This window comes from Apium graveolens, chromosome 4, assembly GCF_009905375.1.
Source record: "Apium graveolens cultivar Ventura chromosome 4, ASM990537v1, whole genome shotgun sequence".
Classification (NCBI taxonomy): Eukaryota; Viridiplantae; Streptophyta; class Magnoliopsida; order Apiales; family Apiaceae; genus Apium; species Apium graveolens.
Genome location: NC_133650.1, coordinates 19881982 through 19954070, shown reverse-complemented (window position 1 = coordinate 19954070; position 72089 = coordinate 19881982). Strand labels below are relative to the sequence as shown.

The 72089-nt window shown below is 34.5% G+C and overlaps 5 protein-coding genes and 1 non-coding gene across 9 annotated transcripts; 1 reads left to right on the top strand and 5 right to left on the bottom strand.

Annotated features, from left to right (window-relative positions):
* The first annotated feature begins 20513 nt into the window (after nt 1-20513).
* On the top strand, nt 20514-25148 carry LOC141717879 (mannose-6-phosphate isomerase 1-like). The gene is made up of 5 exons (XM_074520104.1): nt 20514-21066; nt 22538-22705; nt 23361-23570; nt 23998-24264; nt 24472-25148. The coding sequence occupies exons 1-5, from the start codon at nt 20731-20733 to the stop codon at nt 24781-24783; spliced, it is 1293 nt and encodes a 430-aa protein (XP_074376205.1). The 5' UTR covers nt 20514-20730; the 3' UTR covers nt 24784-25148.
* Nucleotides 25149-25564: 416 nt separating this feature from the next.
* Nucleotides 25565-29734, bottom strand: LOC141717880 (uncharacterized). The gene is made up of 8 exons (XM_074520105.1): nt 29293-29734; nt 28418-28462; nt 28184-28313; nt 27801-27870; nt 27674-27722; nt 26896-26993; nt 26193-26331; nt 25565-25966 (listed from the first exon to the last, which is right to left on the bottom strand). The coding sequence occupies exons 1-8, from the start codon at nt 29635-29637 to the stop codon at nt 25805-25807; spliced, it is 1038 nt and encodes a 345-aa protein (XP_074376206.1). The 5' UTR covers nt 29638-29734; the 3' UTR covers nt 25565-25804.
* Nucleotides 29735-37836: 8102 nt separating this feature from the next.
* LOC141717878 (protein ABA DEFICIENT 4, chloroplastic-like) lies at nt 37837-40561 on the bottom strand. 2 transcript variants are annotated; one of them, XM_074520102.1, is made up of 6 exons: nt 40202-40561; nt 39293-39518; nt 38740-38840; nt 38478-38606; nt 38253-38341; nt 37837-38171 (listed from the first exon to the last, which is right to left on the bottom strand). In XM_074520102.1, the coding sequence occupies exons 1-6, from the start codon at nt 40247-40249 to the stop codon at nt 38021-38023; spliced, it is 744 nt and encodes a 247-aa protein (XP_074376203.1). In that variant the 5' UTR covers nt 40250-40561; the 3' UTR covers nt 37837-38020. The 2 variants fall into 2 exon arrangements, with proteins under 2 accessions (XP_074376203.1, XP_074376204.1); XM_074520103.1 differs by lacking the exon at nt 40202-40561 and adding an exon at nt 40012-40121.
* A 189-nt stretch (nt 40562-40750) lies between these two features.
* Nucleotides 40751-45114, bottom strand: LOC141717877 (caffeoylshikimate esterase-like). Of its 3 annotated transcripts, none has more exons than XM_074520098.1 (8): nt 44675-45114; nt 44137-44166; nt 43131-43257; nt 42899-43045; nt 42315-42445; nt 42095-42232; nt 41714-41812; nt 40751-41254 (listed from the first exon to the last, which is right to left on the bottom strand). In XM_074520098.1, exons 1-8 carry the CDS (start codon nt 44816-44818, stop codon nt 41039-41041), a joined length of 1032 nt encoding a protein of 343 aa, XP_074376199.1. In that variant the 5' UTR covers nt 44819-45114; the 3' UTR covers nt 40751-41038. The 3 variants fall into 3 exon arrangements, with proteins under 3 accessions (XP_074376199.1, XP_074376202.1, XP_074376201.1); XM_074520101.1 differs by lacking the exon at nt 44675-45114 and adding an exon at nt 44364-44546; XM_074520100.1 differs by lacking the exon at nt 44137-44166.
* A 1917-nt stretch (nt 45115-47031) lies between these two features.
* Nucleotides 47032-48299, bottom strand: LOC141717876 (ribulose bisphosphate carboxylase small subunit, chloroplastic-like). Its single transcript, XM_074520097.1, has 3 exons — nt 48032-48299; nt 47769-47903; nt 47032-47413 (listed from the first exon to the last, which is right to left on the bottom strand). Exons 1-3 carry the CDS (start codon nt 48206-48208, stop codon nt 47177-47179), a joined length of 549 nt encoding a protein of 182 aa, XP_074376198.1. The 5' UTR covers nt 48209-48299; the 3' UTR covers nt 47032-47176.
* A 5822-nt stretch (nt 48300-54121) lies between these two features.
* LOC141722971 (small nucleolar RNA R71) lies at nt 54122-54228 on the bottom strand. The gene has a single exon (XR_012575968.1). It is a non-coding gene; the product is annotated as a small nucleolar RNA R71 (small nucleolar RNA).
* Between the last annotated feature and the right edge of the window lie 17861 nt (nt 54229-72089).

Genomic DNA, 72089 nt, shown 5'->3' with positions numbered 1-72089 from the left:
TAAACTTAAATAGTTCCTGGTCGTAGGATTACTAACTGGTAATTAATAATCCGCAAAGATCGGTACATACTATGCTTGATTCATTATGAAGGATGTCTGTTCTCATAGACATTTGTGTGGTGACACTATAGCTAGTATGTAGGTGCTTATTATAGAATAAGTTCACTGAACATGACTCACACAGCTGAACAACTGATGGAGTTCACTCACGTGTCAGCAGTTATTCACATAGTGATAGTTGTACAAGTATCCTTAGACTTGAGGTCATCATAGTCATCTTGTGTACACTGAACTATGCTTTGGTTTAGTTCTTAGTCTCAAGGGACAATTATAAGGGCTCTACTGGGTATAAAAATTTGTACACGAAGATAGTGTATGATCAATAAATGATCTACCCCTTCCAGTATAGGAAGAGAATGTTCAATGCTGATCCACTTATGTTAGTTCAGGAATCTCTGGCCAGAGTGAATGAAATTAGAAAGGAGTTTCTAATTTACATTAAATAGAACTAAGCATAGTGAATGGGAAAGCAAGTGATTAAATAAGATAGGCTTGACACAAGTTCCATTCCTTGTATTTAATCGTGACATTGCAAGGTAGAAGGAATTAATTGTACGGTAACTACCCACTGAATAGGTTCTTGGTATTCTAAGCAGTGAATTCGTATTATCCGGATAGTCGCGATATGCTGAGAAGTATCCCTCACGATGTAGAATAAATATGATTAATTAATTAATCATATTTAATGAATTGGAGAATTTATATGAATAATGATAAAATAGTTTTATTATTATTTATTTCTACTACCGGCTTAATATTGAACCTATAGGGTCACACCATAAAAGAGAATGATTTAATGGTGGAGAAATTAATTAATAATGGCTGATAATTATTTTATTTATGAAATAAATAATTAATTGGTAAATTTAATAATTGATTAAATTAGATTTAATTGATTATAAATTAATTAAGAAAAGGTTCTTAATATTATTAATTAAGAATTTAATTTTTGGAAATTAAATCAAGTGAGAGAATTATTTCTAAAGAGTTTAGAAAAAGGATTAATAATTAAAAGGTGTTTTAATTATTAGTGAGAATAATAAAGGGTTAATAATAATAATATTTTATGGAAAAAAATTCAGCTGAAAATTTTTCCTAAAAATATACTATTATAGACTTTATTTTTTGCCTCAACCAAAAAGATTTACAAAACCCTAATTCTCTCTATTTCCTCCTCCTTCATTACATCATTTTCTTGGTGGATACCGGTGGAGTGCTTCACACTTGAGGAGCAGCTATTAAGGATCTCCGTTCATCATTTTTGGATCGCCATTAGAGACCTCCATCTTTCCATTAACGTAAAGTTTCTTAAGGTAAACATACTGAACTACGAATTAAATATTATTTTTCGCATGGATCCTGCGGAGGGTTTCGTTTTTTTAAAATTTAAATTTACGTTTTCGTTGCATTTATGTGCTAAAAAACCCTTCAATGGCATCAGAGCTACTTGCGAAAAGTTTTTAATTCGTTTATGTGTTTAACTGTTTTCGATATATGAGCATGTACGTGATTCGCCATGATTTGATGTTGATATAATATGCTTATATATGTATGGTTTTGAATATATGATATTCATGTGAGTTGTATAATCATAAGATGATTATATAATCTGTATATATACAGATATATACATGAATTATGCTTTTCTAATTATGAGAATCATATTAGATACGGATTCTGAATTGGCTGCTGCAGATTTGCTGAAATCTGGGTCTGGTGTCCGATTTACGCAAAAGAATACCCTATTCCATAGGTAAACGAGCGTCTGAACAAAACTGATAGCAAAAGCTATCAACTACTCGTTTGTAAGGCGTTTGACGTCGTTTACTGTCCGTAAACAGTGATTCTTGTTTTTCTGATTTGATTCTGATTTTTGTCATATATTTTTTTACGATTAGATCATGGATAATATGATATGTTAAGGTCAGATTATGTGTTTTAACATGCTTTTATGTGTTGTATGAGCATGGTGGATGGTTATGGCCTTTCGACCTTAGTTTAATGGTTTTGGTTTTAAATACGACTTGCATGTCGTCAATCTTTGTAATCATAAATCTCGAATGTAACTTGAGTTATTCTTGTAAGTTCATTAGATTAGTTTTACTTTCAATCATGTAATGTAATTGAAGACTCAAGAAGGCTATTCAATGGAGGTGATACAAAGAAGAAGATGAGGCATACAAGAAGTCTAAACAAAGAAGAAGACTTATGTAATAAGTAGTTGTATTTATTTTCATCACCATATTAGATTGACCTTGATCTTTATCATGAGCTTGATAAAGATCACATAGGATGGGACCATAACCAAACACATTTACTTTATTGCACTTTACATTTACTTATTTATTTAATTTTATATATGAGATATATGCCTATGTTTAACATGCGATGATAGATTTAGGTGAACTTAAATCAATATAAGGCGTGCTCTAGAAAATCTAGAATAGGAATCGTTTCTTGCCTTAACAATAATATTATGAATACAATCATGAGATTCTTGTGTTTATGAAACACGTAATTAAATATGAATTTTCAATATTGAGAGAAAGGATGATTCTGTCAAAAGCAGATTTCTATCTGTAAGAAAGGGGTATTAAGTGACGCTTCTTGACAATGCTCCCCCCGATCTGGGAATCATCTGATTATCGATTATTGATTTGAAATATTTAATTTAAAAGGAAGAATCTCTTTATAATATGATTATGATTGTAACATAATATAATCCCTCTAAAATTAAATAATATCAAGTAGTAATTGACCAATGACACAACGGGCTTGTGTCGGTCATAGCCTTCCAACATGGTAGAAAGTGGTTCTTATTTTTAAATTATTGTCGTTTCGTGCTACAGCCGAGGGCTTTGATTTCGAAATAAGAAATACTTGTCTATTACATAGAGATGTGTACATTGAATTAGAATCTAAAGGTCATTATGTGCTACAGCCGTGGGCCGTTGGAGACTGATTCAATTGTACGAAATGTTGGGTTAGACTTGACTTAGAATATTGAGTTTGTCGTGCCACAGCCGTGACTCAATTATTCAAGAGGCTAAAGTTTTATTAGGGAATAATATAAGATGTAATTGACAAGAGTTATCTGCCTATTGAACATCACATGACGTTTCGTGCTACAGCCGAGGTTGTGTGATGGAATGTAGGATCCCTATTCCCACTAGCATTATGAATGCTTATTTTTCACTTAGGGGGTTGAAAAAATTAGATAAACTAGTGGGAGACACTTATGAATAAAGATCTGATTCATATAGTGTTTTGAAATGAAATTGAATATTTGCTAAGTGTTGTTATGTATTTATCATTTACAAATTTACTATATTCGTCACGTCTTCTGCACTATCACTCCGGAGCATACTAGATGCTCACAAGTTGACTGGTCCTAATTTAGCTGTTTGTTTTCACTGTAACAAGTTGGGGCACTGGAACAGGAACTGCAAGGTTTACCTTGTAGAATTGAAGAAGAAGGATAGTGAGACTACCGCTTCTGATTCAGGCATGTTCATGATCGAAGTTAATATGTCACTAGGTCAAATTTCTACTTGGGTATTAGATACCGCCTGTGGTTCTCATATTTGCAATTCGTTGCAAGGACTAAAGGGAATAGGACTCTTGAAAAAGATGAGGTGATTTTATGTATGGGCAATGGAGCAAGGGTTGCGGCCATATCTATAGGATCATTTAGTTTACATATGTCTACGGGCAAGACTATTATTTTGAATAATTGTTATTATGTTCCCTCTATTGTGAGGAATATTGTTTCTATTCCTATGTTGGATGTGGATGGTTTTTCATTTATTATTAAGAATAATGAATGTTTTATCCTTAGAGATAATGTTCTTTTTGGATGTGGCATTTTAAATAATGGTCTAGATGTATGTGACGTAGAGCATGATTTACTTCAGATTGAACAAACTAATAAAAGAAAATGAGATGATGAAAATCTGACCTATTTATGGCACTGTAGGCAAGGTCATATTAGTGAAAATAGACTGCGGACATTGCATAAGGAAGGGTTACTTGACCCCTTTGATTTTGAATCATATCCTACATGTGAGTCTTTTCTATTGGGTAAAATGATCAAATCTCCATTTAGTGGACATGGAGAGAGGGCTGCATATTTGCTAGGATTGGTACACACAGATGTATGTGGACCAATGTCTACGCAAGCCATGGGTGGATTTTTGTACTTCATTACTTTCATAGATGATAGATCTAGATTCGGATATGTGTATTTGATGAAACACAAGTCTGAAGCCTTTGAAAAGTTCAAAGAATATAAACATGAAGTGGAAAAATAAACCAAACACAGTATTATAACTCTTCGATCAGATCGAGGTGGTGAATACTTGAATGGAGAGTTTCTAGATTATCTCAAAGAAAATGGTATAGTCTCCCAGTGGACTCCTCCATATACTCCACAGTTAAATGGGGTATCTGAAAGGAGAAATCGAACTTTGTTAGACATGGTTCGGTCGATGATGAGCTATGCGCATCTTCCAGTATTTCTATGGGGTTATGCATTGGAAATCTCAGCATATTTACTGAATAAGGTGTCTTCCAAATCTGTTCCTCAAACACCATATGAGATATGGAAAGAAAGGAAACCGAGTCTTAAACATGTTAAGATTTGGGAATGTCCAGCTTATGTCAAGAAAGTTGACCCAGATAAGCTGGAATCTCGATCCGTAAAATGTAATTTTGTGGGATATCCTAAAGAGACTTTGGGGTATTACTTTTACACCGATCATCGGGTGTTTGTCTCCAGACATGCTACCTTCTTGGAAAAGGAGTTTATCCTTGAAGGAAACAGTGGGAGCAAGATTGAACTTGATGAAGTTCAAGAAGCACAGACTACTACGGTTCAAGTGGAAACACCTATTCAGACTGAACAACCTTCTGTGGAACAGCCCATTCGTAGGTCAGGGAGAGTGTCTCGCCAACCTGAGAGGTATTATGGCCTTGTCATTGAGAATGACAATGAGTTGTCAATCATTGATGATGACGACCCTGTGACCTATAATGAGGCTATGAGTAGTGTTGACTCAGAGAAATGGCATAGTGCCATGAAATCCGAAATGGAATCTATGTATACCAACCAAGTATGGACTCTGGTTGAGACGCCTGAAGGTGTTAAGCCTATTGGGTGCAAGTGGGTATACAAAAGAAAGATTGGAGCAGATGGGCAGGTGGAGACCTATAAGGCCAGACTCGTGGCAAAAGGATTCAGATAAAGGCAAGGGATTGATTTTGATGAAACTTTTTTGCCTGTAGCCCTGTTAAAATCAATTCGGATTTTGCTTGTGATTGCTGCTTACTACGACTATGAGATCTGGCAAATGGACGTGAAAACGGCCTTCCTCAATGGGAAACTTGAAGAGGAAGTGTATATGACACAGCCAGAGGGTTTTCTTTCCAAGGGAAATGAACACCTAGTGTGTAAGCTGCTGCGAACCATATATGGTTTAAAGCAAGCTTCTCGTAGATGGAACATCCGTTTTGATGAGACAATCAAAGAGTTTGGTTTTATCAAAAACATAGATGAACCATGTGTCTACAAAAAGGTTAGTGGGAGTGCGGTGACATTTCTTGTATTGTATTGAAAGAGGAGACGTCAAGAGAGTTGACACACATAACAACGTAGCAGACCCACTCACAAAGCCACTTTCTCAAAGTCACTTTGATCGTCATAAAGACAAGATGGGTATTAGATACCGGAGTGATTGGCTTTAGTACAAGTGGGAGATTGAAAGAGATGTGTCCTAAGTCCAGTCATGTATGATGAGTTAGGAATAACTTTTATGTAATCTGTTTTGATTTCATTGATATTAATAAAAGACTTGTTTTGTTTTTATTGCGGGCTCTATCTATTTAAATGTTTAAATAAGATATACCACAGTTTAGAGTAAAGGTTTTTATGGATTGTGATGAGATCATAATAATGAGACCTAAAAGATGATAACTCTAAACTTAAATAGTTTCTGGTCGTAGGATTACTAACTGGTAATTAATAATCCGCAAAGATCGGTTTATACTATGCTTGCTTCATTATGAAGGATGTCTGTTCTCATAGACATTTGTGTGGTGACCCTATAGCTAGTATGTAGGTGCTTATTATAGAATAAGTTCACTGAACATGACTCACACAGATGAACAACTGATGGAGTTCACTCACGTGTCAGCAGTTGTTCACATAGTGATAGTTGTGTTAGTGTATATTGAAAATATTTATTTGAAGTATGTACATTTATTTCTGGCCAGTTTATTTGAGAATCATTTGAATGTTTACATGTTGTCTAGTATTATATATTGTGAACAATCTAGTATCAAATGGGATACAGAATATTAGATTGTTAAATATGGTTATATAATATAATAAGGTTCACAGCACAGGTGGTGTTGGACAATCCACTGGTATGGCTGTAGTATTATTTAGATTAGTTTATATTGACTAATAAATAATACTAGTATACTTTGTGTATATTGAACATGATCAAATTTAGAATTGTTCCCTTAATACTGATTAAGAAGGAGAACTAAGATTCTATGTTATTATTAATGCTTAGGTTCTTAATCCGGAAATAGTAATTGACACGTGTATATTATTTATATGCTTTGATTTATATATGAAATAATTCTTTTGAATTATATCATTATATTTTGGGTGATGGAATTATATACATGGTGGATATTATTTATTGAAGGAATCCATGTCCTGATAATATTCGGGTTAATGATGTCCCCTTGAAAGCTCAAAAAGATTTAATTATGTGAAACCCTGCAGGTGGAATTTATTCTGGCATAATTAAATAAAGGTTGAGTGGATGATCAAGGATAAAAGATATTAATTAAATAAATTATCAGTAATTTATTTAATTAATGGACATATGATATTTTAAACATGGGGAATTTAATAAGCAAATAATATTGGAACCGAATTAATTAAATTACGGTATTAGGAAAGATAGTGCAAATATTAATTCTTTAGTGGATTGAATTAATATTTAATTACATTGGGCTAGGCTCAAGATGTAATTAGAAGGTCCAACCTAATTATCCATGGTCCCTATTGTAGCCTATATATATATTCTTATTCTCTTCTTGCTTGGAATTGTGTGAAAACATATTGTAGCCACCAAGGAGCAAGAAGAGAGGATAACTTGAGAAGACGGAGGCCACACTTCGCTCAAGGAAATTTGGGAATACAATAGAAGAGCGTGGAATCAACCATTAATAAGGTAATCCTCTTTTCGTAATCTTTATCGTAAAACGTAGTAACACCCTAAGTCCGTGGTTCCCAACAAGTTGTACAAGTATCCTTAGACTTGAGGTCATCATAGTCATCTTTTGTATACTGAACTATGCTTTGGTTTAGTTCTTAGTCTCAAGGGACAATTATAAGGGCTCTACTGGGTATACGAATTTGTACACGAAGATAGTGTATGATCAATAAAGGATCTACCCCTTCCAGTGTAGGAAGAGAATGTTTAATGCTGATCCACTTATGTTAGTTCAGGAATCTCTGACCAGAGTGAATGAAATTAGAAAGGAGTTTCTAATTTACATTAAATAGAACTAAGCATAGTGAATGGGAAAGCATGTGATTAAATAAGATAGGCTTGACACAAGTTCCATTCCTTGTATTTAATCGTGACATTGCAGGGTAGAAGGAATTAATTGTACGGTAACTACGCACTGAATAGGTTCTTGGTATTCTAAGCAGTGAATTCGTATTATCCGGATAGTCGCGATATGCTGAGAAGTATCCCTCACGATGTAGAATAAATATGATTAATTAATTAATCATATTTAATTAATTAGAGAATTTATATAAATAATGATAAAATAATTTTATTATTATTTATTTCTACTATCGGCTTAATATTGAACCTACAGGGTCATACCATAAAAGAGAATGATTTAATGGTGGATAAATTAATTAATAATGGCTGATAATTATTTTATTTATGAAATAAATAATTAATTGGCAAATTTAATAATTGATTAAATTAGATTTAATTGATTATAAATTAATTAAGAAAAGTTTCTTAATATTAATAATTAAGAATTTAATTTTTGGAAATTAAATCAAGTGAGAGAATTATTTCTAAAGAGTTTAGAAAAATGATTAATAATTAAAAGGTGTTTTAATTATTAGTGAGAATAATAAAGGGTTAATAATAATAATATTTTATGGGAAAATTTTCAGCTGAAAATTTTGCCTATAAATATACTATTATAGACCCTATTTTTGCCTCAACGAAAAAGATTTACAAAACCCTAATTCTCTCCATCTCCTCCTCCTTCATTACATCGTTTTCTTGGTGGATACCGGTGGAGTTCTTCACACTTCAGGAGCAGCTGCTAAGGATCTCCGTTCATCATTTTTGGATCACCATTAGTCTTTCCATTAACGTAAAACTTGTTAAGGTAAACATACTGAACTACGAATTAAATATTATTTTTCGCATGGATCTTGCGAAGGGTTTTGTTTTTTTAAGATTTAAATTTACGTTTTCGTTGCGTTTATGTGCTAAAAAACCCTTCGGGACAAACTTCCAAAACAGAGAAAAGGAAGTCAAACGCAGTTCATTTAAAAGTGATGACAGAAAAGAGTTCGGTAAATAACTTATGCTCTTGAAACATATATTAGTGGAGTTAATGGGTCTTCTAGTGAGACAAACAAGCTGGTGGCTTTGTCAGATGTTGCACTTGGTATCGAGTGTTAGAACTATAGAAGCTATATTGTGCCCAAGTAGTGTGCCTTGGCAGACTTACTTGAGTCATTGCTAGGCCATGACCCTTCTTCACCAACATGACAACTATGCTTCAATGCCTTTCATTTTGCATGTGTAATTGCTAGTGTAAGCAAAGCAACAGAATAAATGAAGAAGAGAAAATGAAAAACTTACTGGAGCAATCCTCCCATGAAGCCCAGTGGAACCAGCCAAACGCTTAGAACTTGCAGACAAGAACCCATTAGAACGTATATTTCTCTGCAGGAGGCATAGAAGTGTTGACGCATTAGACAGCCAGCAAGGCAATATGGAATTCTCGTCTTCTACCTGAAAAACAGCCACAAAAAATTAATAATAAGAAAAATAAAATTAATCAAACTAATAACTAAACATAATGCTGCAATGGGCATACTAATTAATCCATATATTAGACGTCTCAACCCTCTTAGTTTCAAAAAAATTGACTCTCAATTGACCCTTCTCTGGCACAAAAAAAGCCAGATATTATCGATGAGTTGTCACACTCACAGGAAATAAATTAGCAGTAAGTAAAAGAGAAGAAAAGGAAATGAAATAACAAGCAAATTTTCAGATAATCATCCCTCTCCTCATTGGGGTTAGGTAATAAATAGACAAACAGTCTTGGGACTACAATAGTACGAGGACACATGTTCTATTTTTACTAGTGCAACTACAGCTAATGGTACTACAGTCCTCTAACAGAATTAAAGCAAAAACGACATCGTTTAATAATTCAATTTTCCCGTCATCATGACGCCCATTACTTGAAGAAATTCTTGTCCTCAAGAATTATATTTCTGGAAATTTCTTCTTTAATAAATTTCAGTCCTCCCAGGTTGCTTCATCTTCAGTGCCTTGTTCCCATTGCACCTTAACCATCACAGCTGGATCATTACCCTTTTTGATCAACTTCCTTTCTAAGATCTTATAAGGGAGAGGTTCTCCAGCTTCACTATCATTAGCATTAGGAGGAGTGACTTGCACAACTTTGTCAGATCCTATCCTTTTCTTGAGCTGTGATACATGAAATGTATCATGAATTCTGGACTCAGGAGGCAGTTGTAGTTTGTAAGCAACCTTTCCAATTCTTTTGAGAACCTTGTAAGGTCTGTAATATCTAGCCGCTAGCTTCTGATTTGTTCTCACAGCCACACTTGATTGCCTATATGGTTGAAGTTTAAGGAAGACTTTATCTCCAATATTGAACTCTCTATCAGTCCTTTTTCTATCAGCAAACACCTTCATCCTCTCTTGAGCCTTGCACAAATTGTTCTTTAGTAATCTCATAGTTTGGATTCTATCCTTAGCAAACTGAATTACCATAGGATCCTCACTTTTTGCTGCTTAATAGTTGATTGCTGGTGGTACTTGACTATACAAAGCCTGGAAGGGAGTCATACCTGCAGATGAATGAAATGTGGTGTTGTACCACCACTCAGCCATCGGAATGCAATTAGCCCATTCCTTGGGTTTGTCCCCAGTCATGCATCTAAGATACATTTCAATATATTGATTTACCCTTTCCGTTTGTCCATCAGTTTATGGATGGTAAGGACTGCTCAGCTTTAGTTTTGACCCCAGCATCTTAAACAGCTCTTGCCAGAATGAGATGATGAACAAGGAATCTCTATCAGTGATTATAGCAAGTGGCACTCCATGTAATTTGACAATATGATTTAGAAATTCCTGAGCGACCAATTGGGCGGAATAAGGATGTGTGGGAGTGATCAGGTGTAACACCCCCAGATCCGGGGTCGGGGATCCGGGTCGTCACGGTCTTTCTTTCCACAATATCACTTAATTAATAATAAATAACCTCATGATGTGACCCCACACTAACACACACCACAACCCGTTATAGTCTCAGAGATGAAATTGAAATAAGTACAAGTCCTTGAATCCACAATTTAAAAGTTATTACAACCCAAAATGATTACTTGATAAGTTTATAGTTAATTGCCATTATTTACCACAAGTTATAATTATACAATATTTGGTTCCCAAAAGTAGAATGCCTGATCTACCTCTGCAGCTATAACAGCTACAACATCAACGGGAAGACGCGGGACGCTTCCCACGCGCTTGCGCTGGGTCTGCTTGAGTCTGGCCATCTTTCCTAACTGTTGTTGTGTGATGAAGAAATAAAGCAAGAGTGAGCATTACAGCTCGCAAGATAATATATAGTGTAAACAATAATGCAAGTATCTAAATGGATAACTTACTAGAATCCTTTATCAAGTGTAAGGTAATTACTTACTGGATATAAGCTTAAACGAAGATGAATTTACCAATTACTTCACTATACTTATACCATTTTTATAAATCTACTTGAACTACCACTGTTCAAAGTATAATAAGTTTCAAAAGTTTGTCCCATAGATGAGACCACAAGTTAAAACTTAAATAGATTCAATCTTTGAATTAATTTTTAAAGGAAATGAAGTTATGAGATACTTCATTCAATGGAAACACCATTATAACTGTTTGACCCTTATCAATGCTTCGGCAATCAACCATTCGTAGCCTTTCGATCGAAATGCTCCGGGTAGTGTTGCAGAAATATCCAACTGGATGATGAACTCATTACGGGAGTTTGTCGCGCCAGGAAGACCACTTACGATGATCAGTCGCAGTAGTGCAACCCTACCATTTTCTACATGTAGAGGAGAACCTGTCGGATTTACTTGTCAACCGAACACTGGACTCTTAAGGAATGGACCGTCTTAGCGGAACTTCCGGGCCATTTGGGCCAATATAATAAGGCTGGGCCGGCGCCACTCGACCACTTATGCCACTCCTAGTTCAGATGAAATCCATGACTCTGAAACGTAAAGCTCGTCCCCACTTTCCCCAAGTAGAAACTTATTGATACGGCTTCACCAAGAAGTCGTATCTAGTTGGAAAGGAAAACTCACCGATATTTCCCAGGAGATGCCTGTTAATGGATTAACTTGTTCCAAAAATTTTACTTCCCGAGTGTTGGGTAAGTAATCAAAAATTCTTTTATCAGAATAGCAACCTTGTTGCGAATATAAAATACACCACAGAGCCGGATCCCTCAGGTTTTGAGCGAGTATTTAAATCCCCTTCGAAAGGAGGATCTTAAATATAAAAATGAGTTTTGGGATCCGCCCTAACCTTTAAAATCATTTTGAAGACTCAAAAACATTTTTAAGAATGCTTGGAGTGATGCTGATTTAATAAAATAAATCAGTCCCAATATATTAGAAAATATCTGAATATTATTATTTAAATAATATTCCCATAAAGAATAATCTTTATAAAAATAATTGAAGTAGAAGTTTTAAAAGTTATACTTGAAATGAATATTAAATAACCAAAGATATACTTATACGAAAGTACTATCTTTATTTGAATAATCAAAAGTGAGTTTGATTATCGACACATTATTCTTTAATAAAATAAAGAATATTAATTAGTAAATAATCGGAGTCATAAGTCCTCGAATGAATATTCAAAATAATATTCATTAATAAAATAAAGTCATCGAATAAACCTTATTCGATTCATAGTTTTGAAAACTATATCTATATATATATATAAATATATATATAATATACTCGGGAACATCGACTCCCGGTTTAGAAAATGTTCACCTTTGGGTCCCCTATACTAAGGGTATACGCAACTACTGCTTATCTCTAGCATAGGTATTATGCAACTTATAAGCAATTGAATCAACAATATATATCAAGATTACGAAACAGACATGCATATATACCATATCACATGCTCCAATATATCGCAAGATTTGCTAATTAACCACCATGCATCTATCACAAGATAATGCATATACATATGTATACATCACAACAACAGTATGCCTGAGCGATTGGGGGTGATAAATGGCTTGGGACGAGTCTGGTAACCTATAAGCAACATATAAGTTGGAATTAAACCAAAGTCGCTTATGAATCTATACTTTAACCAATTAGACCCTAACGCTCGCTTTTGCGCTTAACGATTCACTTAAATCGCTCGAGTACCCTCGGCTCCACCATTTTTAATAAATTAACCATTAAGGGTTTTAAGGAAATTCTTTCGCGAGTGCCTTACCAACTGCATAATACACTTCACATAAATGTTTCATACTCCAATTAGTCTTTTAAGGTCTTTAACCTATGTTTCAAAGTAAGGCGAGTGGTAATAGTTCATTCGCGAAACGCCGTTACTTAAAACGGTCGTTTCTCCTAAACCGTATATCGGATTCAAACGAACCACATATCAAAACGAAGCTCGTAACACGAACTATCTAATCATAGCAATGGTCAAAACCTAACAGTGAGTTCTCGGGTCCTGATGTTAAGAGAAAAAACAGTCTAAAGTAAATCGGACATTACGACGGCTATGTTTACGCGATTACCAAATTTTATTCTACTCCAAATCAACCACAAACCAACCATAATTCAACCATACAACCAAACTCCATCCATACCTCACTACAACAGCCCCAACACCTCAAGTTTTTCCAATTTATATTAATCTCAAACATGAACTAAAACTATTCTTAAGTTCTTTAACTAATAACCAAGATTTACAACTCCAAAAACATCACAAAACCAACTAATCTCTACATACACAACAATCAAGCCTCTTATGAACTATAATACTCATGCTAAGCTCTTAACATTCAATAAAAAAGCTAGGTTAAGAGATTATACCTTCCTTATGAGTAGGAGTAACTAATTAGCTTGGAATCACCCTTGAAAGTCCTTATCCAAGCTTAATCTAAACAAAAACTCATGAATAAAAATTTTAAGTTCTTGAAAAACACTATTCACCCTCTTCTTCCATGGATTTTAGGAAGATATTGTGAAGGAATTTGAAGCTCAAACTTATAGGATAGCTATATCCATGCATAAGGAGTAATAGATAATTACCTCACTAATTAACAAGGCTCGGATCTTGGATTTTGGATTTTTCTTCTTGAAAAAAAGAGAAAGGCCGAGAGCTTTCTTGAAGAAAAGTGAAGTCAACTTTGTGTTTTGGTGAAATGAATTGTTGGTTGGTTGTTTTTGGCTTTTTGGTTCTTAATCAACCAACAACACACTTCTCTTTGGTCATGCTTAGGTCATCAATCTTATGTCATCTTCCCATGCTTGTCCTCTTCTTATTGGTTTGATGACATCATCCTCACTAACCTCTTTGATTAGCTTCTAATTACTTGGCTAATGACCGCTGATCTGTTATACGATTCGCTTAACTTTCGTTTTCGTTTATCGTTTGAGGGATCATACCCGGGATCTTATTACTTGGGTTTCCTTAACCTTTCTCAATACATTATATTCCTTTTATGATCCCCTCTTATAATCCTTGAATTTAAATCATTTTTATCCTGTTACCTTATACTCAATTCTTTCGGTATCTGGTGGATTTTCGGGAAAAATCAAAGTGTTTGAATTTGGATTCTGACGATCTTTACATACACTTATATATCATATAGAGTGCTAATAAGATCTCAGAATAACAATAAAAGAACCCCTACATAGTGTGGCATGAAAAGTTTTCTTATTCAGTAACATCAACAAAAACACTATTCATAAGGGTTACAAAAAAAGTTCAAAATTTTGGGGTTATTACATCAGGGGACAATACTTAGTAAGTCTATCCACAACAACTGAGATAGAGTCCTTGCCCTTGGATTATGGTAAACCATCAATAAAATCCATAGAGATTTCTTGCCAAGCATTTTCAGGGATCTGTATTGGTTGTAATAGGCCTGGGCTGGGCACATGCTCTACCTTGTTCCTCTGGCATATTATGCACTCCTTCACAGTTTTAGTAACATCATTCTTGAGGGTTGGCCAGTAAAAGAATAGTTCAGTTCTTTTAATGGTGGCAGAAATACCAGAATGCCCACCTTCCTTACTACCATGAGTATTGGCACATTTTTTTTTCTTAGCTGATTGCCAGAGCCTACATAGTACTTTCCCTGATATCTCAACTCACCATCTGACAATTGGTACCCTTCATCAAGTTCCCTGGTAATGCTCCACCTTGACAGTATGTCCTGTACCTGTTCATCATTCTTTAAACTTTCCAGCAATTCTTCCTTCCACTGAGGTTTGACAGCAATGACAACAACACACTCACCCTTCTCATGTACCCTGGATAGTGCATTAGCTACCACATTCTTATTTCCCTTCTTATAAGTAACCACATAGTCATATCCCAGCAATTTGGATAGCCACCTTTGCTGTAAACTTGTGGTGATTTTTTGTTCTGCAATATGTTTAATAGCCTGGTGATCGGTCCTGATAATAAACTGTCTTCCCAGCAAGTAGGTCCTCCATTTCTGAACTACCATTATTACTGCTAGCATTTCCTTCTCATAAGTAGATAGTCCTAAATGCTTAGTAGCCAGAGCTTTACTTAAGAACGCTATAGGTCTTGCATCCTGCATTAATATTGCCCCAATTTCCTTCATACACATATCAGTTTCCACCACGAAGGTCTTGGCAAAATCAGGGATTGCAAGTACCGGTGTTTCTGTCATCAGTTGTTTCAGCCGGATAAAAGACTGTGCAGCTTCATCATTCCATTTATATGGTCCCTTCTTGAGCAGTTGTGTTAAGGGCTTGCTGATCACTCCATAGCCCTTCACAAATCTTCTATAGTAACCTGTTGGGCCTAAAAAACCTCTCAATGCTCTAGTTGTTGAGGGTCTAGGCCATTCCAGCATCGACTTGATCTTCTGATAGTCAGCAGCAACACCATCACTGGATATCAGGTGGCCTAAGTATTCCACTTGTTTGCAAGCAAATTCACATTTACTGAGTTTGACATATAACTGATTTGTTCTTAATATCTTAAAAACCTCCTTGAGGTGCTTGATGTGATCAGCTTCATTATGACTGTAAATCAAAATGTCATCAAAAAAAACCAAAATAAACTTTTGAGTTGTTCATGAAATACCTCATTCATAAGCCCTTGAAAAGAAGCAGGGGCATTTGTAAGCCGAAAGGGCATCACCAAGAATTCAAAGTGTCCTTGGTGGGTTTTAAAAGCTATTTTATATATATCCTCCTCTCTGACTCTGATTTGATGGTAGCCACTTCTCAAATCCAACTTAGAAAAGATAGTGCTTCCCTTAAGTTCTGCCAACAGCTCCTCTATGATTGGAATGTGGTACTGATTTTTTATGGTTATAGAGTTAAGTGCTCTATAATCTATCACCAATCTCCAAGTACTATCCTTCTTCTTAACCAGCAGAACTGGTGAGGCATAGGTCAAGGAGCTATTTCTTATTATACCACTCTCCAGCATCTCCTTGGTAATCTTCTCAATCTCCTCTTTCTGGAAATATGGGCACCTGTATGGTTGTGAATTCACGGGTGTGGCACCAGTTTTGATAGAAATATGTTGGTCCTGGCTACTCTTTGGTGGTAGTTCAGTTGGTACCTTGAAGATATCCTGGTATTCTGAAATTAAATTGTTAACTCCTTGGTTCTTGCTTGGTTGTACCTTTTCTCCCGATTTCTTTTCCGTAATTTGCACCAGAAAGTATACAGCATCTTCACTTTGTTTAAGTCCTTCCTTGACTTTAAGAACAGTGACAATATTTGATATTTTATCAACTGATTGTAGCTCCACCTTCTCCTGATTCCAGTTAATGGTAATAGCTCTTTTAGAGAAATCAAAAGTGACCGGACTTACAACCTTCATCCATTGTACTCCAAGGATTACATAATATCCCCCCAATGGAATGATGTTCATGGGAGCTGCAAATTCTTTACCAGCCATAGTCCATTTTACTGATTCCACCATTATGTTGCAAAATAGCTGCTCTCCATTTACAATTGTGACTCTAACTTCCTTACACTCTTGAATTGGCATCTTCATTTGTTTCACCAGACCTTGAGAGACAAAGTTGTGTGTTGACCTGCTATCAACTAGCACACTGATAGTTCTCTTCTTCAATTTTCCCACAGTCTTGATAGTATGATTTCCTTTTCCTCCAGAGATAGCATTCAAGGATATCGTAGCTTCAATCTCCTTGTCATTCAATACTTCATCTTCCCAGATCAATGCTAGTTCTTCATCTTCACATGCCCCTTCAGTTTGTGTAGCATCATCCAGAATTACATACAGTTTCTTTTTTGAACAGATGTGGCCTGGAACAAATTTCTCATCACAGTGGAAGCATAACCCCTTCCCTCTTTTCTCATTAATTTCAGAGATACTGAGTTTCTTAGTTTCAACAGTGGTTCCCTTCTCCTGAACCTTTCCAGACCAATTAGAAATATATGGTTTGGATACAGGGTTTCCTGATTTGATCTGACTTGGTCCTCCAATATTTTTATAAGTGTTCCTATATCTTTTGTCTAAGATATCCAACAAGTACTCTTGGCCTCTTGCCATATTCCTGGCTTCTTGCAATGTCCTAGGCATGTTATTATACAGTGCTTGTGACAGTTCCTCCTTAAGTCCACTTATAAAGGTATCAATGTAGTATGACTCTCTCTATGGTGCTTCATGAGTCATGACATGCCCCTTCAATTCGTCAAACTGGGTAATATACTCCTCTACCTTTCCTTTTTGAGTCAATTTATTAAATTGTCCCACCAAGTTGTCATACCCAACCCTAGAAAACCTATTGCAGACCATGCTAACAAACTCAGGCCACAACATATTAGGTTTCTCTTCTTCCAATGACCTATACCAGACATCTGTTTCCCCTTCTAGATACAATGCAGCAAAAATGACCCTAGCTCTAATATCAAGTGTTGGGTTCAATTGAAAGTACTTTTCGCATTTACCCACCCAAGATCTTGGGTCTTTACCATCAAACCTAGGAAATTCTACCTTTGGTGGTTTATAAAAAGAATTATTCCAGTTATTCCTCATTGCTCCTCCTTCAGGTTGGCTCCAGGTTTGGGATGATTGAAGAGGAATAGTTTGTGGTATTTGGTAGGTAGGGTTTGGTAAGTGGAACCCTGGTGCGTGTCTAGATGCAGAGTAATGTGGTATGGGTTGGAAAGTGCTAAATGGAGGTAGAGAGAAATTGGTACTTGCGGTGGTCATACCCAAGGGGTTAATAATGTGTGGAACAAATTGTGGTTGAGTGAATATGGGTTTGGTTTGATAAGTTTGGGTTAAAGGTGTACTGATTTGTGATATTGGTGTTTGTTTTTCAAGATTCAACAAATCATTTTGGTTAATAGAGGGAGGGGTATTCATTATTCTACCAGTCATATCAAGAACCATATCGTCTTTAATAGTACCAAATCTAGTAGGAGTGTGAGCTAAGGTTTTGTTCATACCTTGTTCCTTGGATTTAACAATAGTTTGAGAAGAGCTTCCCTCCTCAGCTTCCAACCCTCCTCCAATAACTATAGGTGGTGGATTTGTCTTCAATATCTCCGTCAGATCTTGAAAGTCCTTCCGTAACCCTTGATTTTCTTCTACTAATTTACTCGCAGAAACCTCTATGGATGCAACCCTTGTCTTGATATCTTCAAATGGAAGTTTCAGTTCATAAATTGTTTGTTCATGCCTCGAGCTGGCACTCTTGTCCGCCATTAACCGACAAGCCAAGAGCTCGAAGGCTCTGATACCAATTGTCACACTCACAGGAAAAAAATTAGCAGTAAGGAAAAGAGAAGAAAAGAAAATGAAATAACAAGCAAATTTTCAAATAATCATCCCTCTCCTCATTGGGGTTAGGTAATAAATAGACAAACAGTCTTGGGACCACAATAGTACGAGGACACATCTTCTATTTTTACTAGTGCAACTACAGCTAATGGTACTACAGTCCTCTAACAGAATTAAAGAAAAAATGACATCGTTTAATAATTCAATTTTCCCGCCATCATGACATGAGTGTATAACGGATGTAACATGCTTCGGGAGGGGGGCTTGATCTTCATTCTTCACACCTCCAACTGTGTTCTTATGCTGTTTTGGTGGATATGGTAGAATTTTTCATCGTGTTTCCAACACTGTGTTTCTACGTTTTTGGCCGAAGAATGGTCAACTCAAACATTTGTCGAACTTATAGGGTCGGTATGAGCAAATTACTTTTCAATGTTTAAGGTGTTCATTCACCTATATTTTGAGGCACAAATGTATTAACTTAAAAATTTTAGTTAATAAAATTTTTTAGGAATATCAACAAAAAATAATTTTTGTAACAAAAATTAACTAAATATATCTCCTTTATTCAGTTTTCTGGAAAATAATTTAAGTTTACGCTGGGTTACATTTAAATTTTAACAATGCATTTTATAATCAAAGATTATTTTAATTAATAATTTTTAAAATTGTAGACGTGGTTAGTTGTGATTTATTTCAATTACAATTATGTTTGTAAAGTAGCAAAATATTTTTTCGCAAATATTTTCAAAAAATTGGTATGTTTCCAAAAAAAAAAAATTAAAAAGAAGATATTTTTGTAAAATAATTTCTCTACATTGATATTTTCCTAAAAATCTAATATTTAATGATTTTAAAGCTAAAAATGTACACCTCTCTTACAGAGATGTTCAAAAAATCTGAAACCCGAAATCCGATCTGAAAAAAAAAACTCGAAAAATCTGATCCAGAAAAAGCCCAGTCGGGCCTGCGGGCCTTAAATGGTCCTCTTTCTTTCTCGAAAATCCGGCCCGCCCCAAAACCCGAAAAACCCCGAAAAAAACCCGGATCTAAAAGAGCGTGGATAAAAGTCCGCTTCGACCCGGATAAAAGTTCGAGCTTGTTGAAAAACCCGATTAAAAAATCGAATTTTTTATATAAAATTTGAAAATATTCAATACTTTTTATGATTTTTAAAATATTATATTATAATATTAGAAATAATTAAGGTATATATAATTATTTATATATTATATTAAAAAATAATTATTTATTTCTGTGTCTAAACTACTCTATCTAATATTTAAAGACATTATTTTCTCCAATATTTAGACTACTCATAATTTGAGTTATAAAATATTAAAATATTTTTTTAATATATAAATAAAAAGCTCGGATAATAACCGGTTCGACTCGATTCAGCCCGGATCTTATATATTTTAGGAAGCCAGACCTAATTTTTAAAAAAATCCGGTCCAATCATTTTCAAGCTCAGTTTTCGTCTTGCTACTTTTCAAACAGATCTGAAATATATTATAAGTGGTAACCTTCTATGGAGTATCAAGTGATAATTGTGATAATTCGTTAAGAATATTATTTCAAATGGATACATGCATGATGCATGTATGTGTGGTTAAAAATGGTATTCACTCAGTTCCTAAATATTTTTTCCATTTATGTCGGACACATTTGTCAATGCACGTTTTTAATTGTAAATATCTTTAATTTCGTAGTAGTATTAAATATAAAAATTTCACTGTATTAAAATACTCATAAACACGAATACAACAGAATCACTCATGACTATATTTGATCTTATAAATTAACCGTAAATTAATAATATATCGCTTAAAATGAACACTGACAAAAGTTAAAATGTAAAACGTATTGTGGTATGGAAGGAGTACTCGATAAACCTTAACGTTGTCACCGACCCGAAAATAATTGAGCATCTCAACGTGGCAGTTTCTTAAATTATAGATTTATCGTGTGTGAATGCACTCCATATAAATTATAATATTATGCATTCCATATAAATTATGATAATATATATTCGCCTGTAAGGCTGTAATAGCATTTGTCTATTATCTTTTCAAATACCCCCTCCAAAATCTTTCTTATATTTCCAAACTGCCCCTTCTTACTTTGAAACATTGCCATCATCTCTCTAATTAATAAGTCAATTACCATCAAAACACCGTTCTCTACTTTACTCAAAAACTCCTTTTTATATTCTTGTTTTTCTCTCCTGAAGATTTGAAGTTCTCAGTTTTTAAACAAGCCCTTTTAATCACTTTGTTTGAGAATGGCTTCTAACACAAACAACCAATCAAGAACCAGCAGGCTGCAGAGACTCAGATGCTCTGTTCAGAACTATGATTGGGGCAGAGTTGGCCACGAATCTGCGGCGGCTAAACTGTTTGAAAAGAATTCAGGGCTACAAATCGATGGAAGCAAATGTTATGCTGAACTATGGATGGGCACACATCCATCTGGGCCGTCTTTTGTGGTGAAAGAAGAGGAGTTGTTGGGTCATGACAACAAGGATGCTAGTTTGAAGTCTTGGATTGAGAGGAACCCGGGTGTGCTTGGAGATAAGGTGTTCGACAAGTGGAATACTAATCTACCTTTCTTGTTTAAGGTATATCTATATGTTCTTGGTTTTTGTTTCTGTGTGTTAATTTTTTTTTATATTATGGTTAGTGGTTTAATTAAATCAAGAAAATTTGATAACTAACTTGTTAATATAGAACTTGGGTCGTTTTAACTTGGTTATTACCGGATGATTTTCTTGATATAAATTTTCATAATAATTGTAACTAAGTTGAGTTATTTTTGCAATACTGATTAATTTGATGTATTTGGGGCCATGAGTGATGTTTTTGATAATTTATCCATTTTTTGTTATAAAACTCATAATTATATGTATAGAAGCAAGACAATGTAGATGAGACTTTTTGGGTCATATGTTGGTTTGTCTCAATTTTATTTTGGAGTTCTTTTTTTTGAAACACTTTTGGAGTTCTCCTAAAATCGTTTACATAATTGAGTTTGGTTCAAGTAATGTTTCGGACCTTGTCAAGATATTTCTTACAAGATGATTTTATGTTTATTTGTCAGACTACTATAGTAGTATAGGGGTTAATATGTGTATATTCTCTTGAGCATTTTATTGAACCGTTCATACAGAGTGATACATAGGATGGATAGTGAAGCTGTTTTTTATTTCTCCAAAATTGAATGCTCATTTTATTAACTACAGTTTTCAGTATTGATATCATATCGCTGAGCTGCTTATAAAAATTTTGATTATTGTTTAGATAGCACTGATATCATGTGTCTATAGATAGGCACATGCAACCTTACAAATTGATCTCACTTTTATATCTGTATTTGTAATCTTTTTTTTTTCGTGAATTCTGTAATCTTATAATTTCACAAAACGACTAATCTAAGAAACAGTAATTACATGTGCATGTAGGGCACACGAGAGCCCTTCCGATACTTATTCTGGAATATTTCTGTGGAAGAGCAAGTGGTCCATCTTCAGCCTTCCATGTGCAAGGAGTGGAAGAATCCACTCCAACTGTCAAAATAATTGCCTTAGAAACTGAAGCAAAGTGCAGTACTAAAGTAGATTTTTGCCTATTTGACAAAAAACTGTTTTAATTGAATGAGAAACTGGTGAACTAGATTGCAATTTGATAATTGTGTTCCACACCGGACCCATTTGGCAAATGAATGATCCCCATGACTAAATTTGATGCGGAATAAGCGATGACACGACTTGAAACCCGAATAATTCAAAGTGACTTGTTTAACAAAATTTAATTCTTCTAAGCTCAAGTCTCCATTGTTTTCCAAATTTATAAAGATCTTGAATACATGATTGACACAGAGATGACCCAAATTCCGAAATTAATACCTTTTTTTATGTGTTTTGATTGTTACTTATTCTAATTTATGCATTTTTATTCTACTGAATGTTGACATACTTCTGCAATTTACTCATTTCTTTAGTAAATACCGTTAGGTTATCCAACTTGATATACTGAGCTGGTCTTTTAAGTCTTGTACACTTGTGTATTTATTGGTTTAGTTGTTTTGTGCAGGTACTTTCTATAGCTAAAGCATTATCCATACAAGCTCATCCTGACAAGAAATTAGCAGAAATGCTTTACAAGACACAGCCAAATGTGTACAAGGATGACAACCATAAGCCTGAGATGGTGTTGGCCATCACTGATTTCGAGGCTTTGTGTGGATTCACTGAATTTGAGGTGACTTTATTTTATAAATGGAGTTGTTTAATACTTGATGTTATACTTATAATGTATTCACTATACTTAATGATGCATATAAGAAATCAAGCAGAAACCAACCAGTTTATGGGACTGAAGTTAGGGTGGATGGGTATATTCTTATGTGCTTTTTAGGATTCATGTGCCATCTAAAAGTCATTGAATATGTTAAAGGAATTCACCTGATTTTAATAGTGCTTCCATTTTTTAAATAACGTGAACCATTATAATTAATCTTGTTTTAAGTTTGACTGCATATGTTGTGCTCTACCTTGGAGAGCAGGGTGATGGCATCTATCCAGTAGTAATTGCTTTATTTGTCTAAGTAGTCTGTTAAACTACTAACTGCTGCTCGAGTAAGTTTGTTAGCATTAAATGTTTCGCATGTTCTTATATAAATCTGAAGACTCCTATCGAGTAGTAATTGCTTTATTTGTCTAAGTAGTCTGTTAAACTACTAATTGCTGCTCGAGTAAGTTTGTTAGCATTAAATGTTTCGCATGTTCTTATATAAATCTGAAGACTTGAGTCTTGTGGTCACTTTCTGTTTCAATTTACAAGTATGTGGAGAACTTACTTGTTCTTGTATTGGCTCTCAGATATTTTGAACAAATATCTTTTGTCATTGTCTCAGGAGCTTCAGGATATTCTTCACGATTTTCCTGAGATTTCAGAGGTGGTGGGAACTGCATGCGCTGATCAAGTGCTGAATTGCACTGAAAAGGACGGGGAAGGAAGCAAGAAAGCTCTGCAAGTATTGTTTCAGCAACTGATGTCAATCACTGATGAGGCGGTTTCTTATGTTGTAGACAAACTAATTAATCGCCTTAACTTGGAAAGCAAGGTTGACTATAAATCAGTTATTTCTTTTTGTTGGAATTGAATAACTTATGTTTACTCTTTTTATTGTTCTTTTGAATGCTTGTTTTTCCCCAAGTTCAAGTTTTCCACGAGAAGTTTTATTTTAATTCAATTATAGCGTCAGCCTCATAGCCTACCGCCATTATGTTGTGCTAGTCATACTATTTTATTAAAAGGAGAACCAAGTTTGACTTCCATGTGTTGTTTATAGGTGGTTATATTCAGTAATAAATTAAGGAGGTGTACGTGAAACAAATAATATCTCCTATATATTTAGCTATTAAAGGAAAAGTAATCTGACATGGTTTCCATATAATATCCTATCGTTAATTGTTTTACTAATTATGCTCATATTGTCTTTTACCTCGACAATATATTTGACATAAAAAATTGGTTTTTGGTTTTATCAGGAAAGGGAATTGTCTGGCAAAGAGGCACTAGTATTGCGTCTGGAAAAACAATATCCCAATGATGTTGGGGTCATAGTAGCCCTGCTTTTTAATTACATCAAGCTCAAGCCTGGAGAAGCATTGTATCTAGGGGCAAACGAACCTCATGCATACATATTTGGTGAATGTATCGAGTGTATGGCTACCTCAGATAATGTTGTACGAGCCGGGCTTACTCCAAAGAAGCGCGATACTGAGATTCTGTGTTCTATGCTGACATATAAACAGGTTTGTAAGAAGCTTGGGCCTTGGAGTCTAACCAATTCTTGAATTTTCTACTTAAATTCTCCGATGCTGCTCTACTTGTAGGATAAGATGGTTGAATGTGGATAGTGGTTAGGAAAGTGTCTAATACCCCAATTCTTAATTTCTCTGTTCATGTATATGTTTGACTTAAATTTACCTCACGCGTAAATCTGATTCCTGTTTTCGCAGGGCTCTCCTGAAATTTTGCGAGGGGTGAGCATAAATCCAAATACAAGAAGATACACACCCCCTCTTGATGAATTTGAGGTAGATCATTGTGTTCTCAAAGATGAGAAATCTGTTGTTTTCCCTGCAGTACCTGGGCCTTCAATCTTTTTGGTCACAGCGGGAAAGGGAACGGTGAATGCAGAAGCTGAAGAGACAGTTTCTGAGGGTGATGTTTTATTTGCACCCGCCAGCACCACAATCTGCATTACTGCTGCATCCGAGTTGCAGCTGTACAGAGCTGGTGTTAGCAGCAGATTTTTTGGGCTGGAGTGAACTATGTCTACCATCTATGGTAGTGGAAGTCATTTGAGTTTTATATATTGTGATGAGTCTGTTTAGTTCCAATATATTACTAAGAACAATAAAGTTGAAATAATACTTCCATCTCATTGTGTCTTGACAATACACCATTCCAGTACTGTGCTAGGGCTTCATCTTCTGGAGTAGTTACTATATTAATACTTGTCTTTTCATTATGAGTCACTTGTGCTGTTTGGATAGTTCAAGTGGTTGAGAGTTTATCATTTGTCGTCCTGGGTTCGATCTTTGAGAATTTATGGGAACAGATACTTATTTGTAAGGCTATAAGCCATATTTGTCAAATAAAAAATTTACATGCCCCAGATACTTATTTGATATTTATTTGTAACGTTATAAGGCATATTTACAATACATGCCTATGTTCACGTTCATTCGTCACCTGGGCAGACAGTCTCTTCAATCTTGGCTGTTTGTCAAAGTTAAAGACCAGCATCTTTAGCAATTTTCTTCCTCGGGGCAAACATCTTGATTCAAACATAATTTATCCAAGTACATAAACTTCATTGCACAAGATATTTTAACAGCCCTGCATTGCGAACAAATATGAGGCCAAGAAGAAGAAATTACATAAACTTCATTCCACAAAATATCTGAAAATGGTGTGATAACGCAATCACACTAGCATTAATTCTTCAGACTTCATAAAACTACAGAAGACAAACCAAGAAAAGCTATTGTTGACATTAGCCCTGTAACACAATTTATAAGAAAATTACATCAAAAGGTCAAAATGGTAATAAGACAGCAAAGCAAGGCTTCAAAATTTTTATAACAAAATGTGTGATGACTAGTTTAATTTCCACTCTCTCAAATTTAACATCCTTTATTATATGAAACAAACTAGTCACTAAAGATACTACTGGAGAATACGTCAGACGTATAATTATCATTACAAATCTTTAGCTCCTTGTATGTAGACTAGAATGAATGCTCCCTATTCCCAACTTCTCTATTCCAACTAAATTATCTTCTTTCAACAATTTGTCTCTTCCTTCTCCAATTCATTTAACCATTCTAGGATATATTCAGCGCCTTTTTCCCATGATGTATCCAACATCATGTCGTGTGCAACCCCTTCAATGCAGACTGGTTCCACACCATAGAATACTCCTGTCTCACTAACTCCTTTAGCATCCTGTAAAGTATAACATTATTCATCAATTCTCGTGATTTTTTAACAGCGTGAACAGCAGAAAAGAGGAAATTTAATTTAAGGAGATGATTGGAAATCATATAAAAAATGAAGAAGCATACTACAGTGTAGGTGAAATAATGAAGTTAGACTTCTTTGAAAGTTATGTAATAGACAACCTTAATCTTGAGTTAAGTTATAAGTTTATAGTAGTTGGAAAGTATTTTACCACTATAAAGTCGTCATTTGCACCCAAGACAAGTATTGGGAGGGATGGATCTCGCACTGCAGGAACCGGGAGTGAAGCATTAAGCTTTCTCAGATCAAACAATGGCATCCTTGAACTTTCTGTCATTAGCTTCTGATACCTAAAACATATCACAAGAACCCGTAGTTCAAGGCTTTAGCAGCATTCACATGAAATACTAGTAAGGGCAATGATGTACCACATAAGGGATATACTAATATGGGGCCTTGTGATGTACGACACGAAGGAACTTGTTGTAAATATTTTTGTTCAATAGTTTAAACCATATTCCTTACAGAGCACTTGATTCTTAGATAGAAACCCACTCACACTCATGACTTTCTAAATGTGTTCCATATTTGTCAATTGTCATGCATTTATTTCCCTGTTAATGTCTTTCTTGTGTTCTTAAATTGACAAGTGGTTGGAGGTTTAGATGTATTAGTTATATATTGTAACTTAGTCAGCAAAAGTGTACTGCCAACCTAATTCTGCATTAGAGGTTTGTCCTGCTACCCATACTCCAGCTTTAGGGTTATTTTGCTTAGCGGCGGTTTCTTTTTCCTATTGCTAAGTCTTTGATATAGTCTTTGATATTGTGCCCATACGGTAGTTTCTCAGGTGCTATTCGTCATATTTCATTTATGCTCCACAAACACTAATGAGTTGCTCAGAGACTACAAACCTTAAGACTAGACTGTCCTCCATTGCTGCAGAAAAAAATGTTTCTCTACATAAGGGAAGAGAAGTTTGAAAAGCTTTGGCTGCCAAGCTTCGTGTGACCTGATCGATAGATACAGTTTAGTCCTATTACATTCATGAAGACATACTGCTCTAATATATCTACAGATGCCAAGTAAACAAATAAATATATATGTATCATACACAAAGACCAGGAGAGGAGGGGGTAATAAGGTAGAAGTTTTATTTTAAACAAAAGAAGGTTTTGTGCAGATGCATCATGCTTAACTTAGTATTTAGTAATGCATCAGAAAGAGCACTTCTAGTAAGCAGTATGTTGTGAACTATTAACAGCAGTAATAGACATCATTGGTCTGCCATGCTTATGATTAGTCTAACTACATTTAATAGTATGAGCACTGTTGAGTTGATACTTCCAAAAGACATAAAAAGGATAGGTGATGTATTGTTCAAATCAGTTGAGACTTGAGATGATAAGAAACTTGGCTTTTCTTCATTCAATAAGGAATCCTCCTGTTTTCTGACCACAAATTTGCCATTATTATCGAGGAAATCCTTTAGCCAACATGAGGGGAGTCCGGATAATAGAGGACTAATCGATACAATCAATTCCGGCTTTTTACATACATGTTTCGAAACTTATTTTTTATTACAAATTACAGAAAGTACAATTTTGTAATGCACAGACCGCTGATATTAGAAGTTGACTGTATAACACATTTGCAACATGCAATTCCAAAGAAGGGGCCGAAATCAGATACCTTAAAAGCAGCGATAGGATTGGAAAAGAGGTACCGCCACACTAACCCACTGAAATAAGTAAAAGCAAAATCGTTTAGTTTTACTTCTGGTAAATGTAGACACGTAACGTAATGTATAAGAAAGCACCTGTTACCCGAAGGTGGTACTGAACAAACAAGCACAGCTCCATGAAGATTTAGGTGCAAGCTTTCAATTTCTATTGTTGAACACATCATCGAGAATGCAAATTGATTACTATAGGGAATTTGAACAAGATTCTTTGATCAGAATTAATTTAAAAAATTGCATAAGGTTCATCAGAAACCATCATTTGAAATCTGGAAAGGCCTGCTACATGATGTGCCATCTAAAATTGGTTCTTAACTATCTTGCTGGTTTTGATCGAAAGATGTCAACAATACAAACTACATGTCATTCTGCTTAGTAAGTTTTGACGCTTTGAAATAATATACACTATTTTATGACTTTGTCAGCACTTTCCTCAACTTTCGATCATGTATATGCCTAACCTGATAAGTGTCTGGGTTGCATACTTGCAATGTAATACTGAACAATAAGCCCTCCAAATGAGTGACCAAGTAAGACAGGAGGAATCTTGGTTTCTTTGCGGATGAAGTCAGCGACGTTACCTGCATGTGTCTACTGCATAATAGCAGTGTAGGTAAGATAAACAACTGGATTGCATGGTCTGCAAACACAAAGGTACATAATGGGGCTCAGCCTGCTTAGATGAAATAAACTACCTTGAGGGATCCTGCAACTGGACCAGCAGGCTCATCACTTTCACCCTATAAACGCTAAGAATATTAGCTAAAAAATACGACTTGATTTACTATTGTCAAATAATGTATAAATTCATAGATAAGAATTGAGTACGTTGGCTTGGCCACTGAAGATACTGCAGATTCTGAAATTAAAATAATACTGTGAATCTAAATGCACGTTTTGTAAAATGAAATAAATATTTGGATTAAAGTATAAAATTTCTGCTCATTTGTTTTATGATTTAGTTTTCAGCTAAACTTAACATAGGTAGAAATATGATTTATCATCCAAAATTAAATTTGCAAATTGCAACACCCTTCAAAAAGTAGCTTAGTAGTGACAAACACAGCAAGTGTCATTAAGAAAAACAATCAATTATCCATAATGGTAGCATGATTCCACATGCCTAAACTCTACGACTATGGAGATCGAGTGTTCGAGTGTCATTAAGAAAAACAATCAATTATCTATAATGGAAGCATGATTCCAAATGCCTAAACTCTAACACTATAGAGATCGAGTATTCGAGTGTCATTAAGAAAAACAATCAATTATCTATAATGGTAGGCTGGTAGCATGATTCCAAATGCCTAAACTCTAAGACTACAGAGCTCGAGTGTCACAAGGCACAAGGCTCAACGGAGACAAAGAAATGTGTGGGTATGTATTCAAATCTTCGTAATTAACCAAAATAACACCTATATATACTTGGTTCAAAATTGTGTTTTAGACCTCAAGATTAAAAGGAAACTGCAAAATAAACTTATTAGAAAAAATCCAGGAGTATATAAACAAATATTACACTACAAAACAAACAAATTCAAGTACAATAATAAAGTATATTTAGGCAGACCTGAGCCAGTAAGCTGAGAGCATAACAATCAAAACCATTAGTTGAAAAGAAAGGTAACCAATGTTGAGCCCAGCACCAAGCTGCATGAAAGCTTCCATGAATGAACACTATAGGTGGCTTTAAGTTTGAGTTGTCTTTTTTCTCAACTGGGTCTTTAAGTTCCACTCCTTTTTGGTAGATTACTTCCATGTTCAGACCAGATGGAAGCTGGTGAAAAAGACGGGACTGCCCCTGCTTTAGCTCGTAAGGTACCATCATTTTGTGCTCCCTGTTTAGGGTAGCAAGGGGTAAAATGGTCATTCTGGGGTAGAGTGTAGTTGCCAGAGCTAAACAGTGGGTTGCCATTTTTGATTTCTTGGTTCTTTGGCTTGATGATGGAAGACGGGAAGTTTTCGCTTTTCAACATCACCCACCCCCTCCTAGTTTACTATAATATTATACTCCTATCCTAGTTGGATTTAAATTTTACTGAATTAATTAGGGAAGAAAATAATCGAATTGAAAAACGTCTTTCATGTCTTTTTTAATGATCAATCTATGCTGATTTTCGTTAACTTTTTGTTTCTTACATTATTAGTCTAACCCAAATTCATTTGCAAAAAAATTCTTGTAACGTTTTAATTTGTTAAACTGGAAAATTACGAATTATGTATCTTATCCGCATTTGAAAATGATTTTAAAAATTATTTTATCGATCCTAGCAATTCTCTCATTAATTTCGATTTGATATTGTTTACAATAAAAAGTGATGTAAGAGGATTTCGGTGCTAATCGATGGTGTAATAGAATTCGAGAAAAGTAAATTTATGGTCATGCTGAAAACTGCATGATCACGCTGTTGAGAAAATATGATGTTATTTTCATGCCGCTGAATTGCATGGTCATGTCAAAAGTAAAAAAAACAACAGTAATTTTTTGGTGGCCGGATAGAAGACATCGCATGCTCATGCTCAAAACTGCATGATCATGCTACCTTTAATTATTATGTATTTTTAATAGGATTTGTTTTTTTATTTCGTTTTAGGGGATTTTATCACTATATAAATAATTTTATGATGGAAGTATTGATAAATTTTTTATTGAAATTAAACCCTAAGAGTTTTTCTCTTTATCTTTATTGTGGATTCAAGAAAATTCTTGTGGATACAAGGTTGGCCTTGTGCACTCAAGATTTTAAAGTATTTCTCGTGTAAGAGTCCTTACGAGAATTAGTGTTTACTTCTTCTACGCTTCCGTGCTGCGTCAGTTGGTATCAGAGCAGTTTTTTCCTATCATTTTCGTTACTTTCATTATGGGAGAACCAGTTATTAAAGAAGTTATTCAAGAGGTTACGACGGCTTTAACCGCGGATTTTCACAGATTGAGTGGATACGTTGACATTCAAAACGAATAACAATAACAAGCAACGTAGACCTGAAACGGAATATCATAATCGAGTATCTCAAGGCGGGAAAAATTATGTGGGTGGAAATTCTAGCTTGATGTTGAATATGGGTAATCGGCTCAATGATATTGTAAATGTTGATATACCATTATGTTATGGGTCTCTTGGAGTTGATGAGTTTATGAATTGGTATGCTGATGTAGATAAAAATTTTAATATTATGGGTGTTCCTGAGAGTAAGCAGTTGAAAATTGTGGCTATCAGGTTAAAGAGTGTTGCTTCTATATGGTGGGATAAGTTGGTTATGCAGAGAGAAACAAAAGAAGAAACTCGTTAGAACATGGTGGAGAATGAAAGAATTAATGATGGAGAGGTTTATACCGGAGCGATAAAAGTCTAAGATTCACATTGATTGCAAACAAGAGGATAATTCGGCTCAATATCATGAACCCGATCATGTTAAAAATGTGTTTGATGTTTGTGCTCTACCAAAATAGTGTAGCTTCCTGGGTTACAAACATGAGGATGATATGATAGAGAATTATAGATTTGAAGATAATGTGTTCGATGAATATTCTCAACTAAGAAAAGATAATCTACTGAATACAGAGGAGGTTAAAGAAGGAGGTGAACAAGTGGTAAAAATTTCGTGTTTTCTTAAGTGGGTGTAGATGATTCAGTGATAAAAGAAGATAAAAATGAAGATATGGAAGAATATATTAAAAAAGGCCATAACAATATTTATGAAGATAGGAATGAGGGTGATGCTAAACATCTTGTTAAAGGTGTACAAACATTGTACTTGAACACTTATACATCGCTCGAGGTAGATGATTTGCAACATGAGAGCTTAACTCAATCATTGTATAATAAATTGTGCAAGGTGAGTCTTCGAACTTCTCAAATTGTGACAAATTATGAATATCATGAGAAATGTTATTTGAGAAGGATGATTGGTGGAATCAAATTGCCTCTACAAATTATGTCGCAACAAACAATATTATTTGGGATAATCTAGTGGTTGTGACTACTGTGAGTGAAAATTTTGTGATTGACATAACTAACTTGAGGTACAAAGATACTACAGTTTTTGATAATTTTAATGTGGAATCGTGTGAATTAGTATTGGGTAGACCCTATCATTTTGATTTGAATTGGTGTCAAAAAAGTTGAGATCAGACAGTTGACTTTAAAAATTTTAACATGGATTTTGTCTTGTATCTCTTTGAGGATAAAGGTGCTTTTCGGTCATCGTCTCTTGGTATAACCGAAGAGTTTTGTGATGTTGATTCCATATTTGGTCGCACAAAGGTTTATAATGATTGGTTCGAGCTAGTTTTAGTGATAGCTTTATGCCTGAAATTTATTGTGGAGGATGACGTGAAGTACAAAGTCCCAAACAAGCATTTCCCTTTAAAAGTACCACCATGGAGAGATAAACAATAAGTCAGCACGATTCTTATTTTAGATGAGAACTCGAGGTCGAGTTCTTTTGAAGTGGAGGAGTCTGATGTAGGAGAATTTCAGTGCTAATCGATGGTGTAATAAAACTCGAGAAGAGCAAATCCATGGTCACGTTGAAAACTGTATGATCACATTGTTGATAAAATATGATGGCATGTTCACGCCGCTGAATTGCATGGTTATGTCAAAAGTGAAAAAAATAACAGTAGTTTTTTGGTGGCCAGATAGAAGACATCGCATGCTCATGCTCAAAACTGCATGATCACGCTAACTTTAATTATCATGTACTTTTAATAAGATTTGTTTTTTATTTCCTTTTAGGGTTTCTAATCCCTATATAAACAATCTTATGATGTAAGTATTAATAAATCTTTTATGAAAATTAAACCCTAAGAGTTTTTCTCTTTATCTTTCTTGTACATTTAAGAAAACCCTTGTGGATTCAAGGTTTTAAAAGATTTCTTGTGTAAGAGTTCTTACGAGTATTAGCGTTTATTTCTCCTACGCTTCCGTACTGCGTCAAAAAGAACTTACAAGTTTTTGATATATGGTTAATAATTTTAATAGTAAATGGAGGTGAGACTCTAAGCCAAACTATGATATTATGTTAGGAGTATTTCGATAATATTTGCTTAAATGATTAATATTATATAAAATAATGATTATGTAAATTTTGCTAAATCTAAAAGGTGATGTACTCTAATAGAGTTGATTATATATATTATAAAAATAGCATGTTATTATTATTTTAAATTATTATAAATATAATATTATTTTTATATGATAAAAGATGATGCGCAGTTTTGCTACCAGTATGGACTGCTCGAAAAATATAGTCAACACGTTTGAGAAATTTTTACATAATCTATATAATTTTTATATATATAGAATATTTTACATAATTTTAGCTAAATCTTTTATGTAATTGAAGATGTTTTAAATAATCAGTCACTCTAAGCTCCTGCTCCCGAGTTTTTTTAAGGGAAGGAAGTAAGTGATTAGGAGGTAAAGTACTTTCATCCCGTTTTTGGAGTGAAAGTTTTGGGATGAAAGTATACTAAATTTACATTTATTATCACTTACTTTCGTTCTTTTTTAAAACTCGGGAGCACAACTAGAAGTGAAAGTGAAACTACTTTATTTACCTTAAGCTTACTTCTCTTCCTCTTTATAACTCGGGAGCAAGGAGTAAAACTAAGAAGGTCAAAACAGGATTTAATACTCTTTGATATTTATTTTTCGAATAAAGTTAAAAGTTAATTATAATTTATTCTCATCAAAGAATAATTTCTAACTTATAAAAGCGTTTTGCCTAGTACACTTTTTAACTTACAAAAAAAAAACGTTTTGCCTAGCAGATTTTTGAACTTAGAAAGAAATTTTTTGAACCGAGTATTGTGAGAAGCATTTTTCTAGAGTACTTGCGGCATTCTAGCTTACAAAAAGAAAATCTTTTATCTATCTATACTATATATATAGGGAGTTGCTCAAATGAGAACCCACGTTATTGGTGAGAACTGAGATTTAATCTTTCATCCATACCACCACCCACCCATTTCCACCACCATCACTGCACCACCGCCACCCACCACCACCACCGCGCAATAGCCGCCACTACCGAAAAATACCAGATATGTTGCTCTCTCTCTCTCTCTTTCAATCTCCCTAGAAGCCTCTTATTAGATTTACCTCGCCGGATCCTATTCATCGTTATCCTCTCCGCTTTTCTGGATTCGAAACTTTTCCGGTTGAATAACCGTTTGCCTCCGACTAAACAACTGGAGCTCATCGTTTTTCCGGCGATTGAGCTTCCCTGATTAGAATAGTTTTGATTTCATACCAGGTAGTGATTATTCATTTTTGCTCATTTCCGTGAATTTTGTTTTGTAATTAGTGATTTTTAGATTTGGTGCGTTTGTTGATGGTGGTGGTGGTGGTCAGGTTGTGGTGGTCGTGATTTGGTCGTGGTTAGTGATCATTGTTAAGATTTATAATTAAATCTAGTGATTATTATTATGATGTTGATGATCTGAGTTGATAAATTGAGCTGATGGTTGGATATTGTAGGTAAAAAAAGTGTCTGGATGTGGTAAATTTTATTTTCGGTAGTGATTTTTTTTTACCGGTGGCTATGTGGTGATTTTTGTGTTTCCGGTGGTGATTTTTTATTTTTCAGTTGTGATTTTTTATATTCCGGGGATGTTTTTTTTAATTTGACGGTGGTGATTTTATGTTTGTCGGTGGTGATTTTTCGGTGATCGCCGGAGGTAGTGGTGGTCACCGGCGGTGGTGGTGGCCGGAAATGGTGGTTGCCGGTGGTTGGAGGTAATGGTGGATGGTAAGTAGAAAGAAGATAGAAGAGAGAATGGTTGGAGAAGATAATGGAATTTAAAATGAATGGTGTAGATTAAAAATATATTTAAATTTTTATGGCTGAGATTAGATCTCATATCTCACCAAAAAAAAGGTTCTCAATGGGGTAAGGCCCTATATATATATTATACTATAATAATCTGAATGAGAATGAGGTATAATTTGGTTCAACTTATCCCCTAATTTTGGTTATTAAAGAAAATAAATAAATAGTGTTATATATCCGCTAAACTACTAATTTTTTAAAATACTAAATATAGTTTATTTATCCTACTAAACTACGACCACAACGTATCATATTATAAAAAAAATATTGTCATACATCCGCTAAACTACTAAATTGTTAAACCAGTAGACGGAGTCTACATATTCTACTAAAGTTATCCTATTATTTTTATTATAAATTTATAATTATTATATATTTATAAAATATTTTAAAAATTAGAATATGGCGGGATAAATAATTTTTTAAAATATTAACGGGAACACGTGCATCGCACGGAATTGAAGTTAGTATATATAATAATAATCTATCTATACTATACTATAATAACCGGAATGAAGTATAGTTTGGTACAACGGCTATTCGTTAATTTTGGTTATTAAAATAATAAATAAATAGTGTTATATATCCGTTAAACTACTAAATTGTTAAACTAGTGGACACAGTCTCTTTATCCTGCTAAACTACGACTACAATTTATCCTATTATTAAAAAATAAATAAGTAGTGTTATATATCCGTTAAACTACTAAATTGTTAAAATACTAGACATATTCTACTTATCCTAATAAACTACGATGACAGATTATCCTATAATTTTAATTATAAATTTATAATTATTATATATTTTTATAAATATTTTTAAAATTTTAATATGACGGAATTAATAATTTTTTTAAATATTAACGGAACTCGTGCATCGCACGAGATTTAAACTAGTATATATATAATAGGAGGACGTGCTGATAAAATTTATGAGATTTTTTTAATCTCATTGAAATGACTATTTTACTCTTATATGTAATATTTATTGAAAAAATTATTTTTCTAGGAAATCGAATAGTTTTATAATTGTTTTGCAAGAGTTCTAACCACTGTACTACTTAAATTATATGTGTTTATTAATCATACACATATTAGGTATGCTTGTGTATCTTTAAACGAATAAATATTTGGTATTTTAATTATTAAGACTTACTAATAACTTATAATCATATTTTTCTTTTACATTTGCTATTTTGTATCATATTTTTATATAATATTTTTTTAATTAACATATATGTAATATTTTGTTAAATACACACGATATGAAGCAGGGTTAATCAAATTAAAATCAAGTATTATACATTTACGATGAAATATATACAATAGTTCAATATATATATTTTATCCCAATTTATTATTAACAACATATATTTAATTTAAATTAATAAATATATATATAATAAAATAAACTATATTATTTTATTGGATTCATTCTATAATATTTATAAAAATATAATCATATTAATCACGATAAATGTCATAAAATTACTTCATAAATTCTAAAAGGAGTTAAAAATTTAAATAAATAGTCATGACAATTGAGTCGAATTTATAAAAATAATTTGAAAGATAAATTTTAATAATATTATTGAATTAGTGTTTGGAGAAAGGTTGAAATCATTCACGAATAAAAGTCGTTAATGATTAAAATAACGATACAGTAATCCCTATATTATAAAATACTCCATGTATGACCTATATCAACACGTTATCATTACTAGCCTACGGCCCGTGCGAAGCACGGGTCTTGGTTTTTAATTTTATTTTATATAATTTTATTTAAATTTTATTTAAATTCTATATAAATAATTAAATACTAAATAATGATTATATAATTATAATTTCAAGTTAGGTTCAAATATTATAAATAGTATATAATTTATGAGATTTTATTCATAAATAATAATATAACTGTTTGTTGTTGGTGAGTGAGATTTGAATATAAAAACTTATATGTATATTTATAAGTAATATAAATGTTTGTTGTTAACGGAATTCGAACATGAGAAATTATATGTATTTTTATAAATAATAATATTAATATTTGTTGTTAACGGGATTCGAACCTAAGAACTCGTGGAGTGTATTTTTTTTAGTAATTGGATCTAATGGTTCTGATTATTTGATAAAAAAGATCTGACGGTTGTGATGGAAAATGATAACCAAAATAAGGGGTTAACCAAACTACAAATTATATCCCATTTCGGCTATTATAGTATAGTATAGATAAAATATTCTCAAATACATATCTCGTGAGACATACATATATTATTAACTTTACGTCACTTCGTCATGAATATAACAATCTTGTACGAACACTTTAATATGATATCAATGAAGTTGGACAGAGACATTAATATTGGTCAATTCAAAATATAACAAGTTTTAATTACCGTACACTCATAAATATTGAAACTACATAAACTACAATTAGTATCAACAAATTTTTAACTCAAAGATTACATCTACCCAAAATATCTATCAGGACCAGAATCTTCAAAGACTGAAAGGAAAAAAACCGAAACATTACAAAATATTTCATCACTAAAAGTCTAAACAATTACTGGATATAAGCTGTTTAAAGTGATATTTTTACTATCCTTCAAATAAATTATTAAGTAATATACATTTTATTTTCTAACAAAACCCGTACTAAAGTTTTGAAAAAAGTAACAGTAACTTTTTTTGTCTTTTTCATGATAAAATCTAAGAACAAAACTTTGTATATTGTTTTAATTTTAATGGTCATATTTTCTTAATTTTTAAATATATTTACACTTATTTTTAAAACTGAAAGCTGATAATTAGACCACCTTAAGTGACTGCAAATGATAAATTGTTGAGATCAGTGAACAAAATTATATATCAGCTCCATTTCAGTGATCGGTTTAATATTTAACACACTGAAAATATCAAAAAAATACTTGATGTTATATCAATAATATCATTCTGAAAATCTGTGCATTTCAAGTTAAAAATATAAAAATATTTTGTTAATTAACACTTTGTTTACAAAAGTTGATGATAATAATGATTCCGGTATGGAGTTGAAAAATAGAAGGATCCTGAATCGCCCACAACGATATTTTTCCTTTTAACATAAAAAAACATTATGTATTCTACATTTCTACTTTAAAACATTACATTTTACATCCATACTTTAGAACTTTACATTTTATAATTTATTTTTCTTTTCATAAAAAATATATAAATATAATTGCACGTCATGAATAATTGCAACTTTAAGTTTCATTTTTTTTCATATTCAGCTTGGATGATTAAGAATATAGAAATTTGATTATAAAATTAAATTTTGTTGATTTAACATCTCACGTTCAAAATGAACCTTATATTAACTGCACATTAATTCTCAAAAATACACATCAACTAATTTGAAGAAAAGCCTTCACTATCTTTGTCCTACAGAAATGAGTACTAAGTCAGCTTATCATTTCTGCATCAACGAATCTGGCGTTTAGTATTTCTTCCACCTGTGGTTAGAGCTTTGGTAATTTCATGAGATAAAATTCCTATAGGACAAAACAGTAGACAGAAGGAAACGGAATGCCTTGTTTCAACGTAGTTCTGCAGTCCGTCTATAAATATTTGCCTGCAGAACAGAACGGCTACTGTGAGAAATTTATATTAATACACTGCAAAAAGAATCACACATATGCACACACTTACAGACCTTGCTGCAAAGAGATCAACAGCCAACAAATGGATCCACGCCGAAGCTAATGTCAGCTCACTGGAGAACATCTTAGCTATACCCGATAACTGCACAGTTTAAAGGTTGAGCAAAAGATGGACCACAATCATAAGTTTCATCTCAAAAACAACTTCCAAATTGTTTCAGAATAAAAACTAGGTGTTGAAAGCCTAAGCTTTTGTTTTTTGATTGTGTGAAACGCACCTCAGGCAACCAATATTGACTTGCAAACATCAACCGAAATGTATCAGGTGTCCAAGAGAGGTAGAGTAGATATGCATACAGAATTCCAAGAACAACATATGGAAGTGTACTTTGAATACACTTTTTAGTCTAAATTTAGTATAAAAAGAAAACTATTAGTCACTCGGCGTAATTATTTAAGAGGTTGAAATCTGGTTATGTATATGAAGTAGAACATTAGATCCAGTCAAAGCAGTCACCATGTTCCAACAAATATTTTTACCAGGTTAGCTTTTGGAGCCAGAACCATGAGGGTGTAAAATGGAAGAACAGCTGCAGTTGCCAATGTAAAAACACTACTTGCAATATGAGAATTCGTAAACCCTGCAAGGTCACAGTGAGAAGACAGCCAGTCAAAATGCTACAGACTTGCAAATTTCAATTTTAGCAACAATTTGTACACATCAAGTTAAGCAACAGCAAGTAATTTAGCACAATTAGCCCTTACTAGGTTCCTAACTAACTTCCACCAGTTGCTTAGAATAAAAATATCTACATGTCGGTCACATTAACTGCCTTTATCAAACAACTAAGATCATTCCTTGCGCCAAAATTACATCAGATCAAAGCTTTGTTTCCAGTTCATCATTTCACACTGTTACATAGATTTATATCATTGGCCATCTAGATAAATTTATTTGTAAGGGATCATAGATGCTGACGACTAATTGTCGCATAGAACAAAATTAATGATATTAACTCTAAGAACTTGCGGTAACTACTCAGCTTTAGAAACAAATTGAGGTGCTTAGAGGAATCAAATATAGGGGGCTTACATGAAGCCTGCACTTCAAGGCTTTTTCTGTAAAGAACAGATCTTTGAATAGTAGGAACAGCAATAGATGTTGATCCTCCCTTGAAACTCCATTCTTTTCTCATCTTTGTCCAAAGAACCAGATGTTGTCCATAAAGGTCGCTGTTTATACCTTCAATAGCAACAGTGTTCAGCCGACTCTGGCCGATGTTACATAAGGGCTTCGTACTCAATGTTGAATGTTCGGTCTACAAGGAAAGAAATGAAGTTAAGTAATAGTTCATGTTCAAGTTCAAGTTATAAATAAAGAACCAACGAACGATCACAATACCAAATAATAAGAAAATATTATTAATCAACTAATCATTCAGTTTCTATATCAGCATATGGGGATTCTAAAAAGATTCAATCATGCGCAGCTTGGCAACTGCATTCCCACTTCAGGATTGAAACAAAAGGGACATTTTGAATTTCACATAACAAATTGAGTTTTTTTTTTCACTTAGGCATGAGGGCTATGGAGAAAAATTGATTAGAAATAACAAGGATTCAACAATTGCATCCGCAAGTCCTGAATGAAATGATCAGTCCAGCACATAATGTATTGGTAGAATTTTCAACCTACTGGTTATTCAAATTCCACCTTAAAAAGAACACCAATTGACAATACAAACTGAGAAGAAGAATTGCAGAATCACCGCAGATCAGTCAAAAACAAAAGAGACATATCATAACAAATACCCAAATCCACCAACAATTCTTCAATTCACTCTTGACATTCATATGCATATATGTCTGGTAGTAGACATAATTAAAGAAATCCTGAGGTCATTGCAAAAAAGTCATAAAGACAACTTGGTCATAAACATATCTATATATCATATGTATGTAGACAGGGACAAAGATATGAGTTTGAGCACCAAGAAGATACCTTGAGTGAAGAGATCTGATAGCAATACAGGCAAGAAGATAAGGGCATATTTGTTGAGAAGCTAATTGACTACCAAGTACCAACAAATAGTATTTCCAATAATTGTAAGAAAGATAAGTGCTTTCTTGTTCACTTACTTATGTACCAATAAATATAGATACAGAGTGGAAGAGGGTATCAAGGGGCAATGCCATTCAGTTTAGTTTACCAGAAAATTGGGCATAAGTTTAAAGCTTTCTGCTTTTATGTATAATTGAAGTGGTCACTTTCAGTTTTATATTTGTGGATAAATGATAATGTTCAGGGCATGTGCAATTTCAGCATGTGAGCTTGATTGAGATAGAGTGGAGTTGGAAATTTGTAATGTGCTGTATATAGATAATGTTCTTTGAGTGAGTGGATTTTTGCATTATCTTCTAATGTCACAGTTTACACCACTTTTGTTTTTCTTAAGAGTCATTCTTAAAAAAATAGCAATCATTCAGAAATATCTCCAACACTATTGAAATCTAGCTAAATATTGTACTTTCTTCAGCTAAGAACTTCATGTTCAATTCCAAACTGCAGTTAATCTTTATTACTATTACTTAAAAGCAGAAAGAACAAATATTACACTTATCCAAAAAAGAAAGATTACAAGTAAAACTGGAGCAAGAACTTAAATTGTGTGGACTATGGTCTGCTTTGATACCAGACTACTTGATTGTTTTCAATGTTAGAATGAATATATTAATTGATGGGATGCACCCTTGTCCAATAAAATGCAACAACCAGTTGTTCCGTTTCCGAGTATAATCTTTTTACCAATTGGAAGAAAATTTTACTTCTGAACAGCAGTTATTTTTTGCTATGCTCATCGAGCCAAGAAATAATATCTTCAAAAATGCGGGAAATATCCTCATCTGGTTCACCTTCAAGAAGACAGTGATAAGCGTCATCATAGAGGTTTAGTTTCTTGTCTGAACTGTTGGCCTTCTCATATAAAACTTTGCTCACTAATGGATCAGTCACTTTATCAGCCTTTCCATGCAGGATTAACAATGGCAGTGAGACCTGCAAACCCAAAAGGATTAATATCCAAAACAGAAAAAAAGGCCATTATAAGGATCAAAGTTAACAAGAAGAGAGGATACATGCTCAACTTGACCAGCTCTGAACTAGGACTATCAAAGTATCAATTCATGTCATGTATACTTTTCTAAATCTCAAGCTCAAACCAGAGTGTAATATAACACCGTGCAGAAAAAACTCACATGGTCGATAACATTACCATTAACACACACACACGCACTGGTCATAAAACTAAATTCTTAACTTATATAGTTCTCATATTGGGCACACCTATATATCTGTCCTAAAAAACACATCCATCTTATGCAAATCAGGTGCTCTGAACCAGTTATCTTCTGTTACTATTAGAAATTGTAAGGTGGTTAAGCTTTGATATATATCAGAGAGAAATGAATAAGACATCATAAAAAGCAATTTGAAGGAATCAAAGAACTAGCTCACTTCTTGAAGTTGATTTTCTAATTGTTGGGTAGTCTGTAGCAACTCCAAAGCAGTTCCCACACGCGGTTTATCTGTGTAACAAATAACGTTGTACGCTGCCTGCACAACAGAACATATGTCAAAATGTTTCATAACATTTACTATTGAAATTTTAAATAGATGATCAAATGTAAGGAGTTAAGGAAAAAAAATGCTTCAATGCTTAATACTACAACACTGTGAAATGTTTCATCACATTTACTATTGAAATTTTAAATAGATGATCAAATGTAAGGAGTTAAGGAAAAAAAATGCTTTTAAGAAAAATGCTTCAATGCTTAATACTACAACACTGTGAGACAACTACTCAAAATCTATTTGTAAAGGACAGGAAAGTGCTACCAGATCTTTCTTTCTCAAATCTCTGAAAGCCAATTCAGCTAAATCCTTTTGTGGAACAATCTTCTTTTTGGGGAGAACTTTCGCAAGACTAATTAGAACTCGGGTCACAAACTTTGAAGGAAGCATGTCATCAGCAATCTGCAAAAGCTCTCAATCAATTAAAAGAACTCAGAGATAGTAGTGATTGTAATAACATCTAAAAGCAAGTTCAGAAGCGTACTTTACACATCGGTGCAATAAGAAGAGCACCACTCCATGCATGAGGTTGCTTTAGGTGTACCTTCAAAGCAATCGCCCCACCCATAGATTGCCCAAACAGGAAACTTGGGAGAGCACGAAATTCTGGCTTCTCTACATGGACATGATTATCCACAAAAATTAGCATCATTATTTAAAGAGAATATCTAAACATTCTATCAGTTGCTCCTGAGCCACGTATGGTGCCAATTGTCGACCATGTTTAAAAGAGTAATCAAAGATCGGGTAAAGATAGCCATGCAGTTCAGTGTTTATTATTTTCAAAGTTATAACTAGAATATCATCACCTATTTTACTTAAGAATACACTCTAAACATAAGCTTAAAAGTTCTTAAAAAGAAAAAAGTAGTCGTGAACATGTGTTCTCTCATTGTGGTAGTATAGTCTGCATGGAAAAATATGTGCATGACAGTTGGGGTGATAATTTAATGGATATTTGTTTGGAGAACATTACAGTTTCAGTCTTGAAGTTAATTTGGTTATCAGCATTCATTTTATACACATGAAACTAGAGCATAATACAAAAAGAGAAAGGCTACTACCTACCTTTAACCTTTGAGTAATGCTCAATAACATCATCGACTAGTTTCTCAAAACTTGGAACAAAACCATGGAGACCTTCTGAGAGACCAAATCCTACATAGTCCATAGCAAAAACTCCATACCCTGAGGAAGCTAACTTTCTAGCAATCCCTACACATAGACATCAAAAAATATAAACTTGTTCTATGCCAAGTTGCAAATCTACTGTTATATAACCATGTAAGCTACAACATGCCTTCAAAAAAAAAAGTGCAAGTATCTCCATAACCATGGCAAAAACAAACCACTGCTTTGAGGGGACTCGTCTTCGGAAGCCAGCTTTTGGAGAAAATTTCAAAACCTCTGGAGTTCACCTCATATGACTGTACAAAGATGTCACATCACTGTCAGGAGATATAAACACACACAGGCATGACTATCATCTATATATACTTATCAAAAGACTGATTGGTATACTATCCCACTAAATTTTCAACAAATCGCTGAAAAAATAATGACATATTTAGAAGAAATATCTTATAGGTTAATGTACTAAATTATTTGCTTAACGAAATAAGAAACAGGTTCTAAGTCAGATAAATGTACTCTAATAATAAGAAAAAAAAATACCTCACGGGGTACTTTTGCCTCTAATAAGAGGCAAATTAGGTAAAGCAGAGATGATAGAAGTTTATCATCAAAACAAAAGAAGAGCAGTAAAAACAGTGTTGCTAATATATTTCTGTAATCGCAAAACAAAATATGTGTCTGTCATTTGAAAGTAAATTGTGAAACAGAGGTCCTTCTGACATCTCCCTTGAGTTAGGATAACAACTGACAAATTCTAAGACATGTAATAAGTAGTCAAGCAGATAGAGTAGGGAACGATCTGAGAAGTATAGTACTTTTACACCCTCACACTCTGCTGCCATTGATGGTATAAAATTTGTAATGTATACAAACTTGATTATTATTCACATCGAGCTTCATTTAACTTAAACTAGAAATGACAAGAAATACTCCACTTTGTTAACCATTCACAGAGAGCTTCATGCTTAACTTAAATTAGAAATGACAAGATAAAGCCTCCACTTTGTGAACGGTTCACATAGAGCTTCATGCTTAGATTAGAAATGACAAGATAAAGCCTCTACTTTCTGATTGTGTATCTAGTCTCGCTTGACTGGAATGCAGCCAAACAACCAATGACACTGCAACTGGAGATAATAAGTAGGAAAACTCTAAAAACATGTTCTCCTTACCTCCTCAGTCTTCAAATCATCATAAGGCATCTGCAACACAATTGAAAAGCAAACAAATTATGATAATCAAGTACATTCAAATTCTGCAAGATTGACTACTTGAAGAGGCAAACTAACGCGACTGGCATAAAGGATCAAACATACAAGAAGCACACATATTATGGCATTATTTGAAAATAAACTCTCCCAGAAATGAGAAAGTAATATAAATGAGATATAAACATTACAGATTGATTCCGGTGATAACAGGCAAAACCGGTTTAAGAAAGTGCCTAATTCAGTAATCATAGTTACTCAACACTATTTATACAAGAACTGTGAACACCCTATTTAAAATTTTAAGTTACAATATCCACCTAACCACTGCCATTACTACATCCCACACGTGTGCATATATAGGAGCCAAAATTCAGTTACTAACTAATTCGTAAGTACCTAATAATAACAATATTAATTTCCCAGTCCCTTATATATGTAAGAAAAAAAAGTAAATATACAAGATATTAGTAGGAAATTATGTTAAAGGGTTGGAAAGAACCTTGAACAAGCAATGATCAATGGAGAGCTGAACATCCTTAAACGCATCGCGAGCACGACGTCTATTAGCAACATGGGACATGTCAGCATCCAGAAGCTTCTGAAGCTTGTCACTAATGTCAGGAAACTTGGTAGCTTTCGGCATTGCTGTTGTTCTTCTTTATAAATAATATTAATATACCTCCTCCCCCACCAAACCCTATTCAACGATATGAATTATAAAAAAATAATTAACAGAGCGTGAGGATGAGCGTGGTGTGATGATTCAAGTTTCAAAGACATGTGTGGTTTGTTACATACGTATGTATCATCATGTTTGTTAGAGATAGAATATAGATATGAATGCGTGCAATAAATTGCGAATCTGAAAAGGTGAGTTGGCAAAGAGAGGGAAGGTACTTTGTGAAAGAGATGCGATGGAGTTGGGTTAACCAGGTTCATGGGATGGGTATCTATTTACGTTCGTACGTTCATATGCTACCCTTTTATCTTTCTTTCTTTTAAAAAAAAAAATAATCTTTTTTCCCCTTGATATTATTTAAATAAAATAATATATCTTTTTCTATTGGAGAACATGTAAATATTGGGTATGAAACTTTAAGAACTTACAGTTCAAGGTTTTAGTTTTGATTTAAATTTAATACTTAAATTTAAGTAAAAATACTTAAATTAAATACTTAGATTTAAATCAATAAACCGAATAAATTATATATATATATAATGATCAATTAAAATATACTACATGATATTTTGGAACAATTTTGAAATCCAATTCAAAATACCTAGCATTTCTGATTTCTTACATTATTATCTTTAGATAATAATGAAACTATATTATGATAGGAATGAAATGTAACATTTATCCACCAATTCAAATTATACACACACGTTTTTTGTCAATGTCAACATTAGGCTTGTCAGTAAAAATCCGATCCGACCCGATCTGATCCGAGGTCATTTTAGTGGATATGGATCGATCTATTAAAAATCCGATCCGAGATCCGATCCGATAAGAAAAATCAAATTATAAATGGAGCGGATATGGATTTAGCTCGATCCGATCCGTTAATAACCCGATCCGATTTATATATATATATATATATAATGTAATAAAAATATTTTTAATAATTCTAATTTTAAACGTATTATCCTCGAATGAAGTCCCATTATCTATATTTCGTTTGATTCGGTCTCTATAGTCTAGTCCATTTCTATAACTCTGGTTCTTTTACATTTTAAAACCGCATAACTTAAGTCTCATTTCATATAACACTTTTATTTCTAAGTCAAGTCACGTTATCCTCGAGCCAAGTCCCATTATCCTCGAGCCAAGTCCCATTATCCGCGACCTCGAGTCAAGTCTCATTATCTATATTTCGTTCGGTACATCTCTATAGTCTAGTCCATTTCTATAACCCTAATTTTTTTTACCTTTTAGAGCCGTATAATCCAACTCTCAATTTATATAACACTTTCATTTTGTAACATCAATTTTTTTCATGGTTAGAACTAAAATACTGTACAACCCAATAGTATGTTTGTTTCAAAAAGCGAATTTTATTTCGTAATTTATTTTTGGACTTCGTTATATTCTACTTGTATTTTTATATTTTTTGAAATTGTCAATTTTAAAAAGATTTTGTAATAATTGAAGTTAAAAAATAAATATACATAAATTGAGCGGATATCCGATCCGAAATTCGTGATCCGAACGGATCCGGATATGGATCGGCCTATAAAAAATCCGGAGCCGATCCGATCCGAATCCGAATCCGAAAAAATAAATGAATATGGATATGAATTTACGCCGATCCAATCCAAACCCGATCCATTTACATGCCTGGTCTACATTACAAATAACACAGCCACAAGCACGACTGGACCCATCAAAAGATAAGCTTACATTACTCATTTATCAGTCTATCATTTCCCCGCACTTTCTCTTTTTTATAATTTATAAACCAAAATACTTATTCACACACATTTGTAATTGTATTTTTTATTTTTATGTTGAAGATCATTCTAAAAGCGAATCCGTGTTTCACTTCGACCCCCATTTTGACACGTGTTGTATTCATGACATTTGTGGTGTCTGTTTTTATATTGGCCAATTAGCCTCGTACATAAAAACACCGGAAATGAAGGCGAAAAATGAAAAAAGGAAAATAATATAGGTATAAAATTGGTTATCAATATAGTCATAAAATGATAATGGTCAGACTTTTATTACTAAACAAAATGAACCCTGCGTACATTTATAGTAATAACCTCAATTAAATTATTTAATTCTATCCATTGGTTTGATAATAATATAATTTTTTTATAACTTTTTTGGTGCATACACGTTACTCCAACATAAAACAAAATACAATACTTCATTTGAACATATGTACTAGTTGAGACAGCGGAGGGCCAAATGGTATTATTCATTACATATGGATTCATATTGCCATTAGTAATATTTGAATACGCGTACTGTTTTCCAAATGGATAGTATAAGAAACTAGTAGTCTGCACTAGGTGGCTTGTAGGCAATGAAGCTGATGCACTGCACTTGACGGACATTGTCGAATCCGATAATTCGGATGAACGCAGTCGGATATTCTTTCTTGGCCTCCTCCACCTCCTTCAAAACCTGTGAAGAGTCGGTGCACCCAAACATCGGCAGCTTCCACATTGTCCAGTATCGTCCGTCATAGTATCCTGGTGACCGGTGGTTTTCACGGTACACAAAACCATGCTACATAACATAACCAAATGTTTATATAATATTTAGCAGTACAAATAGTAATTTCATCAGCAATTTTATTACCTCAGGAGAATTTTATATATTTCACCTACGTACTGTATCTTTAAAATTTTAGCAGATATGAAAATCTAGTACTTAATTTATTAACTGTATGTCTTATGACGCCTCAGGTTTTCGTTTGAAGCCTCTACACTAAATGGAGTAAATGTTAGGTGTGCGCACCATCCTCACAACTTTACTACCTAATGTGATATATTGGATGAAAAAAGAGTAGTGCTGGATGTACAGAATGACATGACACTTAATAAGTGTAGATCAATAATTAATTAAGAGTAAGATTAGAGACCTCGAGCTCGAATTCCAAGCAGGGAACCCATCCCATGCGAAGAAGATAATCGACTTCCTTAGCAAGAGATGTGAGTGAGAGCGGTGGAAGGTATGAGAGTGTCTCAAACTTCTTCTTGTTAACTGGAGGCCACACCTGCAGTCGCAAGTTCAGTTTATAATTTTCACAGCTCACTCTTAATTAAGTTAATACAAGAATGATTAGCTAGATTATGTCCTAGTCAAATTGATCTCTCTTGATTACTTATATACTTCTGTGTATACCTTCATGCATTGGACTCTGCCACCGTTGCTAGGAAGAGAGGTAACGGTGCTGACTTTTCTCGTCACCGCAAAAGAGTTGTTTGACTTGAGGCCAGTGAAGGGTGCAACCATGGCTTGGGCCGGGGTGGCTAAGCTCACGGCTGTGACAGCTGTGGAACAAGTCATGGACAAAGCCATCGTTTATGTAGCTATCTATACTTCCTTCGTTACTCTAATTACCTATGTTACACTAATATATGATCAGTTCACTATGCAAGAGCCCATGCACTACAGTTCCGTATCTATATATAATGGTAGAGGGACTGCTTATTAAATCCTGCACAAACCTCATTGAAACAAATTTTGGCCATGGGATTGTGTGGTCGATGAAACCATGCACACAACAGCCACATCTTTGGGCATAATAATTGTTGGTGCGTCGGCTTATCAATCAACAACAAAGAAGCGTAGGTGATACGTGGAAGGAGATGTATGATCTTATCTCATCTCCTCAAGAGGAGGGACATGAATGTATGATCATGGTTTTTTTTAAGTCTTTTAACCCTGTACGATGGTAGTTTCATTAACAGATTGATGGTAGTACAGATGTGGATAGCACCTGAAGGGATGGAGCACATGACTGAACCGTTCTTTAGTTTCACACTCTAATTTAAGCTGTATATACATATATTTTGCAAATTTGCGACCAATTATTTTTTTCATGTTGCATGATAATATTATAAGAAAATAGGATAAAACCGATCGACTAAATTGGACGGTATTAAGCCAAAACGATCAGTTTAAAGAATAAAATCAACGAAAAATAGTGATCAATTTAAAACTGGTCGATTATGAGTTTTGGTCGGGTTAAATCAATAAAAACCGACCAGACACTCGGTCAATAATGTTACTGTGCACAAAACAAATATGTGGGGTCAATTTATACACGTGTCACCACGTGTGCACATGTGGTGCCATGTCATCGGACTAAAACCGACCAATGACGGTCGGTTATATATGTGATCCTGGATGTTGAAACTCAAAACCGACTGTAGTCAAAAGGTGCACAATGGTCGGTTTAAAATCAGAAATCAACTGAAATATACATAACTGATCGTCCTATAACCGACCACCCTCCTAAGGTGATGGTCGGTTTTACGAAGTAGGTGGTCGGTTATGTATCCCGACGGTTGGTTTTCTGGGAATTATTATGGTATATAAAGGTCAGTTATGTCTGCTTTCAGAGGGTTTTGATGCTAAATTTATAAAAAAAAAATTATAGATCTTATGCAATACCATTCAAACCAATCCAATTCAAGAGAGAACTATTCTAATTCAGTACAATCAATACAGAACCACTCTAATTCAATCAAACAACAATACCAATCAATAAAATTCATAAACTACCTCAAATCATTCACAAACACTACTATAATGTCATAATTCATAATATATCCATTCAAATAAAATGTTAACTCCGATAACTGGAGCATCAAACCACAAAGTATCACAAACCAAAACATTAAACGATAAAATATCGCTACAAATGGAGCATCATCCCATAAACGACAAAGTTATAAATTACAATCATCACATAAATGACAAATATTAACTAATTCAACAAGAAAACTTTAAATGATTCACCCTTTTCATCCTCCTGCCCACCATCCCCGCCGATATCATAAACGTCCACATCATCTGTGATCTCATCCTAGGATGTATAATCCTTGTCATCTTTCAAAGCACGCCGATTGTTTTCCTGTATGCACAAGTATAAACTAATTAAAAAAGAAAAATAAATTAATTGCAAATGAAAACAAATAATTAAACAACACAAATTAGTTTATATCTTAGCAACATGAGCTTCGATGTTCTTTTTGTTATTTATGTTCACTGGTACGAGCAAATTATATAGTAAGGCAATGCATTTCATAATAAATGTATGATAGAAAACCTAGATTCACAAAATTGTTTACAAAATTTTGCACAAAATAATATGTGATAGATTTTAATATAAATGTGCCTCTATATTTAAAAGTATCTAACCTTATTTGCTCTGTATTTTTTTAAGAACATTTGTGCAAGGCACGAGCCTCGCATACAAATTTAAAATTATTTTTAGTGTGATTGTATTATTATTTTTTATTATATCTTAAAACTATAGAATGACAAAATGTTTAAATACGACTATCAAATAATAGTTCTCCATAAAAAAGAAGCTCATTTTCCAACTTGCAAAAGAAATTTACAAAAATACATTATAAGGGAATGAGTTTACATGATTTTTATTAATAAATCTATAAAGGCATGGCTGATCTCATCATCACAAACTTGAATCAGGGCGCACCGCTACTAACTCCAGTTGCATTATAGTTTTGACACCAATATATGGGGGCTTGTAAATATTGAACCTACTTCTTTCTCAGTTTTTTGTTATGTTCAAACTCAGTTTTCAACCACCATTAAATGTCTTCGAACAGAAAATGGGGATGAATTTTTAAGCCATGATTTTGTTTCTTTTTTGCTTAAACAAGACATTGTTCATCGTACAACATGTCCCCATACCACAAAAAACGGGCGTGTTGAACGCAAGCACATAAATTTGTTAGAAATGTCACGAGCTTTACTTTTTTCAGGCACATTTACCCCTTTCTTTCTGGGGAGAGTGTATACTCACCTCTACCTATCTTATAAATCAAATTTCAACTACAGTTTTAGGTTACATTTCACCATATGAAAAGCTCCTAAATCAGCCTCCTACTTATGCACACCTCCGTGTTTTCGGTTGTCTTGCACACATGTCCATACATGAGTCTTTATGCACATAGTATAATCTTTATGAAAAACCAGTCATAGATAAAGATACGAATGCACAAATCGGAAGTCGGGTCCTTTCATACGCTAATATGAAGGCTTTATGCACATAGTATAATCTCTACGTATTGTGTAATCCTAAAATAACAAAAGAGGGATGTAATCCAGTGTACTATAATATTCACTTTCAGTTTATCTCTATTTCCAATTTTACTCTTGTATTCTATTTAGTTTTAAGATGTTTAGCTTTTTTGGTCTCGATTGATAGAAAATGTAGAGAAATGTTGATCAATTTATTTTCCTACTTGACTATATATAAGTTGTTGTATAAGGTGTCCAACACTTTGTGTTCCAAAGTGCATGAAGCAAATAAAAAAATAGAAAATGTGAGTATTTTGAAGTAACTTATTAGATAGGGGTCTGAAATTTACAACTGATTCTTTTAACTATGTCGAATAGTTTATATCCTCTTCCAAAGCATCATTGCGCTGGGGTTGATTGAGACAAACCTGAATGGTGAAATTTTTGACAACATGTTCTGTCAGCCAGAAAGTCATTGGATATTCTAATCATTTAAAAAAATTCAGCAACTACAAAAGTAATTTCCTTCCTAGATTGAGAACAATTGCCTTAAACGTATACAACTGAGAACAATATCGCTTAGACGTACCCAAAAAGGAGTTTGATTACAAAAAAAATTAAGGGGAAATGAGATTCTAGGAAAAGAAATTTACCTTCCGAACAATGCTATTTGGATGATAAGCGATCATATCATCTACTTTAGTAAAAACTCAACCAGACACTAGTTTTGCAAGATCAACGCCAACACCAAAGCTTACCATGTATCTTTTGATTAATTAATAGAGAACCTGGTCAGCACATGAATTACATCAAGTCTGTTATAGAAGTATTTGTGCCTTGTTAACGAAACAAGGCATTCGAGCATCAGGAGTTTCAAATCATAGTCAGAGAGTACATTATCCACGACACCCTATATTTCAAATTTAAAAAGTCCGAGATGGTAGAAGTGTATAATTTCCAAAGACAGTAATAACGAGACCTAGCTAATCAAAATGAAATAATTGATTTTTTCCCTTCATAACTCGGTCATAAACCTAAACACTTAATTGCCGGAGAGAGTATATAATGATGCATGATATAAATTAAAAATGGGAAGAGATAGAAATAAACCAGGGGCTAAAGAAAACAAAGTAGATAATGGTTTTATTACCATAAATCATCCTTCTCTTTGCTTCAGCTTCTGGTATTTGTTGTCATGGTCGTCACCAATTTCACACTAGTTTAAATAAATATGTAGTGGATGATAAGTGGATTTTATATCCACTTGGAACGCTTCATTACAAGCTTAAATTGGTGTTTTGGACTCAAGTTGTTGGTATTTTGATGTGTTTTTGTGTTATTGCATTTCAGGTATCAGTTAAATTAAGAAAGGAGATTTTAAAGGAAATATGATGAAAAGTGATCAGATTTGGAAGCCAAGGCCATTGTCAAGTTACAGAGAATCTCATTAGATTCGTGTGGACAGTTGAATCGCCTAATTCTGACGAGTAGAACTCAAGTTACGGGCAAAACAATATTCATCAGAATTTTCCAGAAAGGCTGCACGCGGCCGCCTCCGACCCGCACGCGACCGCGTGCTGATGCGCGGATGACTTCGCTGAAAAAACCTTTTTTGAGTGGACTTTGACGATTTTAAGGGTACAGGTCCAATATGGGCTTATATATACTTAAAAAAGGGTTTTCATGATCCGGGAAGATTGGGAGATCAAGGAGAAGACCTAGAAGCACAAAATAACTCCGAAAAAGAAGATCTTGTTTTCTACTTATGATTCTTTGAATTAGTTGTAACTTTGGATGCTCGTTTTCGTTCTTGTTGAACCTAGATCTCGTTTATTCGTACTTTAATTATTATTCAGTTTATTAAGTCCTTGTTTCATACCATGCTTTCATTGGAACCCATGATGACGATGATTTCAATTATGGGCTAATCGTTATCATGGGATTCTAGCGGTTTTACTTATGGATTTCAATAATTAATTTGTTTAGATATCTTGGTGTGTGGTGATTGTATGATATCCTAGTATTGGTTGTTCTTATTCGTCTTATGTGCATAGCTAACATATAAGATAGCGTGTTAATCTCTATTGAAGCGACAGTGGATATAGAGGTTTAGAACTTACCATACTAGCATAGGTTCATGTATTTGTTATGCATGATTCGTAGGTAATTTTAACCATCTTACTTGCCCTATGTAATCACGATAGATAACTTGTGCATTAAACCATTATATTTTTAATTCATATAGACATATAAGGACTAAGAATAATTGGTGTCTATTCAACTTCTATCTCTTTTGTGGATGCTTGGTAGTAGGGTATTCGTACAACGAAAGTTGGCGTTTACTAGTTTCGTGTTATCTGATTAGTGTCATCACCATTACATGCCAAGGTTAAGAATAATAAGGCTATTGAATGAAGTATTTAATGAAGTTAGAATCCCATGTTTGTCATATATATTAATTCAACCATTCTTGTTCTCTTAGTATTAATTGCTAGTTTAATCTCTTAGTTTAATCAAAACCCAATTTGTTATTTGTCTTAGCATTGAGCGATAACCATACATTGTTGCATAGGTGCATAAATTGAACTTAACCTAAACCAGTCTCTGTGGAAACGAATCTGATTTATATCTTATACTACTTGCGAACGCGTATACTTGCGTGAATTTTAGCGCGTGTTTTCGCCATAACAAGTTTTTGGCACCGCTGCCGGGGACTCGGTGTTAATTTTTAGTTTATGTGCTTGTCATCAGTGGTCGTTAAAGTTCACTGACTCGGATTCTTTTACTTTCACGGTTTATTTGTTTGTGTTTCAGGTACTCATTACAATGGGAGATACAACAGCACGAACGAAAGCCTTGATGGATTTTTCTCAACCCAAGATCAATGACATTTAATCTAGCATTGTCCGGCCAGCTATCACAGCTAATACCTTTGAGATCAAGCCTGAAATAATTCAATGGGTACAAAATTCAATCCAGTTTGGGGGTTCTTTAACGGAAGATCCCAATATGCACATTAGGGATTTCATTGAGATCTGCGACACCTTTAAGTTCAACGGTGTTTCTGAAGATGCTGTGAAGCTGAGACTGTTTCCATTCTCTCTGAGGGACAAGGTTAAGAGTTGGTTACACTCTCTACCAGCTGGTTCAATTACTACTTGGGAGGATCTTGCTCAGAAATTTCTTACTAAATTCTTCCCTATGGCGAAAACAGCTGCACTGAGGAATGCTCTTACTCAATTTGCACAACAAACGGGAGAATCTTTGTGTGAAGCTTGGGAGCGCTACAAGGAGATGCTTAGGAAGTGTCCTCATCATGGAATGCCCGATTGGATGATCATCAATTGCTTCTATAACGGTTTGGGAGCACAGTCAAGACCCATGCTCGATGCAGCATCAGGCGGAGCATTATGGGCAAAGAGCTATGAGGAAGCTTATGATCTAATTGAACTGATGGCTACTAATGAATATTAGTATCCAACCCAGAGATGTCCATAGGGCAAGGTAGCGGGATTCTTGAAGTGGATAAAGCTACGTCTATCACTGCTCAACTAAAGGCGTTGTATATGAAGATCGATTCTCTGGCTGACTATGGTGTTAATCAGACAACCAGTATTTGTGAGCTATGTGCAGGTTCACATGCGACAGAGCAATGCGCTACATCTAGTGAATCAGATCACTTTGTGAGCAATTTTCAGAGATCGCAGCAACCAGTTCCAGACACTTATCATCCTGACAACTGGAATCATCCTTACTTCAGATGGAGCAACAATCAGAATGCGATACAACAGTTGTTCCAGCAGTTTGGAGCAAAACAATTCAACCCTCCTGGTTTTCAGCAACAATTTGTACCAAGACAACAACTCCAACTTCAACAACAAACTCACGATGCAGGTCTATCTTCGAATGAAAATCTAAATTGGAGGAGTTGAGGCTTATGTGCAAAAACCAGGCTCTTATATGCCAAAACCAGGCTGTTTCTATCCAGAATCTGGAGAACCATATAGGACAAATTTCTAACGCCTTATTGAATCGACTACCAGGAACGCTTTATAGTGATACAGAAGTTCCAGGAAAGAGAGAAGCAGAAAAGCAGGTTAAGGCAATTACATTGAGGTCTGGGAAGGTTGCAAGCCCTGAAAAATCTTAAGTTCCAGAATCTGAAGTTTTGGCTGAAGAAGAAGTGCAGAAGGAAGCGGAAGTGGAACCAAGGAAGACTACTGTGGAACACACTCCTCCTGAGGGTAATACATGGGAGAAACAGATCTATCCTCCACCTCCTTTTCCTAAGAGGCTACAGAAGAAAAAGCTGGATAAGCAGTTTGAGAAGTTTTTGGAGGTGTTCAAGAAACTTTATATCAACATACCTTTCGCTGAAGCTCTTGAACAGATGCCTAGCTATGCGAGGTTTATGAAAGGTATTATCTCTCGGAAAGTGAAGCTCGATGAATTAGAGACTGTTGCTCTAACGGAGGAATGCAGTGTTGTGCTGCAACAGAAGTTGCCTCCGAAGCTTAAAGATCCCGGAAGCTTCACTATTCCTTGCACCATCGGAAACTTGTCGTTCGACAAGTGTTTATATGATTTAGGAGCTAGCATCAATCTGATGCCCTTATCTATCTTCAAGAAGCTTGGTCTGCCTGATCCGAAACCAACATACATGTCATTACAACTAGCTGACCGTTCCATCGCTTATCCACGAGTTATAGTGGAAGATATTTTGGTCAAGATGGATAAACTCTTCTTCCCTGCTGACTTTCTAATTCTTGAATTCGAGGAAGATAAGAAGAATCCTATTATCTTGGAAAGACCATTCTTGGCTACAGGCCGAACTATGATCAATGTGCAAAAATGAGAGCTTTGGATGAAGGTTTACGATCAAAAGGTCACTTCTAATGTGTTCAAGGAAATAAAGTTACCCACATCTAAAGAGGACTGCTTTAAAGTAGAGTGGGTCGACTCTGTAGTAAATTCAGAGCCCGAGCAATTGCCAAAGTCAGATACCTTAGAGAATAGGGGAATCAGTTATTGAAGATAAAGAAGGAGTAGCAATTGCAGGATTTGAATGCACCTCCGTGGATGAGGAAGTTGGATATGCCATTCGATTCTCTTGGGTTAGCAGAGCTGAAAATTTCTCAGGAGTATTTTGAACCATTTATTCAAAAAGCTCCCACACTTGAGCTCAACCGAATGCCAGATTACTTGAGTTATTCATTCTTAGGTGCACCCCATGATAAAGGGCTGAGATATATCTTTGATGACGTAGAGGGTAGCCGAACGAACCCTCCAATGCCTATAGAGGGTTCTTCTCGTGTGCAGCAGGTAGTTGCTAGGACTGGTGTTGGTGATGAGCAGTACATGCGAGTAATTAGGCGTATGGAGGCCATGCACGACATTCACCGTCATTTTGCTGTAGATTTGACACAGGCTTTGGGCACTATTTTCCGAGCCACTGGTGTCGAGGTTGATTGGCCACCTGATCCTCCACCCGAGGAGGGTGATCTTTTCGACGACTAGGTATGCCTGAAATCCTTATTATTACCTTTAATGAGGACATTGAAAATTTTAAGTTTGGGGGTGATAATATAAGGATTAGTAGTGTGTGTGTGTGTGTGTCCATATAGATTTATATTGCATGTTTAGTTGTAGTTCATTTATATTTTTGCATGATTGTTCATTTAGGACATATTTGGTTATTTTTATGTGATTTCATATAGTTGTATTTGCATGCATATTTAGCATGATCCCTTAAGATGAACTATGATATTTGATAAGTTGATGTTGATTTGAGTGTGGTGATTACGAATAGAGGGATGTTTAAGTCCTAGTGAATTGATTTGCATGCCAGAAACAAATATTTTCACAAAGTCTTATAGGGTTGCCTTTGATCTAGATCATGATCATACTTGTTTGTTGTTGAGATTTAATCACTTGATTATATTTAGAATTTGTGATATTCTCGTAATGACGTAAAAACACTAATTTTTTTATCTGGAGAAAAACTCGGATTTCATTGCTAGTTGTTGTAAGGCTAGGCGTCAAATGACTAGTAGTCGACTCATATTTTTATGAGTAGTCTAGGGTTGAATGAGATGGAGCGAAACACACTCATTCAGAAATTATTGAAAAAAAAGAAAAAAGAGAAAAAAGAAATAAAAAAAAGAGTACGTGTTTATGCATAATTGATCAAGAGTGAGCTCTTTAATACTCGAGTTATTAAGTTCTAGGGGACTTTGTGCCCAGTGACCTACGGCTTTTATAGTCTGGGATCCGCTAACCTAACGCTCGCTACATGGGTATTATTGCATAAGTCTTTTGGGACCTCATTCATTGTACGGTCAAATAAGCATATTTGTTATGTGTTCAATAATAGTGTGAATCCTTGTATAACTCTAGTAGAAATGAGGTGTTATGAGTCATAATGCGTTTATTGTCTATTCTGTTTATAAACTTTTGATTGTTTCGATGATAGATAGGTTATGGTTATTGATCTAGTATCGAGAGATATCTGTTAAGCATTCCACACACGCAAGTTTCTGGTTTGTGAGTTGGTTTGTGGGATTTATTCGAACTCTGTTTTTTTAAGTCATTGCATTCTTAGAGGCATTCACTTATTCATTTGGTTATGGTTATTCTGAGGGGATCGATTGCAATATCATTTAGTTGCATTCACGTTGTTGCATTCATGCATTAGGTTTGTTTTGTAGTTTTGAGTCTGTTTATGCTTGAGGACAAGCATCGATTCAAGTTTGGGGGTATGATAAGTGGATTTTATATCCACTTGGAACGCTTCATTACAAGCTTAAATTGGTGTTTTGGACTCAAGTTGTTGGTATTTTGATGTGTTTTTCTGGTATTGCATTTCAGGTATTAGTTAAATGAAGAAAGGAGCTTTTAAAGCAAATATGATGAAAAGTGATCAGATTTGGAAGCCAAGGTCATTGTCAAGTTGTATAGAATCTCTTTAGCTTCGCGTGAACAATTGAATCGCCTAATTCTGACGAGTAGAACTCAAGTTATGGGCAAAATAAGATTCATCAGAATTTTCCAGAAAGGCTGTACGTGGCCGTGTCAGAAGTGCACGCGACCGCCTGCTGACATGCGGCCGCCTCCGACCCGCACGCGACCGCATGCTGATGTGCGACTGACTTCGCTGATTTCGCTAATTTCGCTGAAAAAGCCTTTTTGAGTGGAATTTGACGATTTTAAGGGTCCAGGTCCAATATGGGCTTATATATACTTAAAAAAAGGGTTTTCATGATCCGGGAAGATTGGGAGATCAAGGAGAAGACCTAGAAGCACAAAACAACTCCGAAAAAGAAGATCTTGTTTTCTACTTGTGATTCTTTGAATTAGTTGTAACTTTGGATGCTCGTTTTCATTCTTATTGAACCTAGATCTCGTTTATTCGTACTTTAATTATTATTCAGTTTATTAAGACCTTGTTTTATACCATGCTTTCATTGGAACCCATGATGACGATGAGTTCAATTATGGGCTAATCGTTATCATGGGTTTCTAGCGGATTTACTTATGGATTTCAATAATTAATTTGTTTCGATATCTTGGTTTGTGGTGATTGTATGATATCCTAGTATTGGTTGTGCTTATTTGTCTTATGTGCGTAGCTAACATATAAGATAGCGTGTTAATTTCTATTGAAGCGACAGTGAATATAGAGGTTTAGAACTTGCCATACTAGCATAGGTTCATGTATTTGTTATGCATGATTCATAGGTAATTTTAACCATCTTACTTGCCCTATGTAATCACGATAGATAACTTGTGCATTAAACCATTATGTTTTCTATTCTTATAGACATATAAGGACTAAGAATAATTGGTGTCTATTCAACTTTTATCTCTTTTGTGGATGCTTGGTAGTAGGGTATTCTTACAACGAAAGTTGGCATTTACTAGTTTCGTGTTATCTGATTAGTGTCATCACCATTACATGCTAAGGTTAAGAACAATAAGGCTATTGAATGAAGTATTTAATGAAGTTAGAATCTCATGTTTGTCATATATATTAATTCAACCATTCTTGTTCTCTTAGTTATAATTTCTAGTTTAATCTCTTAGTTTAATCAAAACCCAATTTGTTATTTGTCTTAGCATTGAGCGATAACCATACATTGTTGCATAGGTGCATAAATTGAACTTAACCTAAACCAGTCTCTGTGGGAACGAATCTGATTTATATCTTATACTACTTGCGAACGCGTATACTTGCGTGAATATTAGCGCGTGTTTTCACCGTAACATGCATGTTAGATATATTTGTGATGTCATGTCTAATATGATTTGTGTTTAGTTTCCAGATCTTACTTCATGACAAATCAGTATTTAACTAGAAATCAATTTTATACTGAAGTCAGGACTTAAGATATCAGAACTTAAGTTGTCAGAACTTAAGTTATCAGGAGATATTTATCAGGAGATAATATCAGGACTTAAGGAGGCTTTCAGATATGGAAGGCGGCTGATTGAAAAGAAAGAAGATCAAGACAAACATAAGAAGAGATATGCATGGAGAAGAATTCTATAAGGAATAGAATACTTGGAAGAAAAGATAACTGATTGATATATATTAGGAAGCAGAATTATATTCGATATCAATTAGAAGATTATCTTGTAACTCTGTAGTATATAAACACAGACATAGGGTTTACACTATATGTGTTATCTTAATCGAGTTTATTATTCATAGTAACCCTAGCAACTCGTGATAATTTGTTCATCACTGAGAGAGAACAGTTCTTTGTAACAGAGTTTATTGCGTTGAATAAAATATGTGTTTTGTTACTTGAGTTCTTATATTCGATTTGATTGTAGTAAACACTGTATTCAACCCCCTTCTACAGTGTGTGTGACCAAACAAGTTGTATCAGAGCTATCTGTTAACATACATACAGTAAAGATCCAAAAACAATCATGCCTGAAGAAGCACAAACTCCAACCAAGCCCACCAAAACTGAAGAAACTCCAAAGACTCAAATCCATAATCGATATGAGACTATTTGGGTTCCCATACTGAAACCTTCTGAGTATCCCATATGGAAGGTGAGGATGTCTATGTTTCTGGAAGCTACTGATCCAGAATACCTTGACAGAATTAATGAAGGACCACATAAGCCAACCAAGCTCTCTGTTATAGTTGCAGCTCAGCCAGCACAGACTGTACCAAAGGAAAAAAGTGAATATACAGCTGAAGATATCTCATCTATTGCAAAGAATGCAAAGTTAAGACATTTGCTGCACAGTGCCATTGATAATGTAATGTCAAACATGGTAATTAACTGCAAGACTGCAAAGCAAATATGGGATGCCTTGGAGATAAGATGCCAGGGAACTGATTCAATTAAGAAGAACAGGAGGACTATACTCACTCAAGAGTATGAGCACTTTGACTCAAAACCTGATGAGTCATTAACTGGTTTATATGATAGATTTGTCAAACTCTTGAATGATCTGTCACTGGTGGATAAGGATATGATCTTGAAGATACTAATCTCAAATTCCTTTTAGCTCTTCCTGAAAGTTGGGATTTGAAGGCCACAACTATAAGAGACAACTATGCTCTTGATGAAACTACTCTTAATGAAATTTATGGAATGCTAAAAACTCATGAACTTGAGATGGATCAAAGAAGCAAGAGGCATGGGAGAAAATCAAGAACAATTACTCTCTTAAGGCTGAGGAGGAATCCCCTAAAGTGGTTGTCTCAAAGAAAGGCAAAGGAAAGGCTCTCATCATAAAGTCTGATACTGAGTCATCAAGTACTGATAGTGATGAGGATTCAGAAACTGAAAGTCTATCTGAGATGGACCCCGATGAAGAGATGATGAAGCTGTGTGCTCTTATGGTGAAAGGAATCACAAAGATTACATATAGAAAATTCAGAAGGGGAAAGAAGTTTTCCAGGAAAGGTGCAAGTTCTGATAAGAAAGGTTTCAGAAAAACTGAAGGCAAATGAGGAAAGTCTGACAGAGGAGATTACTCAAATGTCAAATGCTACAACTGTGGTGAGAAAGGCCACATATCTCCTGATTGCAAGAAAGGAAAAAGTGACAAAGGCAAGGCTCTTGTCACAAAGAAGAAAAGCTGGACAGACACTTCAGACTCTGAAAGTGAGGTGAACTATGCCTTGATGGCAAATGCTGATAGCAGTTCTGAAGCTGCTGAGTTAAAAATATCTCAAACAACTTATGCTTTTCATAATGATGATATTACTGAGTTGAGAAGATATCTTAAAACCATGTTCATTAGTTATAGAGATCAAACTTTAACATGTAAAAGATTAACTTCTGAAAATCTTGCTTATAAAAAGAGGAATGATTATTTATAAAAAGAGTTAGTTATGTTCCATCAAACTCGGAAAGATAGAGATGATGCTTTCTATGTTAGAGATGAAGTGCTTAAAATGAATGAATTTATTAAAACTGAGTTAGAAAAGAAAAGAGAGATTATCAGGACTTGGACTAACTCTGGCAGAACAACTCAGAATTTGTTAAGTAGTAGAAACTGGAAAGAGGGCTTAGGTTATGGAGATGATAAGAATAATAAAGGAACTGTAGAAATTGAGCCTATAGTTGTTAAACAAAAGCCAAAGGTAAATCCTGTTAAGTTTGTAGCTGTAAAGTCTGATATTGATAAATCAGAAGTTAAAGAGAAATTAACTTCTGACAAACCAAAACAGGATAAGCCAACTGAAGTTAACATAGGCTTAATGACAAAGAAGCAGCTTAAGCATAAGCTGAAAGATGTTAAGAATATAAACAAGGTAAAGCCACCTAAGAAAAATAGGAATGGAAAGGAATGTGTGAATAAAAGCAATGATTATAAGCCTGTTCCTAATGCTCCTAGAAAGAAATGTTATAATTGTGGAAATTCTAACCATCTGACTTCTTTTTGCAGGAAGAATAAGAACATAAACTCCTTACCTTCAAAATCAGGAGTTAAGAGTCAGTCTGTTAGATATAGGCCACAAAATCCTTGTTTTTATTGTGGTAGTTTATGGCATTCCATTTATGCTTGTAAGAAATATCATAGTTTGTACTATGATTATTATCAAATAAAACCTTCTTTAAAGAAAGTTAGCATTATTCCTTCTAGTGTAAGTTCTGATGCAAAGTCTGATATTATAAATTCTGATAAGAAAACTGTTAACATAAACTCTGATGCTAAATCCGCTGCAAATGTTAACAAACTTAATAAGGCCAAAGGATCCAAGCAAGTCTGGGTCCTTAAAACTAATCATTAGTGGTCTTTGTGGTTGCAGGGCAACATGAAAAATATCCTAGTTCTGGACAGTGGATGTTCAGGACATATGAATGGAAATAAATCCCTGCTATCAGACTTTGTGGAGAAAGCTGGCCCAGGTGTTTCTTATGGAGATGACAATATGGGAAAAACTCTGGGATATGGCAATATCAATCTTGGGAATGTCATCATTGAAAAAGTAGCTCTGGTCTCAGGACTTAAACACAATTTGCTGAGTGTTAGTCAAATCTGTGACAAAGGTTATCATGTGGATTTCTTTGAAGAACACTGTGAAGTAAGCAAACAGGAAAAGTTGTTCTAAAAGGATACAGGCATGGTAACATTTATGAAGCCAAGCTTTCAACAAATACTGATGGTTCTGCAATCTGTCTGTTAAGTAGAGCATCAATTGAATAAAGCTGGAATTGGCACAAGAAACTCTCTCATTTAAATTTCAACAATATAAATGAACTAGTCAAGAAAGATCTTGTGAGAGGACTGCCAAAATCAGTATTTGCTCCTGATGGCCTTTGTGATTCCTGTCAAAAGGCAAAATAAAGAAAATCTTCATTCAAGAGTAAGACTGAATCTTCAATTCTTAAGCCTTATCACCTACTACATGTTGATCTATTTGGTCCAGTGAATGTCATGTCTATTGCAAAGAAGAAATATGCTATGGTCATAGTGGATGGGTGCACCAGATACACATGGGTGTATTTCTTGCACACAAAAAGTGAAACTGCATCTATCTTGATTGATCATGTCAAACAACTGGATAAATTGGTTAAAAACTCTGTGAAAATTATAAGAAGTGATAATGGCACCGAGTTCAAGAATTTGATTATGGAGGAGTTCTGCAAAGACCATGGAATCAAGCAGGAATTTTCTGCTCCTGAAACTCCACAGCAAAATGGAGTTGTTGAAAGAAAGAATAGAACTCTTATTGAAGCTACACGAACTATGCTTGATGAAGCAAAGTTACCAACCTATATTTGGGCTGAAGCTGTGTAGACTGCTTGTTTTACTCAGAATGCAACACTTATCAACAAGCATGGAAAGAGACCATATGAGACGGTGAAGAAAAAGAAGCCAAATCTGAAGTATTTTTATGTATTTGGATGCAAGTGTTTTGTTCTTAAGACTCATCTTGGACATCTATCAAAATTTGATCTAAAAGCTGATGAAGGAATTTTTGTTGGATATCCACTTTCCACAAAAGCCTTCAGAGTCTACAATTTAAGAACAAGGGTTGTCATGGAATCTATCAATGTCTCTTTTGATGATAAGAAGATTACAGGACTTGAAGATTTCAAGGATCATGATCAGCTGAGATTTGAGAATGAAGTTTTTAATTCTGATTATGTAAATCCTGACAGTCTAAATCCTGATACTGCAAACTCTGATGGGTTAAACTCTGATGTTATTGAAACTGTGGTGACTATGCCAAAGGAAAATGTACCTGTGCAGGGGGAACATATTGAAGATCCAACCACATCTCAAGAAGCATCAGAACCTAGAACAGGCTCTTCAAGTTCTGATTCATCAAGTTCTGATGGGGCAAGTTCTGATAATTCTGGAAACTCAAATTCTGATTCATCAAGTTCTGATGGGCCAAATTCTGATAATTCTGGAAACTCAAATTCTGAAGGATCCAACTCAGAGAGCATGATTTCAGGGAGAACATCAGAAAATATTGATGGAGACAGCATGGATAATGGGGGAGCATCCAGTTATAGAGATAACCTTCCATCTGCAAGGAAGTGGACTAAAGCACATACACCTGACTTGATTATTGGAGATCCTGAAGCAGGTATAAGAACTAGAACAACAACATCAAATGAATGTCTCTATCACTCTTTTCTTTCTCAGACTGAACCAAAGAAAGTGGAAGAAGCTCTTCAAGATACTAATTGGGTGCAAGCAATGCATGAAGAGTTAAATGAATTTGAAAGAAATAAAGTCTAGACCCTAGTGCCAAGACCAAATGACAGATCTGTTGTTGGTACAAAGTGGGTGTTCAGAAACAAAACTTGTAGTAATGGCATAATTACAAGGAATAAAGCAAGGCTGGTTGCAACATGATATTCTCAACAGGAGGGAATTGATTATGATGAAACATTTGCACCAGTTGCTAGATTGGAAGCCATAAGATTATTTTTGGCTTATGCTACTCACAAAAAGTTTACAGTCTTTCAAATGGATGTAAAAAGTGCTTTTCTTAATGGATAATTGGAAGAAGAAGTGTATGTTGAACAACCTCCAGGTTTTGTAGATTCAAGATTTCCTCATCATGTCTACAGACTTGATAAAGCACTTTATGGCCTTAAGCAAGCTCCAAGAGCATGGTATGAGACATTAGCTCAGTTTCTTCTGGAAAGTGGATTTAACAGAGGGACTATTGACAAAATATTGTTTTATATCAACCATGGAAAGGACTTACTTTTGGTGCAGATATATGTTGATGATATCATTTTTGGTTCTACAAACGGTAGACTTTGTAAAAGGTTTGCCAAGCTAATGTAGTCAAGATATCAAATGAGTATGATGGGAGAACTTAGCTATTTTCTGGGCCTTCAAGTCAATCAGAATGAAGAAGGAACTTTTATTTGTCAATCTAAGTACACCAAAAATTTGTTGAAGAAATTTGGAATGCAAGATTGTTCAAGTGCATCCACTCCTATGGCCACTGCAACAAAATTGGATAAAGATACTGGTACATCAGTAGATATTACTGATTACAGAGGTATGATTGGCTCACTACTCTATATAACTGCAAGTAGACCTGATATCATGTATGCTACCTGTCTTTGTGCAAGATTTCAAGCAGATCCAAGAGAACCTCACTTAACAGCTGTAAAAAGAATTTTCAAGTACCTTAAGGGTACAGCTGATCTAGAATTGCGGTATCCTAGAGAAACAGACTTTAAGCTAATAGGTTACTCAGATGCAGATTTTGCAGGATACAAAATTGACAGGAAAAGCACAAGTGGAAGCTGCCAATTTCTTGGAGGCAGATTAGTTTCTTGGTTTAGCAAGAAACAGAAGTCAATTTCCACATCAACTGCAGAAGCAGAATACATTGCTACAGGAAGTTGTTGTGCACAGATTCTTTGGATGAAGAATCAGTTACTGGATTATGGGTTAACATATCCTAAAATCCTTATTTACTGTGATAATCAAAGTGCTATTTCTATGACAAGTAATCCAGTTCAACACTCAATCACAAAGCACATCAGCATTAGGTACCACTTCATAAGGGAACATGTGGATGAAGGTACAGTGGAATTGTATTTTATCCCAACAGATCAACAACTAGCAGATATCTTTACAAAACCACTGTGTGAAGCTACTTTTACAAGATTGGTAAATGAACTTGGAATGGTTTCAGGTTCTTTCTCTAAATCTGCTTAGTTTATATTCTGATACATCAAACTTTATGATCAGTATTTACAGATGTTACTATCTTTGTGTATTCTGTGCTTAAAGTTGAAATTTTCTAAGTGCTGATTGTTTTCTGATGTGAATTTCTAAACTTTGATAGAGATATGAATGTTTCTATGACTATTCAATCCATTGAGGATAACTGTGCTAGATGCTGACCTAGTAGTCTTTAATATACTAAAGATCCCATGTTTGAAGTAATTGTTTATGTGGAAATCTTTTAAACACAAGCAAATCCTGATACTGAGCTTGGTTAGGTTTACCTTGTGTATCTTATTACTAAGTCAAAAACTAGAATAGTGCTTCTTATCTGTTAAATTCTGATGTTAGTAAATCTGATGGATGTACTAAGTGCTGATAAGCCTCACTTATCAAAAGAAAAAGAAAGAAAAGAAATAAAAATCAGGCACTCCTTTGAGATCTAGAGTAAAAATATGGAAGGGAAAACCCAAGTGCATTGCTGGTATTAAGTAATATGCATTAGAAAAGCAAAATAAAATTTTCTTGGTGACTTTTTACATTCTCTGATTACTGGAGAAATACTCTGATAATAGCATAAATTCTGATAAGCAGTTGTGACTCACTTACACTGAGAAGCCACTATAAAAAGAAATTTCAAAAGATGCATAAAATGAGCACAAAACAGTTGAGGTGGACTCATGCATGAACTCATTCTAAAGTAGACTTCAGAATAATGACATATTTTAAGCAAAGTTCTTAGTTATGCCTTATTTCTAAGATGTAGTGAAGTGAATCAGACTTTACTCTTTATCTGATATTTAGCTTAATGCACACACGTACACTCCATATGAATGATGAAAATTACTGTGGTGATAAATGTTATTTTGGATGAACAGTTTAAATGTCAGTTGCATAAATTCTGAGGACAAGTACTGATGGAAGTTCTGATGATTAAGTTCTGATGTACCCATATCATTATTTGTGTGAAGAATTGCAGGAATAAACATTCACTTTTCGAGTTGAGGAGCCATATTCTGATGACTTTTAAATCCTGATAATAGTCAAGTTCTGATGCTGATGTGGCAGTATTTATTTACTTGGTTTATTTTTGGTCATTACTTGAACGGTCATATTTTCTCAGAATAATGGTTTATGTGAGATAAAGCAGTAATAATCATTTGTTTAGTGGGAACAGTTTTTTTAAACTGAACGTGAAATGTAATTATTACTTATTTACCGTGCCCATTAACTTTTGCCTTAACTGCTGCATGCTTGACAGGTGTAAAGGTCTGTTCCACTTCTCCTTAACTGCTATCACGTGGGGTGTCTAAGTAAAAGAGATAAAAGATTTTCAAATCTTTTATTTTCATTTTTATTCTACTCACTCTCTCTCTTTTCTTATTCTCTCTCACATTTTCTGACGGTTTCTATACAGACATTTCATCAAACACCTTTCAGGCAATTTTATTTCTCACTTATTTCTGATGGCGCCCAAGGATTTATTGTTGATGGAGCCAAGTTTTTACCAAATAACTATGTTGCAATCTTAAATAAGGCTGAAGCTCCGTCAGATCTGCACTTTGTGCAAGATTTATTAGCTAATAATGAGATTGGGTATGCTTTGACCCAACCTAAAACTATTTCAAGCCAACAAGTGCTGACATTTTGGCAAACTGGGCTTTTTGATGATGGTGGTGCTACTGGTACTCCAAGCATTGTTTTCACATCAGGAGATGTCGAGCATGTGGTTACTCCTGGAGCAGTTCGTAAAGCTCTCCACTTACCTGAAGGTTGCACATTCTCAACAGTGGAGAATCCTGTCTTACAGCAGCTTATGGCCAGGTTGGACTATGAGAAAAGTTTGGGAAAGCTGGGTTAACTGAAAAGAGCAAATATCAGAAAAGAATGTAGCTTTTTCTTTGATTGTATAACTAAGGCATTCACCAATAAATGCTCCAACTTTGATGCTATTCCCATCATGAGTCAGCAAATCAGGTATGCCCTTATTCATCAAACTCATTTTGATTTTGCAAGTGATGTGCTAGGTTTCATAGGGGATTGGATGACAGAGGATAGGAATGTAGTATACTTTGCTAGATTCCGTCAGCTTATATATACTTTCTGTTGTGTTGATGAACATCAACCTACCAGTGATTTAATTCCACCCTTTAAGCTTGCAAAAAGGGCTTTTAATGATTTGTTAAATGCTGACATTAAGAAACAAGTGCAGAGACCCTTACAGATTCCTCAGTCAGTAAAACAAATCTTGGTAAATGCTGATCCACAAACATATACATCTGTTTATCATGATGTCCAACCCACCAACATATCACAGACAACACAACAGCCATCAGAACATACCATCTCTCACCAACCTCAAACTTCTCAACCTCAACCTTCAGCCATCCAGTGAAGCCTTCATCTTCAAAACCCAAGATGACTAAGATAGTACCTCAGTATCAACAGAAGAGAAGGAGAATTGTTCTGAGAGATGAGTCAGACAATGAGGAACAGGTTCCAATATTAGAACATATTGTTGTAGAAGCTGAGAAGATCTCTTCTCAGAAAGATACTGAAACAGGGAGTTCTAGGCCCCTCAAAAGGCTTAGAAAGCTAAATTCTGATGATGAAGCTCCCAAAGTCTCTAATTCTGCAAAGAGACTTAAAAAGCAAAGAGTCAGGAGGGTTGTAAGTGAATCATCACACTCTGAAGAAATTCTGGAAGCAGCAACTAAGGAAGGGGGTTAGGAATCTCTGATCCCAACAGAACCTATAGTCATTGAACTACTTCCCACAGCTGAATCAGACTTTACTCAAGCTCCAAAGTATCCTATTCAAGAGCAAGAGGATATTTCAGAGCAAGTGTCTACACCTCATGTGTCTCCAATAACTGATCCAGTACATACTGAAGACCCAGTTACAAGTGCTGAAATTGATATTCATAACTTGATTGTGCCTGAGGTTCTGTACTTGGAAGCTCCACCAACTCAACTCACTCCATCAACAACACCAATTCTAGATGCTGATTTCACTGAAGATATTCTAACAACACCAATTCTGAATCTGGATGATGAAAATCAGATTTTAGGTGGGCATCAACATTTGGATGTTGATCAGAACTTAATTGCAGATCAGAATTTAGAGGATGATGTTGAAGCCTCTATAGCCTCACATACTGTAATTTTATCAGAGGATGCTGATACTGCAGGATCTGTAAGTACTGATGCTGACAATGCTGAATCTACTAGTGAAGCTGCTACTAATCTAGATGCTGATACAGCTGGTCCTTCAGGACATGCACCTCAACAAATAGTTAACAAAGCTGATTTAATCAAGAAGTTTGTTAGAGAGGATGCCCCAGTACCTTGGAGTGAAACTCCAAGAGGAAATGAGTGGACTAAGGAATGGAACACAGTAAGTTTTATTCCTACAGAAAAAATTCTTGCTGGGCACCTTGCCAAAGCTGATGAAATGCTGATAAATAATGATTTCAAAGCACAGTTGAGAGTTACTGCTATGAGTACTAGGCACCTTCAAGGTCAACACTCAATAACTCATGACAAGGTGAATAAAATTCAAGAATCTCTGATCCAGCAAGATATGTATTTAAAATTGGAAAAGAACAAATTCTTCAAGCCAGCCTTTGACCGAATTGGGTATATTAAAAAGACTCAGGAGAAGTAACAAGATCAAAGGATAAGTTCTGATACTAGTAAAAGGATAAGTTCTGATACTGGTAAAAGGATAAGTTCTACTGGACATCTGGAGCTTGATGAAGAAATTTCAAAGAGATTATTTCTTGAAAAAAATCCAGCAATGGACTTTGAAAGTCTAAAGGAAGAAGAAGCTAGACTTAAAGCAGAAAAAGTCAACTCCAAGTCTAAAGCTTCTGTTGTTGAAAAGAAACCACCAAAGCCTAAGGGCATTGTGATAAAAGAAAGGACAAATTCTGAGGCAACCAAAGCCAAGGCAATTGGAGGTAGATCCAAGATCCAAGGGCAAAGAAAAAATTGATGAACCGGTAAGGGTATATGTGCCAGTCATGGATGAAGAAATATCTGATGAAGATGCTAGTCTTACTCTGATGAAAAAGAAGATTTCTTAACCAACCTCTGACATGGCTCAAGTTGTTCAGAGTCAAGATGTAGTAAGTTCTGATATGACAGTGAATCAAGCAACCTCTGACATAGCTCAAGTTGGCTTGATATCAGAAGATAAGGAAAAAGAAACCTCTGACATTGCTCATCTTAAACCTTCAAAGATTCTACTACCAGGATTCACCAAAGCTGAACAGACTCAATCTTTGAAGACTACATCAAGTGGTTTTGAAGCAAGAGTTGTTACAGGAAAGGAAGCAAGAGATAAATCAGGATTGGGTAGCTCTAAAGAGAAGAGAGTACACAACACTACCAATGATCCAACTTCCTTAAGTGAACCAGGTGCAGGAGCAACTCCTGAGAGATTGAATCAACTTGAATCTGTACAAATGGTTTACCACTCTGTTTTGAAAGAAGATATCATGTTATACTTTATGACAGATGGGAGGGTATTCCAGATCAGGGAGAATGCAATTTCATTGAAGTATTTTGAAGAACTGGAACATGTTCTATTTCTGCTTCAAGTGAAAAATAGATCAACAGATGGTGCTGCAGGGTGTTTAAAGTCAAATATTCAAAGACAGAAGAAGCTTTACTCTGTAAAGTCTGACAACCCATATTGTCTCAAGTACAGATCTCACAGTGGAGAAATTGTTGAAATGAAGCCTAATACTGCTAAAATCATCACTACATTTTCTGGTATTAAGGGACTTGAATTCAATCTAGAGTCTGATAAAGCCTATATCATCAGACTAGATCAGGATATAAGGAAAGTTAAAATAAATGATCTCAGGGCTGCTATCTTTCAAACTGGTGAAGATACAGTTGAATTGAAAAATGCTAAAAGGAGGATGGTCAATGAACTTGAATATGCTGAGAGATGTTTATTGAAGAACTATCTCAGAATAAATCCTGACTTCAAAGAGATCAGAAATTGAAGCCAAGTCAAAGATCTTCAACTGCTTAAATTCTGAAGTGTATACAGACTGAAGCTGATATCAGATTTTGAGGATGGTAAAGCTATAAGGACTGTAAGTTGTAATTATCTAGTCAAATTCTCATGCATTTGTACTTAATGTTTTTGACATCATCAAATATCTGTTAAACTTGTATATTATGCTAATTTACAAGTTGGGGGAGATTGTTAGATATATTTGTGATCTCATGTCTAATATGATTTGTGTTTAGTTTTCAGATCTTACTTAACAGGACAAATCCGTATTTAACTGGAAATCAGTACTTATACTGAAGTCGGAACTTAAGATATCAGAACTTAAGTTGTCAGAAGTTAAGTTATCTGGAGATATTTATCAGGAGAAACTATCATGACTTAAGGAGGCTTTCAAATAAGAAAGACGGCTGATTGAAAGGAAAGAAGATCAAGACAAACATAAGAAGACATATGCATGGAGAAGAATTTTATAAGGAATAGAATACTTGGAAGAAAAGATAATTGATTGATATATATTAGGAAGCATAATTATATTCGATATCAATTAGAAGATTATCTTGTAACTGTGTAGTATATAAACACAGACATAGGGTTTACACTATATGTGTTATCTTAATCGAGTTTATTATTCATAGTAACCCTAGCAGCTCTCGTGATAATTTGTTTATCACTGAGAGAGAACAGTTCTTTGTAACAGAGTTTATTGCGTTGAATAAAATCTGTGTTTTGTTACTTGAGTTCTTATATTCGATTTGATTGTAGTAAACACTGTATTCAACCCCCTTCTACAGTGTGTGTGACCTAACAATGCATTCTACAGATGAGTTGTGTGACGCCCTCCAAGTAGGTGAGTGATTGTTTCTAAAAAATTCAAGTAGGGCACTCATTACAAATTTGACGTAAAATGATCATCAATTAACTTAATTTGATCACTCCGCTAAACTCAAACATTGAAATTAGCAAAAATCGCAAAATGTTAACACGTGAGGATATGGCTCATTATCAGCTTTAATATGGTTTATTTAACTTGTTATTTGACTCATTGAAATATGATGAAATCTCATTTTTAAACTTTAAATTCTCAAAAAGGGTTAAGTCTCTAAATGGTCACTGAACCAAGGGTCAGATATCAATATATTCATCAATCTTTTTGGTGACTCATTTGTACCACTTAAGTTAACGGTAATGACACAACCGTTAACCCATTTACATTGACTAGACATGAAAAAGGTTTGACCCCTTACATGTTCTAACGATAACAGAGTTGGCATCTGACTGTCATACGTGGCTACATACGTAGACATGACACGTAATAAGGGAACGAAGCCTAATTTTTTGTGTATTAGTAAAGGGGGAAAACAAATCCAATTATACAAATTATACAAGACGGCGATTTCTTCAATCAGACAGATAAATCATCTTCGGCTTCTTCGTAGTAGTGATAAATCCCACCGTTAATTGAATTGCAGGT

Coding starts and splice junctions, on each gene's coding strand:
- LOC141717879 (XM_074520104.1), top strand. CDS start 20,731: ATGGCTTCTAACACAAACAACCAATCAAGAACCAGCAGGCTGCAGAGA. Junction 22,706..23,360: donor GTGGATTCACTGAATTTGAG/GTGACTTTATTT, acceptor TCATTGTCTCAG/GAGCTTCAGGATATTCTTCA. Junction 23,571..23,997: donor GCCTTAACTTGGAAAGCAAG/GTTGACTATAAA, acceptor TGGTTTTATCAG/GAAAGGGAATTGTCTGGCAA.
- LOC141717880 (XM_074520105.1), bottom strand. CDS start 29,637: ATGGCAACCCACTGTTTAGCTCTGGCAACTACACTCTACCCCAGAATG. Junction 28,463..29,292: donor CTCTCAGCTTACTGGCTCAG/GTCTGCCTAAAT, acceptor TAGCGTTTATAG/GGTGAAAGTGATGAGCCTGC. Junction 25,967..26,192: donor CAAATGACGACTTTATAGTG/GTAAAATACTTT, acceptor TATACTTTACAG/GATGCTAAAGGAGTTAGTGA.
- LOC141717878 (XM_074520102.1), bottom strand. CDS start 40,249: ATGCCCTTATCTTCTTGCCTGTATTGCTATCAGATCTCTTCACTCAAG. Junction 38,841..39,292: donor CCTTGAAGTGCAGGCTTCAT/GTAAGCCCCCTA, acceptor GTGACCTTGCAG/GGTTTACGAATTCTCATATT. Junction 38,342..38,477: donor GTCAATATTGGTTGCCTGAG/GTGCGTTTCACA, acceptor TAAACTGTGCAG/TTATCGGGTATAGCTAAGAT.
- LOC141717877 (XM_074520098.1), bottom strand. CDS start 44,818: ATGCCGAAAGCTACCAAGTTTCCTGACATTAGTGACAAGCTTCAGAAG. Junction 44,167..44,674: donor TTGATCATTGCTTGTTCAAG/GTTCTTTCCAAC, acceptor ATTGTGTTGCAG/ATGCCTTATGATGATTTGAA. Junction 42,233..42,314: donor TTATTGCACCGATGTGTAAA/GTACGCTTCTGA, acceptor GAGCTTTTGCAG/ATTGCTGATGACATGCTTCC.
- LOC141717876 (XM_074520097.1), bottom strand. CDS start 48,208: ATGGCTTTGTCCATGACTTGTTCCACAGCTGTCACAGCCGTGAGCTTA. Junction 47,904..48,031: donor GCAGAGTCCAATGCATGAAG/GTATACACAGAA, acceptor TTGCGACTGCAG/GTGTGGCCTCCAGTTAACAA. Junction 47,414..47,768: donor GCTTGGAATTCGAGCTCGAG/GTCTCTAATCTT, acceptor TATGTTATGTAG/CATGGTTTTGTGTACCGTGA.